General features: G+C 39.2%; 5 protein-coding genes and 1 pseudogene across 8 annotated transcripts in view; 5 read left to right on the top strand and 1 right to left on the bottom strand.

Annotated features, from left to right (window-relative positions):
• Positions 1–4,103, bottom strand: part of LOC133736960 (COP9 signalosome complex subunit 4) — a 4,143-nt gene extending 40 nt beyond the window's left edge. The window contains exons 1-14 of the mRNA XM_062164576.1: positions 3,783–4,103; positions 3,549–3,700; positions 3,031–3,134; positions 2,877–2,937; positions 1,842–1,934; positions 1,643–1,743; positions 1,411–1,519; positions 1,277–1,321; positions 1,095–1,163; positions 909–1,000; positions 778–820; positions 588–647; positions 393–452; positions 1–250 (exon numbers count right to left, since the gene is read on the bottom strand). The exon at positions 1–250 is cut by the window's left edge and continues 40 nt beyond it. Of these exons, the coding sequence (XP_062020560.1) occupies positions 176–250; positions 393–452; positions 588–647; positions 778–820; positions 909–1,000; positions 1,095–1,163; positions 1,277–1,321; positions 1,411–1,519; positions 1,643–1,743; positions 1,842–1,934; positions 2,877–2,937; positions 3,031–3,134; positions 3,549–3,700; positions 3,783–3,912 (1,194 nt within the window). The 5' untranslated portion in view covers positions 3,913–4,103 and the 3' untranslated portion in view covers positions 1–175. The remainder of the gene's footprint in view (positions 251–392; positions 453–587; positions 648–777; positions 821–908; positions 1,001–1,094; positions 1,164–1,276; positions 1,322–1,410; positions 1,520–1,642; positions 1,744–1,841; positions 1,935–2,876; positions 2,938–3,030; positions 3,135–3,548; positions 3,701–3,782) is intronic.
• Positions 4,104–20,307: 16,204 nt separating this feature from the next.
• On the top strand, positions 20,308–26,813 carry LOC133739324 (uncharacterized). Of its 2 annotated transcripts, XM_062167074.1 has the most exons (16): positions 20,308–20,466; positions 21,317–21,528; positions 21,893–22,029; positions 22,114–22,224; positions 22,345–22,446; positions 22,610–22,718; positions 22,812–23,012; positions 23,258–23,426; positions 23,580–23,661; positions 23,750–23,843; positions 24,124–24,220; positions 24,433–24,526; positions 25,019–25,091; positions 25,805–25,978; positions 26,058–26,180; positions 26,297–26,813. In XM_062167074.1, exons 1-16 carry the CDS (start codon positions 20,454–20,456, stop codon positions 26,456–26,458), a joined length of 1,953 nt encoding a protein of 650 aa, XP_062023058.1. In that variant the 5' UTR covers positions 20,308–20,453; the 3' UTR covers positions 26,459–26,813. The 2 variants fall into 2 exon arrangements, with proteins under 2 accessions (XP_062023058.1, XP_062023059.1); XM_062167075.1 differs by lacking the exon at positions 20,308–20,466 and having other exon boundaries at positions 21,388–21,528; positions 21,913–22,029.
• A 7,835-nt stretch (positions 26,814–34,648) lies between these two features.
• On the top strand, positions 34,649–37,929 carry LOC133736730 (zinc finger protein GAI-ASSOCIATED FACTOR 1-like). The gene is made up of 4 exons (XM_062164324.1): positions 34,649–35,070; positions 35,190–35,586; positions 35,773–35,987; positions 36,804–37,929. Exons 1-4 carry the CDS (start codon positions 34,962–34,964, stop codon positions 37,646–37,648), a joined length of 1,566 nt encoding a protein of 521 aa, XP_062020308.1. The 5' UTR covers positions 34,649–34,961; the 3' UTR covers positions 37,649–37,929.
• Positions 37,930–38,949: 1,020 nt separating this feature from the next.
• Positions 38,950–42,145, top strand: LOC133739620 (cytochrome P450 734A1-like). Of its 3 annotated transcripts, none has more exons than XR_009860712.1 (5): positions 38,950–39,688; positions 39,833–40,077; positions 40,369–40,732; positions 40,892–41,381; positions 41,493–42,144. XR_009860712.1 is itself a non-coding variant. In XM_062167401.1 (4 exons), the coding sequence occupies exons 1-4, from the start codon at positions 39,209–39,211 to the stop codon at positions 41,309–41,311; spliced, it is 1,509 nt and encodes a 502-aa protein (XP_062023385.1). In that variant the 5' UTR covers positions 39,182–39,208; the 3' UTR covers positions 41,312–42,145. The 3 variants fall into 3 exon arrangements, 1 of the variants encoding a protein (XP_062023385.1); XR_009860711.1 differs by having other exon boundaries at positions 38,951–39,688; positions 40,892–41,415; XM_062167401.1 differs by having other exon boundaries at positions 39,182–39,688; positions 40,892–42,145.
• A 589-nt stretch (positions 42,146–42,734) lies between these two features.
• LOC133740221 (cytochrome P450 734A1-like) lies at positions 42,735–44,746 on the top strand. Its single transcript, XM_062168161.1, has 4 exons — positions 42,735–43,348; positions 43,481–43,725; positions 43,806–44,172; positions 44,269–44,746. Exons 1-4 carry the CDS (start codon positions 42,869–42,871, stop codon positions 44,683–44,685), a joined length of 1,509 nt encoding a protein of 502 aa, XP_062024145.1. The 5' UTR covers positions 42,735–42,868; the 3' UTR covers positions 44,686–44,746.
• Positions 44,747–44,916: 170 nt separating this feature from the next.
• On the top strand, positions 44,917–51,046 carry LOC133735623 (cytochrome P450 734A1-like; annotated as a pseudogene).
• The last annotated feature ends 3,034 nt before the right edge of the window (positions 51,047–54,080 follow it).

Raw genomic sequence — 54,080 nt, 5'->3', positions numbered from 1 at the left:
TGACTTAATGTAACAGTCCTACATGGGCAATAAGGAAGTGATTTGCCATTACCAATCACAACCAAAATATTCACATATCAATTCCAGGTTAATAAGTATCACAAGGTATTAATTGGTGAATGGGTGAAAAAACGGAGGTCCACTTCCAAATTATGAAGCCAAGTCAACAACAAAATCAGACAGGAATTGCCAAGCCTTTCTTTGCCATGCTATCCAAGACGTCATTGAGCGCTTGACATAAGCCAACAATCTGCAGATACAAGTAGCCAGAGAAAGACTAAAAAATAGGGTTTGGCCAGATTACACATACAAATAGGGTTTAGGGTAGAGTCATTAAGTTTTTGAAATGAAATATGTAAGAATTTGACTTCTGACACTACCACTGAATTTACCTGCTGATCCCATTGTTGCAGCTCTTCAGTATCATCTTCAAAATGTATGACAGCTTCCACCTGTTATGGAACTTTTCAGATAAATGCCAACATGTATATAGATAAAAAGTCACATTTGGAGTGGACTGTATAGTCAAACAAGCCTGATGACTTTCAGCACTTCTTGGTCGCAGCATGAGCAAGGTGAATTCATACCTGATCAATAGATCCCCTCATTCTGTCCTCGTATATCATTCTTGAAGCAATCTTCTCAGCCTGTAAGCCACATATTGACTCCTTAGGAACATGAAGCATAGTAATAATGGTAACAGAGACCTGAATACGGAGTAGTGCTACTTAACAAATGAAGCACAAGATTCAACAAAAAGGGTATACAAGAGTGTACCTTTGGAGGCTCAATTCCCAGCAAGGTTCCCAACTCATCAAAACTGCAACAGAATCCACGATAAGTAACTAAACAGACCCACTACAATACAATAAGTTGGAGATGGAAACCAACAGCGACATATAACCAACCTTATATTGGTGTAAAGTTTGCTGGCACTGAGAAGATTATGTTCAATCATTGCACGATCTAACACCGTAAAATTGTCTGGCAGAAGTGCTTTCTGTTGAAATAAGACAGACAAACTATTATAGCTTCAACGAAAAGGGTATGTGAAGATCCGATATCTGATATAGAAAAGAAAAAAAACTTATAACCTGATGCGGCTTCAACTCTTCAGCAAATGCATCAATTTCTGGTTTCCTCAAAATTCTCTCCAAATACACCTAATAAGCATATATATCCATTAAAGAAAGTAGTATACAGACAGGACAAAAACGTAAAAGACCAAGCCAATTATGATTTCAGAAACCATGTGGGTGTGTATGGGGAGAGAGACCTTTTGAAGTATTGGATAAACTTTCAGTTTTGAGCATCGCTCATCCTGAACCAAAATCACAAGGTATCAGCATAACATGAAAGGAAAAACACATTAACACACACATACACATAAAATCCAAGTAAGATGTTTACTTTGTACAAAGTGGCAAGAACACGGGAACGTTGTGGTCCTGCAGCGGCCAAAATTGTGCATGTAACTGCAGCAGATAAGGCTTGCTCCAAGGCATCCTCATCAATCTCTCTGCAATAAGTAAAAAGAAAAGAATAAGTATCTGCAGAATAAATTTAAAGAAGTAAAACTAATTATCATAATCAATATGCAGAAGAAATTTTTTGCAGGAGTTGAGATCAATTCTTGACATACTCATCTCCTATTTGCCTCTTCTCAATCTGAGAAATGTCATAATAACGTAATGCTGCTTCCAAGAACTTCCTCTTCAAATCTAAAATCCTTGCATAACAAACCTGTAGAGAAACAAGGAGGAAAAGTAGCAAATTCAAAACTCTAAAAGCCAGCTGAATTTAATGCAATTACTTTCACTGAATATCCAACAATGACAAACCTTATACTGCAAATTCAATACTTCATGCTGACTGCTGCTAACCAAGAATGAAGCTTTATTAATAAATGCTTCTGCATTGACAGCATCATCATCCTACAAAATGAGTTTCTTTATTATAAATAATTTCTATTTAAATTCACACAGTAAAATATATATATATATATATATATATATATATATATAGAGGCCGGTTCTGAAGCGGACGTCCGCACTTCGCTAAAGTGCGGACGTCGATGCAGCAGGCGGCTTCCAGGCGGCGGCGGCGGCGCGGGGCTGGCCGGAGGGAGGCCGGAGGCGTCCCAGACCTCTTCTGGGCGGCGTTCGAGGTTGGAGGAGGTCGGGCTTGCCGGTTTCTGGGCAGCCACCTCACCTGCAGTTGCAGGTTCTGTGCGGCACAGCAGAACCGTCGCCGGCGACTCCACCGGACCGCAGATCCCTCCGCACGACCCCCAGCGTCCCTCCGGCAAGCCACGCCGCGCCGTCGCCGCTCGATCGAGGCCGGAGGAGCGTCGTCCGCACTTTTTCTGGGTTGCGGACGTCCTCTTCAGAACATTTTCGTATATATATATATATATATATATATATATATATATATATGTTCACACTTTTACAAGTATGTTCAATATCATAAAATTTGCATTAGTCGCAATGGATATTAAGGCTTCACTTTCCTCAATGAGCAAAACACTATAAACAACTTGGAAAGGCATGTCTACCAGTCACAGAGCATACAAGTCTTATTTACTCCTATATCAGCACTTCAAAGGGGTCGAAAGAATAACCATCAACTAAAGACAGGCTTTCTTCCTTAGTAAATGCTGATACAAGCACATGTTACATCATTCACATCATGGATTACACAATAAATAATACAGACAGTCTCCACATCACTCCCAATGCAAACCACCCTCCTAAGAACCCTCTATATGTAGACACATCCAATGTATACTGTGCTAACTTAGTGAGGGTTGTGGCAGACCAAACAGCAGCACTAAACACCACTCAAAAGCTAAACAGTTGGGGGAAAGCACATACCTCAAGATACAGGCGAGCAACTTGAACACACTTTGCTAACTTGAACTTGTCATCAATCACTCTGAATTGCAAAAACAGGTGTATCAGTAATTCCTACAATCCATTCTTATGATAGGAAAAAGGAGCCCCAATAGAGTGGATCTTACTCACATACCTCATTGAGGAGTCTAGATTAATTCCACTGAGCATCTGAGCTGCTTTTGACCACTGCTGCTCAGACTCATACAGTTCTGCAAGTTTCTCCCTTATTATCAAAACCTGTAACATTCGGAACATGAAGTACTTTCGAAATCAAAATACGCCCAAATCAAATGGTAGTCACGTGTCTTTCCTAAATGAATGAATTGGTCATCCTAGCAACCCCTACATTACATATGACATATGACACCATCATATCTAGCGACAGCTATACAAACCTATAAATTTCTATATTCCATAGACAATACGCTACGAAAATTCTTTTAGCCTCAGCAAAACATATTACTGCAAAGAAATTATCCTATTCTACTGACCCCTTGAACTAAACTTCTCAAAACCCTAGATTATCATACTACATTAACCTAAAAACCATCAAACACACGGAATAACTGCACTAAAAAAGTTCCGAACAAAGGCTAAACCGGCATATTATAGATTAACACAAAACAAAACAATAAAAGGTCCAAAACGAACCTGTTCTTCAAATGAAACGCTGCGAGGCTGAATCTGAGCAAGGGTATAATGGGCAATCTCCTTCTGCGATTCCGGCTCCAACCGCCCCAAGTCCTGCGCAAAACTCTGCAACAGCTGCCGGGAAACCACCAGAGGGACGTCGTCCGACAACACTGAAGAGCCGCGAAAGGTTAAGATTGTAAAAAAAAAAACAATTTTGGGGAAAAATCAAGATAAGAGAATTCGGTAATTTACTGTGATCGATGAACTTCTTGGCCGGAACGACGTCGTCGGATGAGAACACGGTGGAGAGAATGTGCTTGTACTGCTCGATCTTCTGCCTCTGATCAGTGATCGCAGAGGCTTTGGCGAAGGCACCTTCCATGGCTCTTTGGTCTTTTGCTTCTGGAATTCTTTGAGGAAACCCTAAACCCTAATTTTGGAGAAGATTTTGTATAGCTCCACCGCTACCAACTAGTTTGGTTCTGTAATTCTGAGACTTTGAAGATTATAGAGCGCTCTAGGAAGGAGTACGTTTGCAAATTTGTATCCAGGCAAAACGCACCGTTTTGTGTGTCTGATAGAGAAACGAAACGTCGTAAACGGTGTGAGGATAATGTTTCATCTATAAAATAGACACTCTCTATCTCTCTCTCTTTTCTTTTTTTTAATCGGGGTGAGGCAAATCCACAAGAGTATTCCAACAAAATCAGATTAATCTCCAGCCTCAGGCACAAGAACCTGAAGATCCCTCAAATCTGCTGGCCACAAATTAGTGGGAGTTGGATTCGAACATTAGACATGGATTGATGAGAGTTTCATACTAGACCGCTCCACCAATTACCTTACTGAGTGGTTACACTTTTTTCCTTTTTTTTGTCCCATTCATCTATAATATTTATTTTTTATTTATTAATTTTTTTATTTATAAAAAACTCCACCCCATTCCCACCCTTGATGGGGCTCGAACTCCTGACCTCTTATATATGAGACCAAAGCCTTACCACCTCACCAAACACACACACCCATCTATAATATTTATTTATAAAAGAGAGATTTTTATTTTTATTTAAAAAAAAACTAAATTATGAGGGCATAAATTAATAATTTTTAATGAAAATTTAGAAGTTGTTTAAGGAAATCCGAATTGTGTCTAGCCCAAACTCTAGGTTACTTGACCTAGTGGTAATAGGGTTACATTAGAAGGATCTAGATTCCTATTCAATGTACGATTACTTTCCTTGTATGATTTGGATTCTATGCATTGTAATCCTCTATATAAAGAGGCCTCTATTATCAATGAGAATACACAGCGATTTTCTCTCAATTTCTGATTCCCTAAAACACGTTATCAGCACGAAGCCCTAACCCTGAAAACCCTAATTTTGTAACCCTCAAAATCCGGCAACCACCACCCCACATATCGAAGCCCTAATCCCAAGGAGCCAAGAACCGGCGGCGGAACCACCGGAACCGGCTGTCATCGGCCTGAATCGGCCGTCGGAAAATCCGAACCGGCCCCTGCCTTGAGCCTGCCCCTGCGCATCTGCCGAGTAGCTGCCGAGATCTGCCGAACCTTGTGCCTGCAGCTGCCGAGACCTGCCGACAACTCCTGCAAGCCTCCTGCCGAGATCTACCGAGACCTGCCGACAGCTCTTGCAAGCCTCCTGCCGAGCCCTGCGCACCCACGTGCCTGCCCCTGTCGACATCTACCGAAAGCTCCGCATAGCCCCTGCCGACACCTGCCGAGACCTGTGCACCCCTGTGCCTGCATCTACCGACAGCTTCCTAGCACCTGCCTGCCAGCCCTGCACAGCCTCCGCACGCCCCTACACAGCACCTGCAGCAACCCCGCACAGCCCAGCCTAGCTCCGGCCATCTGATTCCAGCCACGTTTCCGGCGACCTCTGGTGACCTTTTTCCGGCCATCTCCGTCAACTTTTCCGGTCAAGATTTCCGGCTATTTTTCAAGGTAAACTTTTCTAAAAGTTCTCGTTTTTGAAGTTTTTTTTCATTCTTTTCTTCTTTTCTCGGGGACTTGCAACCTCCCTTCTTCTACCTCCCTTTCTTCTTCATAGGGGAGACCAAAAGCCGAATTGTGGGGGTTCGTGCTCACTCCAAGCTTGGAGCTTATAGAGTCCTCCAAACTTAGAGTTTGTTGAGATAAAACGATCGACCACAAACATCATTGTTTCGATCTAATCCAACCCTTCTTGGAATCGAATTTCTTGGAAGCGACTACGCTCGGAAATTCCCAAATTTCTTTGAAGCGACTACGCTCAGAAATTTTTATTGTTTTCGTGGTAGCCTATTTCGCTCCGAAACTAACCCTAATTTCTTGTTCTCTTTCAGGATGAGTAACCTGAACAAATTGAACTTTGCTCCATTAGGAACAACTGGCTCTGAATATCACAGGTGGGTTCGTGATGTCCGCCAGCATCTCAAGGCCGATGGAATCCTGGATACGATTCTCGAGCCTAGCTAGGACGTGCTAACTGTTGAGCAAGCTCAAGCTTTGGAAGCAAATAGAGCAGCCTTAGAGGCAAATAAGGCGAAAGACATCATCCTAATGACTCTTCATATGGATGATTCGCTCCAGTACGAGTGTATGAATAAAGAAGACCCTAGAAGGCTGTGGGTCTCACTCGAAGATAGATTTGGCAACATCCGTGACTCCCTGCTTCCTGACCTAGAAGTGAGATGGCATAGCCTCCGCTTCTGTGATTTCAAGTCAGTTCTTGACTACAACTCGGAAGCACTTCGCATTAAATCCTTAATGGAATTCTGTGGTAAAGAGATCACACATGCGATGTTGATTGAGAAGACTCTCTCTACCTTCCCTGTCTCTGCATTGATGGTTGCTAAGAATTATCGAATCGATGTTGCTGCAGGATGGATCACAAGGTTTCATGAGCTCATTGGAGCTATGAATGTCGCTGAAAAGCATGACAACATCCTTGTGAAGAACTATAATTCGAGATCCGTGGAAATAGAGTATATTTCGGAATCCAATTATAGTCGCTCCCCTAAGAGAAGGTGCCAAGAGCGAAACCTTAACCTTAGGGATACTTCTGGACGTTCTGGTCCATATAATCGCTCTACTTGGGAAGGTAACTGCCAATATAGGCGAACACGGAACCGAAGAGGTCAACGTGGAAAGAGAGAGGGAGGCAATGCCTCTGGCCAAGTTGGTGGCGCCACCAACACTAAGAGTCATCTAAATGACGCTTTCAAAGCGCCTCAATCAATGGAGTTTGAGCAAAGAGATGTATGTTCTCGATGTGGAGTGTCTAATCATTGGGCACACATTTGTAGAGCTCGTGAAGAAATCGTCACCGCCTACAAAGCATATTGTGAAGCAAGAGAAGCTCACTATATGGAACAAGAAGATTAAGAAGATGATCTAGAGTGAAGGGTTGAAGACTACAAATCTGGCTCGGATCAATAGATCGCCAATTCTGTTTAAGTCTTTATTTTTCCAAAAGATGTAATAGGCAATTGCCATATACTTTGTAGTAAATGCCAATGGTTTAAGTCTTTCTTCAAAGTAGGCTCACCCAAAATAAGTGTGATGTCTAGGAAGGTTCTGAGATTAGTGGTACTTAAGCGAGCCTTGCTCTACCGACATCTCTCTACTCACCTGGTCACATTTATTTTGAAATTATCGAAAGAAGTTAGACGACTACCATTGTTTTGCATTAGCTAGCATTTTGGATTAGATTTTCTTTGGTCAAAGAGACAATGATGTAACTCCGTTGGCTTATGAATAAAATTTCGAGTTCTTTATGACTCCATTTTGATTATGAGCATATGACTTTTGTGACTACGATGGCTGGGCCATCGGTATTAATTCAAGGACATGGAATAGCCCAAGTTCCACTTGCCAAATGACACCTTAATTACTGTCACAGAAACTCTCTACGCTCCTAGGACCAATCGCACCTATGAACAGCCAACGGATTCCATGCGAAAACACATGTAGATAACGGAAATGAGTTCATTTGCAATACCTCTAACGATTGTGGACAAAGGCGCATCTTAGAGAAGTTTATGTGTCTCTCTAGTGGACTCTATGTCACTATTCGAGCTATTAAATCCAATAAAGTTATGAGAGAAGATCTCTTGGATTTAGACACATATTGGCTTTGTCATGACATGATAGGTCATCCTAGTCATGATATGATGATCCGTCTACTAAAGACTTCACATGGACATCCTTTATCTCGAGCAAAATGAAGCATGAATCAAAAGTTGATTCCTAAACTAAGTGTGACCGACGCTTCTGCCTAGGGCACCGCCTCCGTCCACCACCAGCCTAGGGCTGGCGCAGTCCTTATCCATGACGCCATGGATGGCGTCCATCATGGTGATGGCGCCCTAGGTGATGCTGCAATCACCAACTTGCTTCAAATAGCGGTTCAGACGCTCAGGCCCAACCAAAATTCTCATTGGTTGCTTCTAAAGCCTTTCGCTCGTTTTACAAAGCCCGTTCCTTAGGGAAATTAGGACTGAGACCGTCCTATGCAAAGGATATGAAAATACTCATTATGTTCTTACATAGAATCCATAGGGATTCTGTGGACTGATTCAACTAACTTGCGGACGTTTAAATATCTCATAATGTTGGTTGACACGCAAACACGCTGGTCACGTGTTGTGCCATTGTCCACTTGTCATGCAGCTTATGCTACACTCCTAGCACATGCATATCATATGACAATGGGCTCACTCCCCGAATCATCCTATTCAGTCAATTGGATTTGACTATGCTAGAGAGTTTACATCGAAGACTTTCGATGGTTATTGCATTGGGACTGATGTTGGACATCATATTCCCATGAACACACCCAAATGGTCTCGCAGAAACGACTACGATGGTAGTCTGGACATTGGTAATGCGCACCAATCTCCTTATATCCGCTTGGGGTGATGCAATATCGCATGCATGTATGATAATTCGTCTACGACCTACCGCCACTCAATATATCTCTGCGTTACAGCTAGTGACTAGGTACAAGTATTGTACTTACGCATATTTGAGTGTGCCATTTATGTGCTAATTGCGCCGCCACAACGCTCTATGATGGGTCCTTACAGAAGAATGGGCAAATAAGTTGGATTTGAGATTCCAACTATCGTCCGCCACATAATGCCCTTACTAGGCGATCTCCTTACCGCTAGATTTGCGGATGTCACTTTGATGAGACAGTCTTCCCGTCGTTAGGGGGAGATAAGAACACGGATGTTCAACATAAATGACAGGAATTGTCGTAGCATGTCCCCACTATGTCTCATCTCGATCCCTGTTAAAGTGACAAGATCACACATCTGCTGCAAATACGCCTGCAAGGAAGGACGTCCCTACGAGAGGTCGTAGCGCCACCCACCTTACACGGAGGTAGGCATGGCGCCAACGCCAAAGAGAGTGGTACTTTGGCGTTATAGGTCATGGCCCTAGCTAGGATGCGTGGGAGGCCCGTGAGTTCGAATGATACTTTGGCACATTCCAATCCTTTGATCATCGACACTCAAAATCCGTCTCATGAGTATCTTCCGGATTATGGTTATCGTTGGGGGACGCCTCAACCTCAGAACCTATTCCTGAGAATATAGAGCTCTACGAAAATTACACTAGTGTACATGAGACGTGGGATAGAAAACTCCATCATGATTGATGATGTAATCGCGCATTTCATTGCGTATGAGTTTGTTGAGTCTGATGATATCGAACCACGCTCCGTTGATGAATGAATGCCAACGTAGAGAAAATTGGCCTAAATGGAAAGATGCGATCGAGGTTAAGTTGGATTCTCTAACGAAGAGGAAGGTTTTCGAGCTAGTGATGTCAACACCTCCTAACATAAAACCTATTGACTAATGGGTCTTTGTTAGAAAGCGTGATGAGAAAAAAATATGGCAATCTCGCCTTATGGCGCAAGGCTTCTCACAAAACGCCCTGGAATGGACTACGATGAGACATATTCTCTCGTAATGGATGTCATTGCACTCCACTACCCTGTCAGTTTGGTAGTTTTCAAATAACTGAACATGCAGCTTACAAATGTGGTCACTACGTATCTATATGGGGATCTAGATATGGAATATACATGAAGGTTCATGGTGAACTTCATTTACCCAAGTCAAGTGGCTCTAGACCACGGAGCGCATTTACAATAAGGTTGGAACGCTCACTAAAGTGACTACTTGATTGGGAAGAGATATGCCCACGAGTTTTCATAACAAGTTTCGGGTTTTATCACGGTTCATGTTGGACATGATCTTCATTAGAAGCCCTTAAAGAGTTAAGGGAAACCGCTGAACACTTGAAATCCGAGTTTGAGATGAAGGATTTTGGGAGAACACGATTATGCCTCGGTTTGGAACTTAAGCATCGTGTTGATAGATGCTTAGGCATTTTGACAAGGTCAAACCTTCAAGCACCCCCATGATTGTTCGTAGTCTTGATCCTGAAAAGGATCCTCTTCGTTCGAAGGATGATAATGAAGATGTGCTAGAGACAGGAGTACCTTACTTGAGTACAATAGGTGCATTATTGTACTTAGCTCAATGCACAAGACCGGACATCTCATTTTTCATGAACTTGTTAGCTAGATATAGCTCTGCGCCAACGCGACACCATTAGATTGGTGTAAAAGATATCTTTCGATACTTGAGATGTATGATTGATATGGGCTTATTCTATCCCTACAAAGAGATGATGGATTCGGACCCATCACACACCAGGAACGCCGCCAACACTGGCCTGCGTCCACTATCCCCATCCCAAAACGACATGTGTTTTGGAAGGTTTTGCTGATGTTTGGTATCTCTCTGACCCACACAAAGGTCATTCCCAAAATGGTTAAGTGTTCACCATGGGTAAAGACCGTGATATCTTGGAGGTCTACAGAAATAGACCCTAGTCGCTATATCTTTGAACAATGCAGAGATTATTGCTCTTCACAAAGTGGTTCGTGAATGTATATGGATTGGATCCATAATTACACATGTTCGAAACAATTGTGGTTTGAAGTCTACCACAGATGAGCCTACGAACATTTAAGATAATGCTGCTTGTTTTGAATAAAGAAGCAAAGGCTACATCAAAAGCAACAACACCAAGCATAATCAGCAACAACAGACTCTCATCAAGATCAAAGTGAACTACGTTTGATCTGAGGACAGTGTGGCAGACTTGCTCACTAAGTCATTGCCTAAATTCCACTTTCGAGAAACATGTTGGTAGCATCTTTTACGGAAGTTATCCGAACTCCCATGACCGTTGTCATCAGGGGGAGATGTCTACATGTAAAGTCTCGAAACGTGAAGGGTGTGTTGTGCTCTTTTTCCCCTTCGACCGAGGTTATTTTTGTCCCACTGAGTTTTTGTTACTCGGCAAGGTTTTTAACGAGGCAACGAGAGAAGCACCACGTTTGGGCGACACAAGGGGGAGTGTTTAAGGAAATCTGAATTGTGTCTAGCCCAAACTCTAGGTTACTTGACCTAGTGGTAATAGGGTTACATTAGAAGAATCTAGATTCCTATTCAATGTACGATTACTTTCCTTGTATGATTTGGATTTTATGCATTGTAATCCTCTATACAAAGAGGCCCCTATTATCAATGAGAATACACAGCGATTTTCTCTCAATTTCTGATTCCCTAAAACAGAAGTATCAATATTTGAGGAGGTATAAGGACTACTTTGTGTTCTATAGAGTATAGACTGATTATTTCAATCCAAATGTGGTGACTTGGATACTTGCATGATATATATGCAGAAATTTAGTAAACCATGTGAAATGAAGATTAACTTTTAAAGTAACTTTTGTTTGTATAATGTAAAAATGTATCAAATAGCTCGGATTATGAAATTCAGATTGTTATGTGCTGAATCACAACCGTATCTGAATTGTAAGATCAATCAGTTCAGTATGTCAGACTTATATATGTAAACTGATTAAATTGAATTGTGAATGTTCAAAAATATAAACCAACACTACTAGCAAAACAACAATTACTCACAGATTTTAATATGTGTGAAGTAAGATTTTCTCACACAAATTTAAGTGTGTGATGATTTTACCCACGGTACACGCACATATTGAGTTACCGTGTAGTTATTTGTAGGGGGGTAATACTCATCTCACACAGATTATTTTGTCTGTATGAATATTAGACGTGGGCCCCACTATATTTTCATAAATATAAATTACCTTAATGGAATGCAGTCCTTGTGAACAACTCTATTTCATACGGATTTTTGTGTCAAATATGTAAACTCTATTTCACACTCATTTCTGTGTGAAATACAATTCATATTTATTTCTGTGTCAAAACCTATAACCTTATTGCCACGGATTTTCGTGTGAAATCCCTATACTCTAACTCGCATTGATTTCAGTGTGTAAGAGTTACAACATTTAAAAAATATATTTTTACTAATTAATTTGCACCCTGAACCTAATAATACTTTTATTTCTCTAAAATAAATATACTTCAAATATTTACAATAAAATGAACAAATCCACAACTCAATCGAAAATATTAAACTTTACATTCATAGCAAGATGTTCTTTACATTTCTAGCAAATCACATTTCGTATCAAAGTAAATTCTTTACACTCCAATTAAATCTGATTAAAAAAACCATACGCCTGCAAATTCACCGTTTTATTATGCAAATTCTGATATTGGTGTACTTGGTTGGCTATTGTGTAAGCTAAAGGGCACAAAATTAAATACTGTTTCTCAGGCATATGTGAGACATACAGATCTAAGTTCCTGCAAATTTTAAGTTCTTACAACTTATTGTAATGGAAATCCGTCCCTCCATAGTTCACATAACATAAAAAATTAACGATTTCTCAATAAACTAATTTATAATACATACAGAAATCAGTGTGAATTGATATTCACACAGATAACCGTGTGAAAATGTTTTAATTTTTATACAGACATATGTTACTGTTGTTTATTCATACGAATTTCCGTGTTAACATTTCACACAGATATTCGTATGTTACTCATTTCACACAGAAATCTGTACTAAATACTTATTGTCCCTCCATAATTCACAATTAACGATTTCTAAATAAACTTATTTATAATACGTACAGAAATCAGTGTGAATTGATATTCACACAGATAACTGTGTGAAAATGTTTTAGTTTTTACACAGACATCTGTTTCTGTTGTTTATTCACACGAATTTCTGTTGATATTGTTGTTGTATAAATTATTGTGGGCCCAATTATACCCATTTCACTTGGTTATCTGTTAGTATTTATATTTCACACGGATATCTGTGGCTTTTAAATACATTAAATTCGTGTGTGTTGTTATTTTGCTAGAGTATCAAAACTGACCACATTACATAAGTTCTGTGTTTTTATTATGAGATCAAAAGTAAAAAAAATTACTTCAACCAACTCTTTGTACTCTGGAGCACATATCTGCAAACAAAGAGAAGAACAATAAAGGTAACAAAGCTTCCCCTTAGGCTGTCATCCTTGACATTTTATGCTGGTTGCTCACCACAAAGATTCAAGCTGTGTGCAAGCAATGGTGTATATCAATTCCAGATGATAGATTCATGCATGGTCACGATATCCGGCTACTCCTCTCGCAAATACTTATCAATACAAACTGAAAAATAACCAGATAAGCCCATCTCTTCCATGGCATTGCTGGCTTACTTCTGTAGTATTTTCAAGTCAGCTGGCTGTCGCACAACTGCACAAGCACACGAAAACTGCATCTTATAATATATAACTGGTGACAAGTCCATATTTATAAATGCTTCTATTTGACTTGATGATCATTACTGTTGTCATTGATGTGATGATAGTTCCCAAGAAACTGGAAATGCAAAACCATGCTTAGTTAATTTATGTATTATCCCACTGATCAAAAGTCATATAGATATCAACTACTATCAGAAGGCAAAATGAATAAAAACCAACAAGACTGAGTGATACTGATATTAGCTTCTTCGAGGGGAAAAATAGGCCAACTTAATTAGTCAAGTACTGGAGCCTTTCCTAATTAATTAACATGGACTTACTTATTGCTGGAACTAAAATATGAAGTAAAAAAAGTAATTACTAAGGAAATATGGAAGATCTTTCAGAGGTAGGTTGTATTGTGGAGGATTGCAAAGATTATACGAGTGCAATTCCCTCCTGCAATTTACGATCTATTTACAGGGAAGCAAATGGTGTCGCTCATAGATTGGCGCACCTTGCTAGTGTTAATTATTTAGATGATTACTGGTTAGATGAGACTCCTGTGATTATCCAGGATGTACTCTATGAGGATTCTTGTATTAGTACTCGAGGTATAGGTTTTACGTCCCCCTCGCTGTACAATCATCCTTCTACTATTATTAATAATAACGGGCGTGGGGCTGAGCCTCCCAGTTAGGCTGGGTTCCAAACCCCTTTTCAAAAAAAAAAAAAAAAAGTAACCAACATTAAAGAAGAGAAACCCTAGGATTATGAGCAAACAACTGGGAAGAGAACATGCCAGACTTCTTATCATGCCTAAATCTTTGAACATATAAGCTCGAACCCCTGATGAGATCTTTAAGTAGAACAAAGCTTTGAATATGGACATATGCAATATCGTTTTGACATGACCCATTGCATACGGATTAGTCTCGGAGCGTAGGAAGCCTTTCAGGATACCGTGTGATCTCGATAAAAAAGAAAAAGAAAAAAGGTTAAGATTAAGGGATAATGATAAAAGATGTCATTTTAAAATGTCTTATTATAATCCAGGACACACAAATGTCCCCATGATAATTAAGGTCACCACTTTACAACCTGCCATTAAAAATAACAAAAATTACAAGTCATGCCATTGTCTCATCATCTGTCTCTTCCCCGATCTATTTCAGACTATAATTAACACCCCCTCTCTCTCAACTGACTTCACCGTCATGGCTCCTTCGACACCGCCGACGGCGTCTACAACGTTGCTTGGTCCGAATCTCACTACTCCGGCCCCCCTCATCGCCTCCGTCAATTTCTTTCGATAATGTTCTTTCCTACTTCATCTTCATCCTGAACGTAAAGCCACCGAGCACAGCCTCAATCAGGTTCTTGTAATTTCTTGTATCGGAGACCTTTTGATAATCTTTTTGGGTTAATTGGATATGTAATCTTGAGTTAAGTAAAGTGGGTATAGTCTATTTCAGCATTATCCTCAGTTAAGTGAAGTTTATTTGGTTTACCGAAGAATACTATTGCAATGAAATTCCTGTGCGGCATATGCATTATTGTTGAAGTTACATATGCATTGAATGCTAGGTTGCAGTTCATTATGCATCATTGTTATTAATTTAATTCCTTGAGTTGATGATTGTAAGAAGGATGCTCATTTCTAAAGATTTGAATTTATGTAAAGTATAGAGCATCCTTCATATCTTCGAAAGACCTTGAATTAGTTGAATGATTGCTAATTCAATTGAATTTTGGTTGAAAGAAACCCTAGATTATCATGATTGATTGCTAGGCGTTTAGTTTTGTATGACCGAGATGAGGAAATTGGCAATAGTATTGTGAATTTGGAGTCTGAATACTATAGTGTTTGATATGAATGTTAGACGAGGAACCTGCTTCTCATTGCTATATTCAATATCAGTGGGTATGATTAGAATTTGCTATCTTGTTGTCTTGCTGCTATTGTATATTAATTTGTGTACATAGTTGTGTGGTTTGATAATTTGCGTTACTAGATTTGTGTTAACTTCTTTTAAACTGTATTGATCTTATAGATATTCTGATACCTGGGTAAGATCAATTTATTAGTACTGTTGACATAGTTATAAATGTGAATGGCTAGTGGTACCAAATTAGTTGGCTTGTTTGGTTCAGTTATGGAGACGGTGATATTGCTCTATCTTATGGTGCAATTTTAAGGGAATGCATTCGTCATCAGGTTGTTGCGAGGTAAAGCCTTCAATATGTACATCTGTAGATGAGTCAAGTTTGCGCTTTTGTATTCTGGAGGAGTCAGAGGTTCCGTTCGTCATGAGTTGGTTATTATAGGCCATATTATCTTCAACTGGTTTACTTCTCAGGTACGTCCTGGAATCTGACCACATGAAGAAGTTCTTTGATTATATACAACTTCCAAATTTTGAAATAGAATCGGATGCTGCAGCCACTTTCAAGGTTGAGTATGGTTTGATCATTATTCCAGATTGTAAAAACTAACACAATCCACTATATTTGTGTACTAATTTTACTGTCATTGACATACTCGCACATGAGCTTATGACCAGGCATAAGTCAACAGTTGCACAATTTTTGTCTAATAATTATGACTGGGTAAGATTCGCAATCTACATGAGCTCTTCTGGTTGTGGTGACTTTTACTCTATAACATAGTGCTCCAGGCTATGGATAAAGATGATTTTAGATATTTAGGCCGTCAAGGTGTCTAAATGTGATGATTGAAACCCTCCGATAAGAATGATTTTAGACTTTTTCTTTTTGCATTTTGTAAAAATAGAATGATCATTCTCAATATCTGAATTGTTTCCCACTGTTGGCTGGTTGTAGTTTTTCCAAGAATATAATTCGCAGTTGCTGGAGTCTCATAATTACATCACCAAACGACAGGCTATCAAGGTAAGTCTTATACATAGTTTTTGTGCCCCCGAGAGTCTTGTTTATGTCATCCAATTTTCTGTAATATATTCATTGCTGAGATTTATTTTGCTAAAAGAACAGGAATAGTTGTTCTGTTACACTGATGAGTACATCTTTGAACTTTGTTTCAGCCATTGTTTGCATGTGGCAAATTTGTTGTTACTGGACAGGTTACTGGTCATGTTCAATGTCAATCACATCTCACTTGCTAAGTCATTGGCCAAGTCATTTTTATATCCATTACCATGTCACTGGTCAAGTCATATTGCACTGAACAAGTCATTGGCCAAGTCATATTGCATGTCACTGACATATTTTAGAATTTTTTTTAGTCACTGTTATATCCAAGTCACTGGCTGGTTAACTGTTAACCTCAAATCATTAGTCATGTCATAGTCATGAACATGTTACTGACTATGTCACTGATCATGTAACTGTCAAAGTTACTGATGATTTTCTCATTTTCACAAGAAGAAATCTTATAACTATACACTACTTTAGAATGTCACTTTATTGTTATACTGTTCAAAGTCATTGACTATAATTTTTTCATGGCCAACAAATTGGATTGTGGAATTTTTGTGATGTACTACATGAAGAAACCTTCGAAAGAGGAGGGGATTCAGAAGACAATCAGCAAGAAATATATTTTGCAATATAGAGCTCATATAATCAAGACATTTGCGAAACATAGGCAGAGTTAGATTTATGTAAATTTAGAGTTTTAGCAATCTGTTTAGGGTTAGGATGCAAGTTACTGGCCAATTGTTAACTCCAGCTTACTAAATCAATTAGCTTTTTGTATCTTTTTATGGTGTCACTGTTATATTTAGTGACTTTGCCAGTGACTTGGACAGGGATTGACAATGACTTTGCTGGTAACTAGCCAAGTCACTGACCAGGTAACTGTGTCACTGGATTATGCTGCTTGAATGTAAGATGAATTGTTGAATAAATTTCTTGATAATAGTTCATATGCATAGCATGAACAGTGATGTCATTACATATATACCGCCACAAATTTTATAGAGGAGTATTGAATAGTATAGTTGTATGTAATTGGTGAGCACTGGTCCGTTGATTTGTAGAGGAATCTTGGCAAATGACATGTGATTGACAGTTACATGATCAGTTACTTACTGACTTTGACAGTTACATGGTCAGTTACTTCACTGGCTAGTGACTTGATCAGTGACGTGTATAACAAGGACATAGTCAGTGACATGTAATGTGATTTGGCTAGTAACTTGGTCAGTGACGTGTGTATAACAATGACTATGTGACATGCAATATAACCTGGCCAGTGACTTGGCAAATGACATGTGATTGACAGTTACATACTTACATGATTAGTTACTTACTGACTTTGACAGTTACATGGTCAGTTACTTCACTGGCTAGTGACTTGGCAAATGACATGTGATTGACAGTTACATGATCAGTTACTTACTGACTTTGACAGTCACTAGTCAACTCACTGTTACACACATCACTAACCAAGTCACTGGCCATGTCACAGGCCAATGAAGTCATTAGTCAGCCCAAGTCCTTAATTAGTGATCGAGGTCACTAAGCAAGTCAATGTTAACCTCAAGTCACTGGTTATGTCACTGATCATGTAACTGAAGTCACTGGATTTTAACTTCCATTGTAGTGAATTCAATTGACAATGCCCAGAAAACATGAAAATATAATTAAGAATTTCATTCATTGTATTGATGATTTACAGTAATGTCACTATGAGTCTCACTGTGAGTATTATAAATCAAACCCAATACAGCATTACATAACCCACTCCATCCCAATAGTATTGTTATCACATACAAGTTTCTAACTAGAAAGTTCTCAAGGCTAAGATATAGCTCTAGAAGAAGTTCCAAACTCAAAATTCAGTGTGCCCTGTAACTACAACATACAAGTTTCTGCTTTTATGAAACAAATAAACAAAGAATGGGAGATTAACCAAAGCCGCAGATAGCCGCAGATAGACATATAGAGAGCAATGGAAAGACCAGAGGCTCTCACCCGTTTTGAAATTATCATTTAAACACGGAAACAACTTTGGCTGCACAGACTTGTGTTCTACTCATCAGCTTGGGAGTTATATCTCAATCATTTGTAGTTTTGTACCGCTACCTAGCTTCTTGTTCAATAGTTCAGTCCGTAACGGGAAAGTAACAAAACAATATATTTACCCTTCTTTCTTGCTACCCCTAATTCGACATATAGCTTGACATGTATGAATCTTGTCTCTCCAAGGTATTTTATCTGTAACTTTGCTCTCATACGAAAGAACAAGAGAAAATGAAGAGAAGGCATTAAAGGAAGGGAATACTTGTGTAAAAGAAGAAATGCCACAACATCAGTGAGACCAAACTTAATCTTGAATAAATACACAAACAAGAAACAGCAACAATGTCAAGACATTCCAATTTACAAGACTTGTCTAAGCTTCTGATTACAGTTAAAACCAATGTACAACGATCCCACACATAATAAAAGCAAATATCATCAATTAATCATCATTAATTGAATTCATGTTAAACCTATCATCATCATCATTATCGATAACCAGATTCAAATTCATGTCCAATTTACAATGATATTCAATTGCTGAAGTATAGAATCATCTAAATGTTCATATCATTAATTGATGGCCTGAGTTAAGGTTAGATCATCTACGGAGTGTACTGAGTCCTAACATTAACAACACCAGTGGCATTCACAATCAAAATCATGAAAACAATTATTTCAATACTGAATCAAATTTAAATTGAATTCGTGATGATATATCTTGAGCTGGGATCAAATTACTCACCTCCACTCATCCTCTTCAAAAGGAGACTAGTCAATGTAGTCCTTAACGCAATTGAACATCAAAGCCGCCAAAGAAGCAAAAATACCTGCAAAAACCACCAATCACAAACCCGAATAAAAAACCCTTAATCATGTCCAAGGTCTTGTTTGCGTACCCATCAAATAGGCTGCAACCGATATTGGCAGCGGCTTCTCCGCCACGGCTGCCCAATTTGAGGTGGCGGGATGTGAGTGGTCCGTCGTCACGGTGACGGAGGCAGAAGTCGATGGTGGCGCTAGGCGTAGTGGTGTGAAGTAGAGCCGACGATGACTAGGCGTATTGGAAGAGCGCCGATTCGAAACAACATCGGAGCAAGTGAAACTGGAAAAGCGAGGGTTTTGAAGTTCGAAGCGACGACGAGAGATAAGAATGTTTTGCTTACGTTGATGAGATCGGAGGGAAAGGAAGCGGAGGTAGAGGATGAAGACGACGAGATCGTCAGGAAAGTAGTCGGAGAGAGAGAATTGGGATAAAAAAAACTCGGAGACACAAACTCCGATCAAAATCGAATCAAGCTTTTAGGTTTTGGGATTTCTAATCAGAGAGAGAAAATTTGAGCTATGAGATTTTGAATGAACAGATATAAACGTGTATTACCTTTAAGGGCAGAATCAGAATAAAAAAAATTAAAAACTGACTTTTTTTAACATCAACTCATTATTCATAAGGACTAAATTAATATTATTAACAATTCATTATGAACCTTTTTATCAAGTGGGAAACTAGGTGACCTTTTTATCATTTCACTCTCTAATGTGACATTTTCCATCATTTCCCTTAAGATTAAAAGAAGATTTGAACTTTACTCCCATCATTGTTAAAAAGAAGAAGAAGAAAAAAGAAACACCAATCATCTTTAGCTTAGGTCAGTTTGTTTTAGCTTAGATAGGTTGTTTGGATTTTCTTGTCGGATTTCTTATGTAAGCTTTTGTAAACTCTAGCATTTGGTTGTTGATCTAATGAATTCAACTTCTATTTTTTCAAAAAAAAAATAGGCCCAAAACTTTATTCGGTGCAAGATCAATAATCTTTTTTAGAGAAATATTTGTTTTTATTTTAATTTTTTGAGAAATTAGAGAGATATTTGCTGATAATTCTTGAAAGGGAGGCAGATAATTCTTAAAATGAAAAGAAAAATAGAAATTTTGAGTTTCCACGGCTCCACGCCATGGTATAAGGTGTAGAAAGGGTGCGTGGCAGACCGCCACGTTGATGAGGTAAATAAGTGAATAAATAAAAAATCTGGAATTCTTTTCATGCTTTCTCTATCACTCGGACTCGTTAAATAGGCAACGCATTCTCTCTCAATCAAAGAGTACCGATCATTTCCCTCAGGCGAGTCTCTCTGCTTTGCTTCTCCTGAAAACCAAGCTCCGACGAACACATCGCGATCTTCTCTAATCGCCGGAAATGAACGACTCAGGTTTATTTTCCTTTGCCTCGAGTCGGTGCTATTCCAATTTCACCGTCATCGGTTTTTCTTGATTCTTTGAATGCGCTGTTAGTTAGTAGCATTGTAATGGTGTTTGAAGCTTTCCTATCATTCACAGAAATCTCTCGGAGAATGAAACTGTTTCTTTTTTTCTTGTTAATGTGCTCGTTTTCCCTCGTAAATCGCCTGCGCCTTTTTATCTCTGTTACTGTGTTTGATTTCAGCGTGGATGATCGACGAAGGTTTTTGACTTGAAAAAGTGTTGGAAACTCGGAATTTTGCTTGTTAGGGTTTATGAATCGTTTTTGTTCTTTGGATGTAGGTGATATAGCGCATCTGGAATCCGTGATTTTATAGAGTTCTAGTGTCTTTAAGTTGAATTTGACTTCAATCTTGGTAGAATTTTTCAATGTATAGATACATTGGAGGTGTGAATTGATATTGCATGAGTTCCATTTAGTGAAGTACATTTTATGCATACAAATCACTTACATGCTAGCTAGTTTTATTCATTACATCATTATTGACTCGCTCTCCATTGAATGAATGAACTATGGCGTTTCTTGATTGTGTATCATATCGGCTAGGGTGTTGTAGTTCTACTTTCAGACGCTAGTTTGTTCTGTGAAGGTGTAAGTAGAAATTCTTGAGGTTCTATAGAAGAATCTCAATGCATTCCTTTTCCTCTTCCTTTTAAGGAACCAAATCATGTTGCAGAAACGGATTACTTGGGACTACCTGTAGTTTTTTTTTTTTTTTTTTTTTTTCCACATCGACACATAATCAATCAGCATTTGAATATCGCTGATTTACTTTCTCCTTTTGAATGTTGATAAATCAGGAAACCCACAGGATGCCGATGTTCCACCAGTTGAAGGTGTTGCTGGAGGAGGGACAGCATATGGATGGACTGATGGTGGCTTTCAAGGTTCCAATCCACTCAAGGGATCAGTTGACCCTACAGAGGTTCCGACCGCAGATTTAGTGCATGTATGGTCCATGCCAAGCACAGCGAATGTTGGACCACAAGAAATGCCTAGACCTATGGATCCTGTACGTATTGTTCCATGATTTTACTTAATTGTGTCTTGGTATCTTTGTTTGTCTATACTGTGAATTACATGACAACTGATATACATGCATAAGCTGTTTAGATGGCATATTGTTACACCTAATATGCATGTGGTTCAAATTGTGCGTCTCAATACTTATTTTTAATGGCATGGTTAATTGCCTCACCACCAGAGGCTGTTACTGTTGTTTGGTCCATGTAATTGCTGCTACAATGCGTAGGAGATACACAAATTACAAACACCTGCATATTGGTGGCTTTTTACTTTATAGAGAAGTGTAAATCAAGCGTACTGCTGTTTAATGTCTCTATAGTTTTATGCTTCTAAATTTGGCTTATTTGAAGGTTAATCTTCTGGCTGCTAGAAACGAGAGAGAAAGTATTCAAGTTGCAATACGTGCGAAAGCTTCCTGGGGTGGTCCTGGAATTGCAGGGGTTGTGCAGGTTCAGTGTAATGATTTATGCTCCTCAGCTGGTGATCGGTTAGTTCCTTGGAGTCATTTTGTTTTTTCTGCAGGTTTACAACTACTCTTCCAACATATAATTTTTTGATATGCTGTGTGTAGGTTGGTTGTTGGACGATCATTAAAGTTGCGTCGTGTGGTGCCCATATTGGGTGTCCCAGATGCTCTTGTTCCCCTTGATCTTCCTGTTAGTCAAATAAACCTATTACCAGGGTACTGTCTTCATTAGTGGTTTGATAGTCTTATATTTGGGGTGAAGGATTGGTAATGGACAAATTATTGCAAGTGACTGACATAATCTCTCTCTCTCTCTCTCTCTCTCCCCACCCCCAGAGAGACAACTGCAGTTTGGGTTTCCATTGATGTTCCTAGTGAGCAACCCCCAGGTCAGTATGAGGGGGAGATCATTATTACTGCGACAAAGGCAGATGCAGAGTGAGTCTATTCCCATTTTCACTATTTTGAGTGCTGTGTTTTTGTTTTCGTGGTAAATTCTAACTGTCCTTAGCTTTTGAACCATTCAGTAGTAGACTTCCTATCCCAATGCTGTTATATTTACAAGGAGGTTTTTACAGTTATTGATTCTGACTTGGTCCAGGACTTCAGCACAATGCTTGGGAAAATCCGAGAAGCTTCAACTTTATAGAGAACTTCAAAGATGTCTTGAAACTGTGGAACCAATTGATGGGAAACCAGTGAATGAAGTGGTTGGGTTTCAAATTTAATTTTTTCCAAAGTCTAGTTTTGGAGGTGCTATTAGCTGTTCATTTAAGCATGTGCCTTTTCCCTTTACTTTTTAGGTAGAAAGAGCGAAATCTGCAACTACATCTTTAAGAAGAGTTCTTCTGTCTCCATTGTTTTCTGAGTTCTTTTCAAATAATGGGTCAGTTGATATCATGGAGGAAGATGCTATTTCAAACCTTTCAGTACGGGTGAAGATAAATGTGACTGTTTGGGACTTCATTCTTCCTGAAACTCCCTCACTTCCAGCTGTATTTGGTGTATCCTTTATGTTTATAAAGTAATACTATTTGCAAGCTCTAAGAATTTTATACTTCATTTATATATAAATGTAAATGGAAAAACGAATTCTCTGCTGCAAAAAATACTGATATGTGAAGATATAGGCAGATTGTTCTTGTGATGAAGACCAAGTCTATACTTATTATTACGTCCTATTCTCTGTTTTACTAGAAATCTGACCATATTCCTGAGAATGCATACACATTCTTTAACCAAATTTTAGATATCCGATACTGTAATTGAGGATCGTTTTGGTGTTGAACATGGGACTGAGGAGTGGTACGAGGCATTGGATCAGCATTTTAAGTGGCTTCTTCAATATAGAATCAGTCCATATTTTTGCCGATGGGGTGATAGCATGCGTGTATTGACATATACCTGCCCTTGGCCAGGTACTCATGAAAACCATTTTGTTTTATCCTCGCATTGTACTATTCCTCCTGATCGCATTAGTGGCTGTAGAGAAAGATGTGTATATATATATATATATATATTTTAATATGTTCAGAATCTGATATGTGGTTCCTTCTGTCTTTCTGTGATAGCTGATCATCCAAAATCAGATGAATATTTTTCAGACCCACGATTAGCAGCCTATGCCTTGCCATATAGTCGATCTGTCTCTGGGTATACCGTTAGTCATCCAAGTTCCTTCTCTCAGGTATATGTGTGATGAAAACTGATGAGATTCTACCCATTTGCTGACCTGCCACAGTGGTGACGCAGTGAAGGAGTACTCGCAGAAACAAATTGAGATATTGAGGACAAAGTCTCACTGGAAGAAAGCATATTTTTATTTGTGGGATGAGGTACGAATACTGTTGCCAGAATACTAGGAAAGTGAGCTTTTGTAGATCATGATATGAGAGTGGTCTTTGTATTACACACCCACCCTTAATTCTACCTTAAATCTGCTGTAGTTTCATTCAATTTAGGTAAACCCCCATTGTAGCATTGCAAATAACTTGTGCAAAACCCTTGATATTAGAGGTGGGTGACCATAATTTCTGGGCACTAGGTGACCAGGAGAATATTTCTGTGCAAAATAGTTTTGTAGTATTTTGATGTACATGCAATAATATATGGCAGCCTTTGAATTTGGAGCAATATGAGTCCCTCCTCAACTTGGCCAAAGAGATCCATGCTTATGCTTCAGATGCTCGTGTCTTAACTACTTACTACTGTGGTATGAACTCTTTCCTTGCTGACCAACTGTTTTTCAATTTTAATCATCGTATAGAGTTCCATGGGTTGTAGTGTAAGTGTTTTTTCTTGGTAAAGAGGGCCGAATTTTTCACTTGTGTTGGAATGTTGACAAGACCAAAAACCTATATTTTGTCCCCTTCGAACTGGATAGATTTTGGTATTATTTATATATGGTTTTTGTCTGCTATGCAGGGCCAAGTGATGCCCCTCTTGCACCTACTCCTTTTGAGGCTTTTGTTAAAGTTCCTAAGTTTCTGCGCCCACATACTCAAATTTACTGTACAAGGTAACGCTCTCTATTTGTGCTCTATGGACCCTCTGTTTTTAACAGACCTTCTACTGAAGAAAATAAAAGATCAAAATATGTGTGGTATTTGACCTTTTCTTTCTAACCAACAAAATTCATGCTAGTGCTTGGCTAACTGCTGAGGTGAACTTCCTCTCACCGATGATTCATTGATTCATATCAGGAATTGGTGAAAGTAATATGGATCAACTTCTCTTAAAATGTTGAAAATTAAAATTTAATAATGTGATGGGTTTTGCCACTTTCTCCAATTCATGTAATGGATTGGTGACATTAGCTTCTATGTATGTGGAGGAACCTCACATATCTGGTGTGGAGAGCTAAGCAGTTGTTGTATAGATTTATCAGTGTTCTCTGGTGCAGTGTGTGTATGATGCCAGTTCTCTAAGAATGGAGTCTAGTTTGAGACTTTGAGTGAAGATTGTATATGGCAATGTCTAATACTACACATAAATTTGTCTGACATTGCAGTGAATGGGTGCTTGGGAATCGAGAGGATTTGGTGAAGGATATTATTGCAGAAATGCAACCTGAAAATGGCGAGGTGATACTTTTTGCTTGACTCATCTAATTTCCCAGGGAACATTTCCCAAATTTGTTATATGTGGGATTTTTTTTGTTTTCCAGTTAGAGATTAACAAAATTGTGGTTCATGATGATCCTTACAATCTACATGTCTCCAAGAGCAAGTTGCGACTTAGCTTTAATTTATATATTTCCATTTTATTTATAAAGTTTGTTTATTATAATTAGTTCCGCAGATTCATTCATAAATGAGTCATGCATATTGTTTTCTGTTAAATACTTAACCTGGGAATTAGTGTCACTTAGAACACTGATCATTCGAGGACTTGTCAGTTGTCTGCTTGTATGCATTCGACCATAAATGGAAAATGCTCACGTGTTATTAGGAATTACAAGCATGTGGAGTATTTGCTGTTAGTAAAGGAGACACAACCACACCTCCTCTTATATTTAAACTTTTACTCCATGATAGATTTCGAATGTAATCTAATATTGAAATTTGTAGATCATATAAGGATTATGAAATCTGAACGTTAAAGATATAATCTATTATGATTACTTTTAGACGAAGTGTTAGTTGCATGAGATATATGGTCGTGTCTTGATGATTGTAATTACGAAATGCATGATGAATATACATTTCTAATAGTTCTGTTTGGATCTCTAGTTCCAAGTTCCTGCACTTTTGCATCTCTCTACTTGCTGAAGAATGTTGGCTTGGGCATTTTGTAGGAATGGTGGACTTACGTGTGCATGGGACCATCTGACCCCCATCCCAACTGGCACCTTGGGATGCGAGGTACGCAACATCGAGCTGTAATGTGGCGTGTATGGAAAGAAGGTGGAACAGGTTTCTTATACTGGGGTGCCAATTGCTATGAGAAGGCAACTGTTCCCAGTGCAGAGGTAAATTTGCTTGGCATCGGGATGTTCAATGGTTAATGAAATTGTTTACATGTTACTAAAGTAGAGTGTGCCTGAACAGATTAGATTCAGGCGTGGTCTCCCCCCTGGAGATGGAGTTTTGTTTTACCCTGGTAAGGTGTTCTCATCATCAAATGAACCAGTTGCTTCAGTCAGACTAGAGCGCATTCTCAGTGGATTACAGGTCAGGGAAACTTAAAAGGCGATTTTTATTTGTTCATCTCTTTTTTTTTTTTTCTATTTGTTTTTCTCCAATTGTATTTTGATGTTAATTTGACATTTCTTTGGGTTCTTTGTCAGGACATTGAATATCTCTCACTCTACGCTTCGAGATATGGTAGAGATGAAGGGCTTGCTCTCCTTGAGAAGACAGGTTTGTACTTGGGTCCTGAGCGTTACACGCATGAGCATATGCCAGTTGATGTAATGCGGAGCGAGATCTTCAATGCATGTCGGTCTTGAGAGAAGGCTGTATGCATGAGGCTATAAAGGATATAGTGTACATGAAGGGATCTTTTTGAAAGCTGAAACTTAGAAACCAACACTGTTCATACTTCATAGCGAACATGCAGATCATGCTAGACAGTTTGTTCTCCACTGATTGTGCACTTTCCTCGTGTAATACAGAGACCTTCTGGATCTTCCTTTTTCCAGTGAAGGAGAACCCTAGAATTTTCTTATGGATGGAAAACACTACCCGACCAGTTTTTTGAGTTGCTTGTAGTTGTCTTTTGTTGTAATGAATATGTAAATCACGATAAGGTTTTTCCACATTCAACTGGCTTAGCATTATTTAATTTCTGTGGTGTTTCTGGCGTATCTCGAGCCCCTTATAAGTTTCTTTGATTTCCGGCATTTTAAATGTTGGCGGTTTCTAGCCCTCAATAATTGTTGTTCCGAGTAGACTCCCTATAAGCAAACCAATCTTGAAAAGTAGAAAAGCGCCATGAGGTGTAAAATGCGAAGAAATGTTAGGACTGCCTGCTTTTGCTAATAGAAAGAAGAGGAAAGAGGAAAGATATGAGATTCTAGAGCCCATAACATGATGTGGATGTTGATAGGGAGGGCCGGAGGGGCATACAATTCAAAACGAACGACACGTTCTCAAATCCCTGCCCCCTCTTTTTTTTCTTCCCATGGCCTCTTTTCCCTCAAGAATTAGTAGGCTATTGACTCATGCATTCACAAAGCAGCTAGCTTCAGACCCCACCCCACAGACCCAAAAAAAACCACTAGAGCAAAGCAAAGGAGAAAATGAAAAGGGAAGGAGGGGGCTAAGTAAAAATGGAGATTCAATATGGACCTTTTGCAGCACATATTGGAATCAGAAAAGCAACCAAAAGATAATCAACTTGGTGATGATTGCTTTGGCTGGTTGTATAAACTGTGCATCTCAATTCTTTCTTTTTGACATAATGAATGCCCTTACAACCTTACAGCTGTGTAATTTTTACAATCCTATCTAAACTGAAAGAAAGTCCCGAGTAGGGGCAACCATAGCGTGTAAATGCTACGGCTGTCCAGTAAACACACATCACGTTATCTACGTCATTTTAAAAGAAAGTCCGGAGTAGGACAACCGTGGCGTGTGAATACTATCGCTGTCCAGTAAACATACACCACATTACCTATGTCATAAAATAGTTGTAAATTTGTATGGCAAAAATGAAATTCTTTTGCATATTTGTCCTATTCCGTACAATTGAATTTCTCGTAGCAAAATACGTAAAACTCTCACTTCCATACTTAATAATGTTTTCATTAGTCGGCCGAACGATCCGCGTAGCACGGCGGCCATACTAAAGATCTCTCAAATTACGGCTTCGAACATGTCAATAAAAGTTTGCTTAATTTGAATTTAAATTGTGGGATGGATAGCATTGTATGGAATTCAACCTTTTCTGTTTCCTTTATTATACCCTTTCAGCTAGTAATCATTTCAAGTTTTAACAAAGTCTTCGTTGCAGCATCTTTGTAGACTCTGTTTCCCGTCACATCCAGGTTTCGTTCTCAATTAGTCTAGAAGAAAAGCAAAACTCTTATCCAACCACTCTTTTCCCTTCTAAAAACACTCCGGTGAAATTGCACGCCTCTAGTTTTTGATTGGCCAAACCCAGAGGAATGTGCTTAGCCAATGGTCGTGCTTATCTAAACCAGTACTCGAGCTCACTTTCACTTGCCTTTTATAGCATAATTATTTACTTCCCAAGTCAAAAACCCAAGCATAAGTAAGTAAGTTTTCCTTGACGCAATCATTCCAATTTTGATTTCATTGGTTACTGAATTATCATGAGTTAAGCTGAAAAACTAATATGTTTCCCATCATGATTATGAGTAAAAATATCTTTATTTGGTGACTTCTAATCAAATTTTATTACATATTTTTTACTTGAACTTTTTCTTTTTGAATTATTTATATAATCATGTTCATCTATGTAATGATTTTCATGTGTTTGGATAAGTGTAAAAAAATGAGACCCCTCTCTGCTAGGGTTGGGAGTTTGCCGCCTCTGGTCTGGCTTCTCAAGAATTGTCCCTCATTCTCGATGGGGCTCGTTTCCGTTACCATCACTGGGATCGGATGAATTGTCTTCGTTGTCTGGCAGTGCCATGCAACAGGGGCTGTTTGGTGGTCAAGAGATCGGAATCTGTGGATTGCGATCGAGCTCTGGCCAAGGATTGAAGGAGCCGTCTAAGATCGGCCAGATCAGAACTTTGGTTGAACGCCTGAAACCTTTTATGAAGGGCAAGGCACCCGGCGGTCAGCATATTGCTTGGATACTGTGCGGGTTGTCGATTCGACGTCTAGGCGGATTGCTGGCAGTGGAGAGCAGTGGCGGATCAGAGCGGCCACGACGAGCGCGGCTTAAAGATGGGGCCGATCGGTCCGACTTTGTGCCGGAGGAACTTTCCCGGCGAGGGATGGCAGGTTGTCAGTTTGTAGGCATCGACTGCGCAGCGATCAGAAGTGTAGGTGATGGCTATTGGCGTCAAGCTGATTGTGTCAGATTGGACCTCTGTCGGGGAGATGATGGGGCCGGGATGACTCTTATCTGACGAAGGGCAGCGGTGCAGCGGCCGAGCACGAGGTCGGGGATGGCCTGGGTGCGAAGAAAGATTTTGGGTGCCCAAAGTTGGGCCTGGGCCTCTGCTCTGTTGGATTGCTCTAGTAGGGTTTGGGGTTGGGCCTGTCTACTTGGGTTCCTGCGAATGGTGTTTGAGCCCGATGCTTTTAGGGTTCGTATATGGGACCCGGGAAACTTTTTATGGGCCCTAAATTCCCCTGCATTTTGGATTGGCTTCTTTGGTTATTTAGGTAGAAGATTGCTCTCTATTCAGCGTATTTTTTTGCGTGGAGTAGGCAAGGTCGGTCACACTACCGACGGTTACCTTGATAGAAGGTTACCCTCTATTCGACGTATATCTTTGCTTGGAAGTATGGTCGACCATACTATTGGTACCGTTTTACATAGCCCAGACTTTGTCTGGTGCCTCATCAAATGCTTAATTGCATCCCTTCGTATCCTTGCTAGGTTTTATTTCCGGTGCTTTATTGCATCTAGTATTTCTCTTGTTATTTTATATTTTGATGTAGTTTCTACATCTATAAGTTGTAAGTTTTCTTATGTTTATTATTAATAAAATGGTTGACTATTACTCTAAAAAAAATATATATATATATAATGATTTTCATATTTAGTTGTATTTAACTGTCGTTGAATTTAAATCATAAAGTGAATAATAATAAGATGATTAAACTTTATCTATTTTCTTCAAAATTCTCCACTGATAAATCTAAATTCAATAATAATTGAACACAACTGAGCATTAAAATCACTGAATAATTAAACATAATATAAAATAAAGATAGATTTAAGTCCAAAATGAGCTTCATCTGGGTCAGAGCCCCTGTTACACTGAAACAAAAAGAACCAAACCCAACAAAATAGTAATAAGAATATTAGGTTGATGGCTTGGGTCTTTGGCTGGCGAAAAGGCACCAAAACCAAAACCAAATATAATACAAAGCTAATGTTTGACTGACTCAGTTTGCAACAAACTTTCTTAGTTTCTTTAGTACTGGCCTAGGTCCTGACTGCACTGTTTTCTTCCTAAATTGGCTAAACATAAATAAATGATGATATTTTAGGTGGGGGTCAATTTTATAATTATATAAAAATAAGGACTGAAAAGAAAATCTCCTTGATTCAATAATATTAATTATGACAAAGTTTAGATTAATTGGGAAAATCTAAATAGGAATCCGATCACCGTTCGCCGGAGTCCGGTCGCCAGAGACCGCGCCGGCCACTGGTCACCGGAGCACAGCAAGGTAGAGGGTGACTTCTCTCTCTAAGTGAGAAAGAAGGAGAGGGTAAAAAAGTCTCAAAAAAAAAGAAAAAAGAATTAATTGGGTAAAAGGGAAATAATCCCTTAGAGTGTTTTGGGTAAATGGGGTTAAAAAACAGTTGGTGGAGCAAGTGGGCAATTTTTAGCCTAAAATCGGGTAAATGATCATTTTCCCTTTAATAAAAGCAACTTGCTAAATAAACTTGCTTTTTTTCCTTTGCTTATAATAATTTAATATGCTTCTCATTATTTGGGTCATTATGAGCGAAGGAAATTATAAAATAATGCCGTAAGTACCTGTGGAAGTATTAAACAAATGGTAGTCTGTATCTGGACCGCCCACGTCAGCATCTGAAGCGGTGGGCCCGACGTGTTGCCCACGGCCTGCATGCACCCAGTCCACTGGTGTCTGAAATCCTGTATTTAAAAAACTGAGATCGAAAAGTCCGATATGCCCCTGGCTTTGGTCACCATCCCTACTTTTTAAAAGGATGGTGGCCTTTGCGTAGCTGTCCATTTCGGGATCTAGGGTCTACACGAAAAGACAAAAAGGGTCTTTGCCTTTTTAGGTAACACCGGAAGGTACTGTGCATGGTTCTTAAATTTATGTGCCCGTCTAACCATCGTTTTGTTTATACACCTTATTTATATATTTTTTTTTCTTTTACAATATGGCCAGTACGGCTGTCTTTAAGTTAAAATTGAAAATTTTGACAGATTTAACTTTGAAAGATTAAAAAATTTTAAGAATAAATTAAATCACAATGATAAATAGGACAATTATAAAATAGATTTTTATTAAGAAAATTAAAAAAAAATGATTTCACAACCCCTACTTTTCTTTCCCACTATTTTCTCTTTGCAATAACTACCAGTGAATCTATTATTTTGCAATAACTACCCACTTTTTTTTAAAAAAAAACTCATGCAGTGCATGTGATTGCAGACTAGTTTTGCTTATTCAGCTCTAATATTGTAGGATTTAGTGAGATAATTGTGCGATGCTATCAAACATTTTACTAGTTACGATTCAAAAGCGAGAAGTTCTATATACACATCCCTATTTACTAGATACACACCCATAAATTTTTTTTCCCATCATCTTCCTTAAACTTCTTGTTATGCCCTTCTTTTTTATTAGGAAACTTTTGTTTACACATATCTATTTACTTATATTTTTATCCAATTTTCCTTTTAAACATCATCTTTTAAAACAATTAAAGCACTACATCAATTCATTAAATCGACCACCGTCCACCTCATCCTCACATCACCACTACCATACCACCCACCTTTCATACCGCCAGTTGTTCACATTGTTGAATGTAAATTGGATGGAATAGAGTCCATCTTTAGGTTTCAATCTTCATATATACATATCTGGATTGATTTTGACCCACACATAAACAGAGAATAATACAACCATTGGATTAACATGTTTGATATATTATTAAACAAATGCTGACAACAACAAGTACCTCCTCAATTCCTCACTCTATTAATTGTGTTTGTATGATAATTTGATTATACTTGTGAAGGTCAATTGTATATTTGCTCCTTTAGCCTCACTCCAAAACCTTTGCGTTCTCACCTTCTTTGAAACTTGAAAAACATGCAGTGCGTGATGGCCGTACATGGAAGGTCATATAATAGTATCAGGTTTTCAGTATCAAGTAATTAAATATGTATAAATAAATGATTCCTAATAAGGGTAGAAGAGGAAGTTTAAAAATAATATGGACAAAAAAAATTAGAAGTGTGTATCTAATAAATAGAGATGTGTATATAAAACTTCTCTTCAAAAGCAGATAATTAATATCATACTTAAAATGCTACATCTTTTGCACGTGAAAAATTTGAAAATATGTCTCAAAATTGCATAAATTATGCGATTATTGAAAAAGTAGACCAAACATAATGATCTGACCATCCTATTATCTACCAATAATGCAAGTGATAAGCATTTTAATGACTAAATATAATCTCAAATTTTGATATTTATGGTCAACATTTCACTAAATTAACCAAAAAATAACCACAATCGAGGTGCAGTGCATGACATAAGAGCTCTATAGTGGCAGACTCGAGCACGTGCCCGTAAGGTGTGCAGAGCACCTAATCAGCCACGAGGGGCATCAGTGACATTTGGCATGCATTGGTACTATAGCAGTACACTGTGTGTGATAGTGATGGACAGATAAGTGAGTAGAGCCCAAAGACCAGCAGGAGGCCAGGGTTTGAAATATTATAATAATACTAAAATACAGAGACACAATACTTCACCTTCGCAGCACAATCGTGCCCACCAAGGCAGTAGTTTTGAGGAGAAAGAGGAATCATGCCCTTATCGGGATAGTAAAACCAAACCAGACAAGATTTTCAGCAGAAATCACAACAAAGCCACTGACGTTTCTGGAGTGTGGACAAAAACGTTTAACTCGTCCCCATTAGCTTCTTCGTCCTTATCGGCTCAATGGCATTGTTGTTAATTTCTTTCGTTTTATTGGAAATGAAAACTGATTACTCATTAAGTTTACCCGTTTTAGCATTATCGAAAAGAAACCAAAAACAATCGTTTTAGGGAGGTATTAAGAGCAATGGCGAAGCTAGAATTTTAAAATAGGGTGGGCTAAAATTTTTTTTAATAAAAGTTTACTAATAGTTAGATTTATTTATTTTCCCTAAATTTTACTAGTAACATGTTTTATTCATTTCTTAAATTAAACCACATCATATATTAATTACATATTAAATAATCAAATAGCTAACTGATCCAAAAAAATCAACATTATAACGTTTGATAGAAATTCGATAAGAAAAGTATAAGACAAAAGAACATATCTACTCAAATTTTATCTTGTGCTCTTGAATAGAACCAAAAATCTTGAATTTGTATCATAATTCTTAGCCAATTCTTATTCTGACCTAATTTACCTAAAAAGCTTTATGCGAATATGTTTCTTAAAGAAATATAGAAAATAAAACACAATCAAATACTTCAAGCATAGAAATAACATAGATATGACCCAAAAAAATTAACATATGGGCTAACTTTAGAAATTTGAGGTGGACTACTTTTTAATATTTAAAATTTTAAACTAAAATTAAGCTATAAATTAATGTTTTTTTTTAAATTTAGGGTGGGCTGTAGCTACGCATTTGATTAAGAACAACTCCAATAGCTTCCTCATATCTTGATTTTTTTTTCATTTTAAGGAAAAATTTAGTTGTTTTGCTCCAACAGATTCCCTATAATTATCCCTAAAATAGAGATAGTGATGAGAGAGAAAACAACATTCCCTATATTTACAGCAATCTGTAAAATTTTAGGGAAGAATTATGGAATCTGTAAAATAGATAATCTGTTGGAGTTGGAGCATAATTTTTTTTAGAGATTTTAATTTTTGCTTTCTTATAATAGAGGAATTATAGGGAATCGGTTAGAGATGCTCTAACAAGTTTAGAGTAATGGATAAATATACAAATATGTTAGTGCAAAGGATAGCGCATAAAGTTCGTTCTCAACCAATACATGGACGTCAAGAAACAAAAACGCAATCGTTAGTTGTCAAAAAATGCATTGTTTGATTAGGTTTACGTCAGTTTCTATATGCAGAGTACAGACAAATAATCAAACGTAGACAAACATTCGCACATTCTATTAGAAAACGCACTATCCAATTAGATTTGCATAGACAAAGATTATTAGTTAGTTGTCAGAAAACACACTATCCAATTAGATTTACGTCAGTTTCTATATACAGAGTACAGACAAATAATCGAAGGTAGACAAAGATTCACACATTCATCTAACAAATGAGATCTGTTAACTTTATTCACGAACAATACGTAAACTAAGAGAATGCCGATTAGTCAGGGACATTCGGGGAGAAATGAGCCCTCAAAACTATTTGGATGACAAAATGTACATTCCTATGCAAATTCAAGTTGGTTTAAAACATAGTTCTTAGGGGGTATTACTGTCTTCTTAGTGGATAAATTAGGCAAACAAACGATATCTTAACGACAAATTTAGTAGTAGTAGAAAAAATAGTAGAACCTTTGTCCTGCGCAAAAAGACAAGCACCGCCTAGTCCGAGTTCCTCCGACACATATCATCTTTCCGCTTATCGCGACACGTGGTCGGCCAGATTTACTCTGGCAGCTATGAGTTCAGACTTGGCTCATTTGCAGCTCATCTATCATGTCACCTGACCAGAGTTAATAACTCCGGCTTCACTCCTTAACCACGGTTAACTGCCGCCGCTTTAACCATTTCTCTATACATTTATATGTTTTTCCACTCCGTTCAATTCTCCCTGTCTCTCTACTGTATCGCACACCCTCTCTCTCTCACAAGTTTTCGTTTTCATTTTCCTGATATGGAGCGGCCGCCTCTACTACCTCGATGACTGAGTTGGGTCTTCTTCCAGACTAGCTATCAGTGGGTGTTCTCGGGAAAATCTCATTTCCCGGTAAACAATCACAAAGTCTGGGTTGTTGGCCACTGCGCGGCAGAAGCTAGCTTGTGTCTATATAATAGAATCAGACCTGCATATAACAAGGTAGCTCCTTTGAGACCTGGAGCTCAGAGAGATTGAGAAGAGCGAGCAAAATGGGCGACCTTGACAATTCTTCATCACTAGTTGGTTCTACCGCTTCAGGAGAAGCTACTTTTTCGGAGCCTCCCGCCAAGAAGAAGCGAAATCTTCCCGGAATGCCAGGTATATCTATCAAATTATCAAAATTTCGATGTTTAGCTCGGAACTGTTTATTAGATTTTCCAAATCCAAATCTTAAAATTTGTTACCGATTTCTGATTTGATTGATTAACTTTTGTCAGATCCTGAAGCGGAGGTGATCGCTCTGTCGCCGAAAACTCTGATGGCGACGAACCGTTTCGTGTGCGAGATCTGCAACAAAGGGTTCCAGCGCGACCAGAACCTCCAGCTCCACCGGCGAGGCCACAACCTGCCGTGGAAGCTGAGGCAGCGAACCACGACGGAGGTTCGGAAGCGGGTTTACGTCTGCCCAGAGACGTCGTGCGTGCACCACAACCCGACCCGAGCGCTGGGTGATCTCACCGGGATTAAGAAGCACTTTTGCAGAAAGCACGGCGAGAAGAAGTGGAAGTGCGAGCGGTGCTCGAAGAAGTACGCGGTGCAATCTGATTGGAAGGCGCACATGAAGACCTGCGGCACTAGAGAGTACAAATGTGATTGTGGAACTTTGTTCTCTAGGTATTTTTTTTTTTTTTTTCCTTTCCCTTTTCCATCCATCTTTAATCATCGGTTTATTTTCATTTTAGTGTATGTGTTTGGTTTCCCAAGAAACTCAAAAAAGTGTACGCTTTTCCGTTTTTCTTTTCTGAAATTTCTCGCAAAACGCCGGGAATTAATGTTTGTCGCTTTGCTTGGACTTTGAAGGAGGGATAGCTTCATAACGCATAGGGCTTTCTGTGACGCCTTGGCCGAGGAGAGTGCTAAGGCTCAAACCCTAGGAAGCTCGCAGCAGCTCGGAAATTCAAATCCGAACCCGAATCCGAATGCTGGAAAGGCGGTTGTGGTGGCATCGCCGCCTCCACCGCCTCTCACACCTTCCAATAATGTGGTGTCTCCAGCTCTATCCATTCAAAGCTCAGGTGACATTAAATAATTGAGTCTATAAATGCGCTATATATCAGAATTTACGTAGCTCTTCAAACCTATCCATGGAGTTGATATGTATAATGATTAGTAGTGCAGTTCCAATAACATGTATAAATGTTATTGGGTCATTAATTAATTTTTTTATTAAGAAAAAAAAAAAAAAGTTTCTTATGTAATAATTTTAGTTTCAAAAACGTAAATTCTTCATCTTTCTCTGGTTTTTCAACTCAATTCAACTGCTCAGTGCCCACCATCAGTTTATGTCGTTTATTTTATGTTGTTTTTTCTTTAGAAAAAAAAGACTATACTGGTATTTAGTCTGTGTCTTGTCTGTTCTTTGGTGTCGTTCTCGCGTGGCTGGGCATTGTAGGTTTGGAAAAAGAGAAATGCAACTTTCACTCTCAAAGAGTATGTATGGTCGAATGGACCATGTATGGTTCTAATAGAGGAGAGAGAGAGAATAGTTGTCGACGCGCAATGGATAATAGTCCAATAGATCGATGCACGGTTGATAAGGGAGCTCAAGAATCGAGGGATGGTTTAAAAAAAGAGAAAAAGATGAGAGAAAGGACGCCATTATTGCCTCTATAGCTCTCTCCTTGCTTTCTCCTTTCTGGCTTTCTCATAAAGTTTCAAGCTTTCGAGTTTGAGTTGTTTCCGATGACTTGGCACAAATTGTTAAAGGATATTCATCTCTGCACTTTTCTTGCTTGTTTACTTTTTCCTTTGCTTTTACTAATTTTCTGTTAGATGTAAAGATATACTTGTAATTGGTTTGATTAATTAACATGTACGTTCTGCTCTCACAGAATTCCCAGAAAACCCAGTAGGACTGTCGCCGCCACCTCCAGCAACCACGTGCTTAACGAGTACCACGACGGCGATTAGCACCGCCGCCACCACCACCTCAACTGGAAATTGCAGCAACACTAGTACTAGTGTATTTGCTAGCATATTTGCTCCTAGTACTGCCTCACAAACATCGGCAGCTGCTAATTCCTCATACTCCAATATAGTCTCCAGTTCTGCAATCCCATCAGCCTCCGCCATGGAACCAACGTCTCTCTCACTCTCCACCTCTCTATACCTATCCAACAATGGCTCCACCCTCTTCCCAACTGCTGATCAGCAAGACCATCGCCAGTATGTAGCTTCCCCGCAGGCTCCAGCCATGTCTGCCACGGCATTGCTCCAAAAAGCAGCCCAAATGGGTGCAGCTGCGACTAGTGGGTCTTTTCTTCGTGGCTTTGGCTTGGCCACGTCCTCATCGCCGCCTCAGGCGCAAGATAGCACCACCTCTTTGCAGTGGAGCAACAACAGCCACAGCCAGCAGCACAAGAGAGATGGTAGTGGCGGTGCTGCTGCCACAGTAGCAGCTGGGCTTGGAGCAAGTTCTGCCTTATTGACTGATCTCATGATGGGCCCACCTGTGCCGTTTGGGGGTCATCATCAGCCCATGACCCGCGACCTTCTTGGGCTGGGCATAGGTGCTAATGGCGGGGGCGGCAGTGCTTCATCCGCCGGACTATCTGCTTTGCTCAATTCGTTCGGCGGTGGTGGAGGTTATACTACATATGCAAGGGGAGAAGAGTCATCATGGGAAGGTGCACAGGAGAGGAAACCTAATACTGCTACTGGCCCAGCCTTGCTCTAAACACCCCTCCGTTCCAAGTCAGATAGAGTTGAGAGACTTACCCTTTCAGTCATCTCATATCAGCCATAGAGCGAGCTTCTTAATTAGTTGCTTTTTTGTTGTTGAAAAACCGTCTGCTTCCCTAGGAAAAGTTCGATCAACTTATGGCCGGGAAAGCTGTGTATAGGGCATTATGTACGTAGTTAGTAGCTAGCTTAGCAAGCGCACTTAGCTAGGGTAAAATGTAAGTGAAACTTTTGTAAGGAGTACTTCTGATGAAACTGGTTCGATCAGTTCAGATACGAGAGTGAGTGATCCTTTAATGCTGTTGCCACTGCCAACTTGAGTAAATACACCACGTCCTTCCCAATAAATGACCACATGGCCGGACAAGGCATTCAGCGGTCAATGATATCAGGTACGGTGGTCAAATGGGAAACGGTTTAAATTGGACCTGGGTTTTGACAGTGTCTATATTTGTGTGGGTGGTGTCAGCAGTGACGCCTTTGCCAGCAAATGTGTATTTCTATATTAATTTGATGAGTGAGTTGGCCGTAGAACAGAAGGATGCATTTGTTGCTTCCTCACCCTCTCACTGGGATGGGTCCTTTGGGATTTAATTCTCATGGCGCGGTGGGGCTAACCTGAACGGCCGTGCCTGCTGCCAGTTGCCCTGCCCTCACATCTTGACTGCATCTCGTCGATCCTGTAAGGATCATATGTTAATTGGAAGAACGGCTATCTATGGTTGTGATTAAAGATTTTTTTTTAAATCAAGTCCACGGAAATAGTATTTATTCATCACAAGTCAGAATATCCTTCCGCTGTCATTTAAGTACATAGACAGACAAAAAGGTAGTGGTAGTACCTACAGTGGTACGTAGAAAAAAAAAAAAAAAAGGTTGTGATTAAAGTCTAGAACTGTAAGTATCGATAATATTCTTGATATTAATTTGTACTAGTGCGAGAACTTCAAGCCAGGAAAAGAGTGATATTGCTGCTGGCATCTATAATTGCATTCCTCCACATTCATTATTCATGCCATCGACGATGTCTGAATTCAGATACAAGTCTCTAACCATGCGAAAACCCGATCTTGCACCCAATGACAATCTTTGAAGTAGACCGATTCAATAGAGTAGTCTCAAATTAATATATTAAGAAGTTAGTTTACTTCTCAACAAATGTATCCATACATTAATGTACCGTAAATGATTCCGTTGTTAGAAACATTTTTTATCCATGAGAGATTAACTTCTATTTTGCAAGCCATAATGGTCTTGGATACTCAAATTTGGTCCAACAGATTACCTCTCAATGTTCTGGATCTTCAGTTTAGATCAGTCTGATTTTGATTATCGTTCTGTTTTTTCCTTTTGTTTTCAAAATAAAAAGAAAATTGAAGAAGTGCGACTCCATTTACTCCTAAGTATTTAATATTTTATGGATAGAAACCAAGTGTTGTCAGCCAACCAGTTATCGCATTACAATATAGTTCAAGTTCAACGCTTCTTTGCTCACTAAAGCATTATCTAAAACTCTAGCTGGCTTGCTCTTTCTGTGTGAGATTGTTATTCAATCATGCATCTTCTTCTTGTTCTTTTCCCTCTGGCTATCTTCCTCTTCAAATTTGCCTACTCAACCCTATGGGTCCCATGGAGGACGCAAACCCACTTCAGACAGCAAGGCATAAGGGGCCCCGGCTACCGTCCGATCTTCGGAAACTCCGTCGAGATCCGCCGTCTGTTCGCCGAAGCTCTCTCAAAGCGAGTCCCATTCGACCACGACATCGCTCCACGCGCGATTCCATTCTACCACAGGTGGTCCAGCATGTACGGGAAGACTTTCCTCTACTGGTTCGGGCCCAATCCCAGGCTGGCAATATCCGACCCGGATTTGATCAAAGAAGTCCTTGTCAATTCCAGTGGGTCGTTTCAAAAGATACCCTTTACCCCTTTAACCAAAAACCTCTTCGGAGAAGGACTCGTTGGGCTCGAAGGCGATGATTGGGCCTTTCATAGAAGGATCGTCAACCAGGCCTTCAAAATGGAGCGGGTCAAGGTATTAAATCCAACAAGTTTTTACTTTTTAATAAATAATTATCATCACACAAGGTTTCATTTCCTTATGTCACTCTACCAAATGGTCATAGTCATACTAAGCTTCTCTCGTGTTACATGTCTTGTTGTTCTAATTTTAATGCAGGGTTGGGTGCCTGAAATTGTGGGGAGTGCCATGAAGGTGTTGGAGAAGTGGGAGGGTATAAGAGGAGAGAAAGATGAGTTTGAGATGGATGTGCACAAGGAATTTCATGATCTTTCTGCTGATGTTATATCGAGAACAGCTTTTGGAAGCAGTTTTGAGGAGGGAAAGCGAATTTTCAACTTGCAAGAACAACAAATGCATCTTTTCTCGAAGGCGGTTAGGAGCATCTACATTCCTGGATTCAGGTGACTCTCCTTGTCAAAGATATAATGTGACTGACTGATTTAAACCTCATTTTATGCATGTTTAGTTACTTGAATTTTGATTGAACTATCAGTCTAGCTCATGAATGATACATATATATACAGTCATATTCGTGTAAATTTACTAGCTTATCAGTTTTACATACAAGCAGAGTATTCTCCTAATATGGTTCATGGAATTAACATGATCAAAGTAGGATTTTCTACAAATAATCGAAGTAGGCTTCCCATTTCAATAAAGTCACATTCTCATCGAGGTCCTTTAGTGCACAGGTTTTTACCCACCAAGAATAACAGAGAAAGGTGGAGACTACAAAAGGAAACTAGTGAATCAATACGGATGTTGATCTTGAATAGTCCCAAAACAAGAGAAGATTCGACAAATCTACTCAGTCTGTTAATGTCTTCTTACAAGAACCAGAGTGGTGAAGAAGAAAAATTAGGGTTAGAGGATATAATAGCTGAATGCAAGACCTTCTACCTTGCAGGAAGTGAAACAACTGCTTCTCTTTTGACTTGGGCACTTCTCCTTCTAGCCCGCCATCAGGATTGGCAAAGCAAGGCTAGGGAAGAAGTGATTCGCACTAGTGGAGACAATAAGCTTCCTACTGCAGAGAATTTGAATGATCTTAAGATTGTAAGTTCAGTACTATACTGTATTACTAAGTTTAAAGACATTTCCTGTGGAAGTGTTGAGCTTTTCTATGAGAGTAATCAAATAACACAAATGAATATATAGTTGCTAGCTAGCAATTACATCCTTGGATGTTGTTTAATGCTGTCACTTTTTCAACAGGTGAGCCTGATAGTTAACGAAACACTTAGACTCTACCCTCCAGCTGTGATGCTAATGAGGCAAACATCAAAGAAGGTTAAGCTTGGGGACCTTGACATTCCTGCTCACACACAACTCTACTTGGCCTTGACCGCTGTCCATCACGACACTGAGATATGGGGAGAAGATGCTAATGAGTTCAATCCCTCGAGGTTTTCAGAGCCTCGAAAGCATTTAGCCTCATTCTTTCCATTTGGTCTGGGGCCTAGAATCTGCGCAGGTCAAAACTTGGCTCTGGTTGAAGCAAAACTGGTCTTGGCAACCATCATCCGCCACTATTCTTTTGTGGTGTCTCCAACCTATGTCCATGCACCAATGTTGTTTATTAGTTTACAGCCTCAATATGGTGCTCAAATCCTCTTTAGGAAGATTCCAAGCTGAAAACTTAAAGCATCTTACTTCCAGATTTTAGCTTCAAAACACTGATTCCTACTGTCGTTTACCATCTCAAGTCTGTAATCGCCGTGTTTACCAACAAAGTTTTGGTATGTTATAGATTGAAAATGTTCTAACTTTCATATTGTTTGACGGGAAATCCATCAAACGTTTTGTAATCTTGCAGATTGCTTAAGGTGACAAATTTATAGACTGGGACCAGCTCACCAACTTAACTCTAGTAAGTCAAAGCCATACTTAATGGAATGCGGGTGACATCAGACACTGAGATATGGGGAGAAGATGTTCAAGGCGGAGCCTCAAAAGCATCTCAATTGCCTCATTCTCCGCATTTGGTTTAGGGGTACAATCTGTGCAGATCAAAATTTAGCTCTATATTTGAACTAGCACTAGTCTTAGCTCTTAGCAATCATCGTCCGCCACTATTCTTTATGGTGTGTGTAAGTTTACAGCCACAAAACGGGGCTCGGATCCTCTTTAGCAAGATTCCAAACCGAAAACTTCATGCATCTTCCTTCTACATTCAAGCCTCGCGCCCTCACTTATTGACAATGACGTTCTAGCTCTCGTTTTGCCCCAGAGGAAACAAAGGGAAAGTTTTGTCTGTTTCAAAATTGCAGGCTCTCAACTTATGGATACCCGATGCCTTCTGCTTTGTAGCAACCTCTTGGATTTTTGCGCGCAGGGTGGCTTTAAACCTATAATTATAGGTTGGCTTGAGCTCCTAACATGCTTGCTCACTCTCTTCGTCATTAACATATATTTACTTTACGTTTTCCTAGTCCAAACCATTCATGTAATATCTAAAATATGATTGATTCATTTTTACATGGGCTATTTTTACATTATGTTTTAAGACATGAACGGTTTTTATTATAATCAGAATAGAAGTACAATATATATATATATATATATATATATGATATACAGATTTTATCAAGAGCGGAGTACTCCGCTTTGAAATTAAAGTGTGAACTTCGAGTTTTGGGTCGCTTTTCGGTCGCATATCCACATCTCGACCGTTCAGTTTTTAGGTACTAGTGTATAGATCATCTATGCAAATTTTCAGCCAAATTGATGATCTTTAAGGCATTCATTACGACCTTAAAGCTAGTACGGTTCAGGTTGACAGAGATAATCATCAATTTGGCTGAAAATTTGCAGAGATGATCTATACACTAGTACCTAAAATCTGAACGGTCGAGATGTGGATATGCGATCAAAAACTCAAAGTTCACACTTTAATTTCAAAACGGAACTCCGCTCTGGATAAAATCTGTATATATATATATAGATTATGAAACGGCTGGTTTAGTTCAGGACGATTCCTAGCCCCTTCACCTCTGTCTTATGTGGTTATATATATATATATATAACCACATAAGACAGAGGTGAAGGGGCTAGGAATCGTCCTGAACTAAACCAGCCGTTTCATAAGGTGTCAGCAGCATAGCAATAATTATCAAATTCTATATAGGGTTCATCGCTACAGCCTCTTACCTTGTTCAGAAACTCCCTCTTGCTAGCTTTTCAATTTTCAATATGCATCTTCTTCTTCTTTTTGTTCTTCCTCTTATTTTCATCTTGAAATTTGTCTACTCCACAATATTGGTTCCGTGGAGGACACGAAACCACTTCCTCAAGCAAGGCATTGATGGACCTGCCTACCGTCCGATCATCGGCAACTCGGCCGAGATCCGCCTTATGTTCAAAGAAGCTCAGTCAAAGCGAGTCCCTTTTGACCACAACGTACTCGGACGCACGCTTCCATTTTACCCTAGCTGGTCCAAAGTGTACGGGAAGAACTTCTTGTACTGGTTCGGGTCAAAGCCCAGGCTGGCTATAGCCGACCCGGAAATGATCAAACAAGTCCTTATCAATACCAGTGGATCGTTTCAGAGGGTACCTTTAACTCCTTCCTCTAGGGTTCTCTTTGGAGATGGACTTCCTGCGCTCGAAGGTGAAAGATGGGCTTTCCATAGAAAAATTGTAAACCAAGCCTTCAAAATGGAGCGAGTCGAGGTGAGACAGATCACTGCATGCGCTCTATCTTCTCCCTCTCTCTCTCTCTCTCTCTCTCTCTCTCTCTCTCTCTCTCTCTCTGTTAAATACCAAAATCGATCTAATGGAATGAAAAAATTAAATTTAATGCAGGATTGGGTGCCACAAATTGTGGACATTACCAAGAAGATGATGGAGGAGTGGGAGGATATAAGGGGAGGAAGAGATGAGTTTGAAATGGAGGTACACAAACAAATGCATGAGGTATCAGCAGATGTTATGTCCAGAACAGTTTTCGGAAGCAGTTTTGAAGAGGGAAAGCGTATTTTCAACTTGCAAAAACTGCAAATGCATCTTTTCCTTAAGGCAGTTCAGAGCATCTATATTCCTGGATTCAGGTAACTACTGTATGTTTTTTTAGGTTTCTAATTCCAACAAGCCATGCAGTTCTCATCAACTTCTTTAATCTGGTGCACAGATTTTTGCCTACCAAGGATAACAGAGAGAGATGGAGACTAAATAAGGAAATCTGTGAATCAATACGGATGTTGATTGTGAATAATAGCAAAAACCTAGAGGAATCAAAAGTTCTGCTGAGTCTATTAATGTCTTCTTACAAGAATCTGGATGGTGTAGAGGAAAAACTAGGGCTACAGGAGATTATAGAAGAATGCAAGGCCTTTTACTTTGTTGGCAAGGAAACAATTGCTAATCTTTTGACTTGGTCACTTATCCTTCTGGCGCGGCATCAGGAATGGCAAAGCAAGGCTAGAGAAGAAGTGATTAGTTTCCTTTGTGGACACAATAAGCATCCAGTCGAAGAGAATTTGAACGACCTCAAGATTGTAAGTTTAACTAGCTAGCATATATATCATTTTCTTGGTGAGTTTTAGTAGATAAAACTGAATATATAACACTTTTTGCTGGCACTTTTGACTCAGGTAAGCATGATAATTAACGAAGCACTTAGACTCTATCCTCCTGGTGTGCTACTAAATAGGCAAACATCAAAGAAGGTTAAGCTTGGGAGCCTGGAAATTCCTGCTGATACACAACTTGTCGTGCCCTTGATTGCTGTTCATCACGACACTGATATATGGGGTAAAGATGCCAATGAATTCAATCCATCAAGGTTCTTGGAGCCTCGAAGGCATTTAGCCTCGTTTCTTCCATTTGGTTTAGGGACCAGATACTGCCCCGGTCAGAATTTAGCACTTGTTGAAGCAAAACTGGTCTTAGCAATCATCGTCAGACACTATTCTTTCACGGTGTCACCTACATATGTCCATGCCCCAAAGTTGTATGTAAACTTAGAGCCCCAATTTGGCGCTCAACTCCTATTTACAAGGATTCCCTAGGGGTTATGTTATACATCCCTCTGTACAAGAACTCCTGATCAAAATAAATGACTTCTGAACCATATTGTGCTGTTTTATATATATATATATATATATATATATATATATATATATATATATATATATATATATATATATATATTGGCTCAACAGGAAAATTGGTGAACCTCCTTAACACTCTAAATTTATTAGAGAAAAAGAAAGAGATACAATGAGAGCGGTTTAAGTTAATATTATCTCTCTAGTGAGTAATAATAAACAAATAAAAAACAAACTAGCCAACATAATTCTTTGAAATACATAAATGGTCACTATTACAACACAATACTTTGAAATACATAAATGGTCACTATGACAAGATGAAAATAGGAAGAGAGGAAGGACAATATCAAATCCCACCAAATCAAGCCCTTAGAAATAAATATTCTGCACATGTATGTAAACTTTATTCTCTTCTCCAACATGAGACAGAATTGTGCCTGAAAAATATGGTGCAAGCAGTTCGTTCAACCTAACGTTATTTTTTCTTTTGGCACAATCCTCACCCTGACGTCGCCATTACACCAAATGAATCAATATAGGACAAGATTGCCTTAGAGATTTCAACTTCCATATCGTTTATGATCATCCAAAATTGATAAAGTATTGTGAATCGGTTCGGCGGTCTTCATCTCCAAATCATATTACAACAAAATATCACTAATCAATAGTTCAATACATTCAGTCTCTTTACTAACAAGTCTTGCCCTCCCCTGTAGTCTCTGTTTCTGTCTATGTCAGTATGTCGGCATGCATGATGCTTCTTCTTCTTCCTCTTGCTTTTATTCTTGTCTATCTCTTAAAATTCGCGTACTCAACGTTGTGGCTCCCATGGAGAGTTCAAAAGCATTTTCAGAGGCAAGGTATAAGAGGCCCCGGCTACCGTCCGATCACCGGAAACTCGGCCGACTTTCGCCGTCTGTTTGAAGAAGCTCAGTCCAAGGCAATACCCTTCCACCACGACATCATCCAACGGGTGGCTCCGTTCTACCACAGATGGTCCCGCATGTACGGGAAGGATTTCTTGTACTGGTTCGGGTCGAGGCCCAGGCTTCTACTGTCCGACCCGGATATGGTGAAGGAGGTGCTCATGAATACGAGTGGTTTGTATCAGAAGAACGCGTACAACCCTTCTACTAAGATCCTGTTTGCTCAGGGCCTTGCTGGGTTGGCCGGTGAGAAATGGGCTCTTCACCGGAGGATTGCAACCCGAGCCTTCACCGTGGAGAGAGTCAAGGTGATGATCTAGAACCCTCCTGTCTTTATATATAATTTTTTTTGTTACATGTTAATACTACTATACTGCCCAGGGAAGTTCTACTATACACGCATATAGGAAAATTATAACCTGATTCTGAATCATGGTACACGTGGTGGTTCGAGTTCATGTTATTGGTTCACATGACGCATATTTATTCATGATCGGTTCTCTCAATTTAATTTTTTTTTCACTCCCTGCACTATCCCCACCAAATTCGAGTGATATAACTAGCTCGAATCATCACATGGTAATGCCACGTGGTAGTTCGAGACTACAGAATAATTACTCCATACATATATGACACACACATAGAGAATCTGACGGTATGTAAGACAAAAGCAGTTTTTCTCTCATATTGGTGATTTATTTTTGTTTACAGGGCTGGGTGCCTGAAATTGTGGCTACTGACTAGTGCCACAAACATGCTTGAGAAATGGGGGAGTTTGAAAGGGGACAAAGATGAGTTTGAGATGGACGTTCGTGAAGAATTTCATGAACTCTTGGCGGATATCATATCCAGGGCAGCCTTTGGAAGTAGTTTTGAGGAAGGGAAGCGTATATCTATACTATTATTAAGAGAAGAGGCTTTGTTAGCCAAAATTGAAAATTTTGACAGATTTAACCCTGAAATATTAAAAAACTTTGACAATAAATTAAATCATAAGGGTAAATAGGACAATTATAAAATAGATTTTATTAAGAAAATTGAAAAGAAATTATCCCACAACCTCCACTTTTCTGAGTTTTCTCTCCCACTATTTTCTCTCTGCAATAACAGATCTATTTTCTTTTGTAGATAACTTTTTTTTTTTTTTTTACAATTAAAATTTTTCTTACACATGCAGAGCATGTGATTGCAGACTAGTTCAAATTACAAGAACATCAGATGAATCTTTATATAAAAGGAACTAGAAGTGTCTACATTCCCGGATACAGGTGATGATCTTTTTATTTGTTTTTTCTTACTCTGATTAACATTAGATAAGAGAAGAGAAATGTTATCAATTTTGCCAAACCAACTTTTCCCTTCAATCATATTTCCATTTTTTACACTTACTAACGTTATGAGCCATAAAATAGAATAGAGAAAGAAAAAGTTAGTTAAAAAAAGTTGTTAAGTTTTTTTTTTTTTAAAGGAAAGCTAGTTGAAAGTCCTAGGGGTGGGCGCGGTTCGGTGTTAGGCCAAAACCGCAACCGAACCGCTTCATTCGGTTGTGCTATATTTAAAACCGCAACTGCATTTTTAAAACCTACACCACTTACTTCGGTTACACCGTTTTGCGGTGCGGTGCGGATCGGTTTCGGTTGTGTTCGATTAGGCAATAACATTAACAAACACTCAAACCTGCAGATCAACTATCAAATATTCAAAGTTTCAAACATCAACAATTTGCTCCACCTGTTCAACATTTCAAACCAAAAGCAATTTCCAAATCTAAATCAAAGTTCCAACAGTCTAACAATCTGTTTCCAAACCAAATAGCTAACATGCAACACAAACATAAATCAAAGTTCCAACTTCCAAGTTCCAGCAGTAAATTTAAAGTTATTGGGAGTTTGCGATGCTCCACTTCCCTGATAAGAAAGTAAGAAAAAATCAAATCAGTAAAGAATTAATGTTCCATTTGAAAACATCCATTTACTTCTAAAATCATGCACAAGGATGTTCAAATGTCATCAGGTTAATAGCAGAACACATTAATATCCACTCTTAAAGACTTAAAGTCCTATATAAGAAATGTCATAAAATTACAGAAAGTTCTTTAATGTCATGCCAAACCTTACATAATTAAAGTTCATAAACTAAAATATTGTTACAACCATGTAACAGATCAAAATGACAGCAATGTATCTACACAAAGTCTGCCTTTTGGACAAATTTAAAAGCCAAGTAACCTTCTCAAACAATCACTAGCACTAATAACAAAACCAAACTGATCATGCTCATTTCAAAATCAAACAAATCGTCTCATGCTCATTAGAAGAACTGAAGAAGCAAGCAATTATTCATTTGACAACTAACTACATCTTCCTCATTTTAGTGAGCTCCATTATAATTGTTGAGGATGATGTATGATTATGATGAAAACGGATTCAGCCTCCGCTTGATCAACTTGGTAACATCTACATTAACATGACAACTTTTAAAGGAAACAAGCTTCGAAAATAAAGGAAAGATCACTTCGAAACATTCAGGGAAACAAGCTGAAGTGCTTAACCCAAAATCGAACTGAAGAAGCAAGCAAGAAACTTAAGATCATATCGAAACAAGTTGAACCCAAAATAGAACCCAAGTAATATCAATCCGAAACTGATGCTCCCAAACAAGCTGAACCCAAAATCGAACTCAACATCAATTCAAAATCGAACTCCAAAAGTGATGAGATGAGAGCTGATGCTTTCCATACCGATTCCATCTAGAGATGAGATGAGAGCTGAGAAGAGCCTTGGCGTTGTCGATCAGCTGAGAAAACGCAGCAGACGAAGGAAGAGCAAATCAAAAACCAAGTAAAAAAATCCAAAGCAGAGAAGAAGTTATCAAACAAATCAAAAACCAACACAAAGAAACAGATCGTGAAAGAAAATTAAGATAAAAAGGAAGAGCACCAACTTCCTCTGATGGCTTTGAATCGGTTGATTTCGAAACCAAACTGTTGGGGTTTGTCAAGATTGAGAGGCCACCGGCTTTTGATTTTGTCGAATAGTCGGGATTCACTTTCTTGGAGTTGGGATTCAAGTTGGGACGCGGTGGGCGCGGATCGAACAGTCGGCTTTTGATTTCGGCATCTATGGTTAGCTCAGCTGTGTCGAGAGAAATGAGGGTTGGGAGAGAGATGAGGGTTGAGGCGCTGTCGAAACTCGAAATGAGAGGCTGACTAAGTCAGCTAGGTTTTTGATCATTGAGAGTAATCCAGTGCAGCAGGGAGTACATGTAACCTGATTTCCACCAATTAAAATTCGACACCCATTGAAAAATATATAAATAATACTAAATTAATTAAAATATAAATAATTTAAATAAATATTAAATATGCGGACCGGTTCGGTTATTTTCGGTCGGTTCTAAAGCTAAACCCGTTCCCGAACCGTTAAATTCCGGTCCGGTCCGTTTTTTTTTTTTTTGCAGTCTTCTTTCATCCAGTTCAGTCCCCGAGTCGGTTTTTCGGGCCGGTTCGGCCTGTTTTTGATGTCCGGTTCGGTTTCTGCCCGCCCCTAGAAAATCCATATAGCCGAAATCAAATGCCACTTTGTAACAATTGATAGGTTTTTTTTTTTAGAAGAAATAATTAAATAAAGGATTATGCAATATTAGCTCATCTGTAACGATTAATTCAGGGCATAAGTTCCCACTCCACTCCTGAAAAAGAAGGGACCATTTACAGTGGCGGAGCCACATTGGGGCACACTGGGTCCCGTGGAAAACTCTTGTAAAATGGAAAAAGCATAGTTGCAACATGTATTGACTCTCAACTCAATCACAAATTTCTTGTTATTTTCCAAGATTTTTTTATGTTTTGATATTATTATTTTGTTTTTGTGCCCCAGTAACCCTTAGTTTTTGGCTCCGCCACTGACCATTATATCTGAGAAATGAGAACCAACCCTCCGTCCCTCCATTTATTTTAGTAACCAAAAAGTTGTCAACCAAGTATTCAGGGCCTTGTCATAGTTTACAATGACTTGTGTTTGTGAGCAAGTTGCCTGATCCATATATAATAGGTTTTTGCCTACCAAGGACAACAAAGAGAAGTGGAGATTGGAGAAGGAAACTTGCGAATCAGTACTGATACTGATCAAGAGGGAAAGAAGAGATAGTGCGAGAAATCTTCTTGGTCTCTTAATGTCTTCTTACAAAGGTCAAGATGGTGATCGAGGAGGAGAAATTAGAGGAGGAGGAAGTCATAGATGAATGCAAGACATTCTACTTTGCAGGGAAGGAGACAACTGCCAATATCTCAACCTGGGCTCTTCTCCTTCTGGCAAAGCATCAGGAATGGCAAGTCAAAGCTCGAGAAGAAGTACTACGGATTTGCAGAGAGAGTGGACTTCCAATCGCACAGAATTTGAACAACCTTAAGATTGTAAGTGCATTGTTTCGTTGCATATTTTTAAGGTTAAAAGTCTGACATACCATACTGTTTATGAAGTGAGCATGTCCTATTTAGTAATGGTTGTATTGGGATAGCTATCTTGATTAATCTTGCTTTGATTATTTCGACAGGTGACTATGATAATCAATGAAACGCTGCTGCTTTACCCTCCAGCCCCATTTATAATGAGGGAAACACTAACAAGGGTTAAGCTAGGTGGTAGTCCTGGCCTCGACCTTCCTGCTGGTACACAGCTCTATTCAGCCTTGATTGCTCTGCAACACGACACAGAGATTTGGGGAGTGGATGCTAGTGAATTCAATCCACTGAGATTTAACGAGCCTCGGAAGCATCTAGCTTCACACTTCCCATTTGGGTTGGGACCTAGAATCTGTGTAGCTCAGAATTTTGCAATGACCGAGCTAAAAGTAATCTTAGCCATGATCATTCAGCATTGTTCTTTCACAGTGTCACCAACTTATGTTCATGCCCCAGTTATGTCTGTAAATGTTCAGCCTCAATACGGTGCTCAGATCCTCTTTAGCAGGATTTCCAGTTGAAGATTTCCAAGGGTTTGTTTTTTATTTGAATGATTCAAAGAACTTAATCCTTTGTATATATAGAAGTCTGTCTTGAAGTAAACCATCATCATGCATTAAGAATTTGACTTGCAGTTGTAAAGAGGCTATGTCACCATTCTGTTTTGTGTGTGTGTGTTTGCAATGACCGAGCTAAAAATAATCTTAGCCATGATTGTTCAGCATTATTCTTTCACAGTGTCGCGAACTTATGTTCATGCCCCAGTTATGTCTGTAACCTTTCAGCCTCAGTGCGGTGCTCAGATCCTCTTCAGTTGGTTTTCCAATTGAAGATTTCCAGGGGTTTCGTTTTTATTTGAAATTTTGAATGATTCCAGGAACTTAATCCTTTGTATATATACAAGTCTCTCTGTCCTGATCTTGATCGAACTAAACCGGCCATTATCATGCAGTAAGAATTTGGCTTGCAATTGTAAAGAGGCTATGTCATTCTGTTTTGTGTGTGGGTGTATTTGTACTGAACCAAAGAGGCCATGTCTAATTCAGGTTGTTCACCCTGTTTTGTGGATTTGTCCATAAGTTCCTTGTTTACAAAGTCAAAGGAAAGATGTACCCCCCCCCCCCCCCCCCCATTAATTAGGGTTCCTAGCTCCCTTTTATTTTTTTGGCAAAATGTTCATTTACTCAAATTTGAGCTACACAACCCATTTACCCAAACATCTTATGAAGTTATGAATAGTTTATATATATTTTGCCCTAATACCCAATTAAATATTTTTTATTGCTTTTTATTTATTTTTAGGCCAATTTTGCCCTCTCCTTCTTTGTCACTTAGAGAGAGAAGTCATCGGAGACCTCGCTGGACTCCGGTGACCGGCCGCGGACTCCTGTGACTGAAATCAGGCAACCGGTGACCGTTCGATTTTATTGCCCCCTAATAATATCCAATAATCATATTATTGACCCCAATAAACATTTTAATCATATTATTGCCTTCCAATAAATATTTTATTGCCCCTCAATAATCATATTATTGCCTCCCAATAAACATATTATTGCCCCCTAATAATCATATTATTGCAAAACTTTATTACCCATAGTTGTATAGCAAAACTAACATAGTTGTATAGAATGTTAACAGTTTAGGTTTAATACTCATTTTAATCTATTGAGGACCAATAATTGATCCAAAAAAGAAATGTAAACAAAGTCCTAATCTCCCACACCACTCCCAAGCCTGCAACCCGGGCAAGAGAAGAAGAAACAAAACCAGATCAGAGGAGCCTTCTCTCTCCCAACCATGTCGAGCTCAAGACCCTCACCGACGCCATCCACTATCCAGGCCTCAGCCTCGACCTCCTCTCCACCAAGCCTTCCAGCTCCCACTTCCTCCTCGCCGCAGGTGACCGCCAGGGCCACATCGCCCTCCTCGACCTCTGCCTTAAGTCCCTGGTCCTCTGGTTCGACTCCGACACCAACAACAACTTCCGCCTCGCTGTCCAAGACCTCTGTTCGGTCCAGGCCCAACCCGACCCAACACCGGAATCTCTGTCGGAGTTTATTGCCCGGCTGTTGGCGTCGGAGTCGTTGTCGGAGTCAAAGTTTGTGCTGCATGTCGAAGTCGAAACCGGAATCGGAATTTGGGCTGCATGTCGGAGTCAAAGTCGAAGTCTGTGTTGCACGTCGGTGGATTGAGCCTCGATGCCAGACCGATTTGTGCCTCGACGACTGCACCAGAGTCTCTGTCTGAGTTGAAACCGTGTTGCACGACGACGAATTGAGAGCCTCTATGTCGGATCAATTTGAGTGTCGCCGACGGCGCGATTCCGGTGGCCTCGGATTGGGCCTTGACGACGGCGCTGAGGAGGGAGAGAGAGAGAGAGTGTGTGTGTGTGTCTGAGAGGAGAGAGATCGATGAGTCCCAATTTAATTGATAGGGCAAAACTGTCATTAAATGTTAAATTGGATAAATGGGAGTAAAAAACTCTTAGTGGTGTAAGTGGGAGTATATTGGCCCAAATTTGAGCATTGGGTCAATATCCTTATTTTTAAATTTTTTTTTTATGATAATATTTATTTTCTATCTAACACTGGGTCTCATTAGTTAAATTAACTATTATCTTATTGAGAATTTTTGTCACCATGAAAAAAAAATAAGTGAGAGGGTGACACATGAAATTATATGGCAATAGTGGTATGATTAGATATATGAAGAATAGTGTTGTGCTGTATAAAAGGGTCGTGGTCCATGAGGAACTTGTATATAACTAATATACTAATTTTGTAACGTCATCTGTCATCTGCCACATGATCACGTCATCTATCATCAGCCACATGATCAAATTCATTTTAAAGTTTAAACCATGTTCTTTATCATATATGTTTTTTATTTTGAGAGAAATTTATCTAAAATGTAAAGACTCACAAATACTTTGACCTAGCCGTCTGCTAGGGTTTCTCTACACTCCTCGTCGAGAAAATTTCCTCATCTCCTGCTGCTATGGCTCAGTTGGAGGAGAACAATCAGGTCAATCCACATCTGGAGGACTCAGCTCATGTTTCTTTGGGGTCGTCAAGACTTGCAGCGTTGCAAGTCGACCGCTGGTACATGGTGGGTCAACCTCTTGGCCCTAAAACCAAATTTCCGGGATTCAAAGGTACAATTTCTACGATTTGGTGCATGAAATCGGGGCTATAGATTCAGGACATGGGAGATTGTTTTGTGCTTCAGTTTGATCGTGAGGCTGAACGTAACAAAATCCTGCATGGTGGTTGACTTGATACACATTTACGCAAGCGTACGTATCGTTGTCAAGATAGGGAAGTATAATGCCCAAGATTATCGTACCACGGGGATTAGTGGCCAATGTACAATCTTTGGGTAGTCGGAACTAAAGTCACTAAACAAACAAAAGAAAAAGAAAAAGAAAATAAATAAAAATGCTAATATGATTATCCTTGTTTTCTCCTACACTTCTCTACTCTTTGTTATTTGAATTTTGTAGAGATTGAGCCCCTTTAATGGATCCTTGAAGCTTTGTGTGAGTAGTCCTTCAAATCTCAAAACAAAATAGAAAGAAAAGAGGAAAAATGGAGGAGAGGTGAGTGAGAGCAGCCCAAGGCTGCCCCCAAGTGTGCGGTGCTGCAAGGTGTGTCTAGGGTCTGAGAGTCTCTAGATCAGTGGTCTTGGGTTTTATATATATATATGGTTGCACGTAGGGCTGTCAATTCTGACACGACTCGAAACCCGCACGAAATAAAGCGGATTGAACCTGCACGATTAAAAAGTGGGTCGGCCGTGGGTTAACCCGTCATGACCCATTTAATAAATGGGTCGGCCACGGGTCAACCTGCCAACACGAAATGAACCCGTATAATCCGATTATGCTATACTTGTTCTTGAAATTTTGGACATTGGAGTATTTGATCATACGATTAGACAATTTGAAATATTTTGCTTTATAA

This window comes from Rosa rugosa, chromosome 3 (assembly GCF_958449725.1).
Source record: "Rosa rugosa chromosome 3, drRosRugo1.1, whole genome shotgun sequence".
Classification (NCBI taxonomy): domain Eukaryota; kingdom Viridiplantae; phylum Streptophyta; class Magnoliopsida; order Rosales; family Rosaceae; genus Rosa; species Rosa rugosa.
This window is presented reverse-complemented; position numbering and strand designations above follow the sequence as displayed.

Excerpts from the sequence above, each read along its gene's own strand:
- LOC133736730 (XM_062164324.1), top strand. The coding sequence starts at position 34,962 with ATGGGCGACCTTGACAATTCTTCATCACTAGTTGGTTCTACCGCTTCA. Across the intron at positions 35,071-35,189 it reads AAATCTTCCCGGAATGCCAG|ATCCTGAAGCGGAGGTGATC; the intron begins GTATATCTATCA and ends AACTTTTGTCAG. Across the intron at positions 35,587-35,772 it reads TGTGGAACTTTGTTCTCTAG|GAGGGATAGCTTCATAACGC; the intron begins GTATTTTTTTTT and ends TGGACTTTGAAG.
- LOC133739620 (XM_062167401.1), top strand. The coding sequence starts at position 39,209 with ATGCATCTTCTTCTTGTTCTTTTCCCTCTGGCTATCTTCCTCTTCAAA. Across the intron at positions 39,689-39,832 it reads TCAAAATGGAGCGGGTCAAG|GGTTGGGTGCCTGAAATTGT; the intron begins GTATTAAATCCA and ends ATTTTAATGCAG. Across the intron at positions 40,733-40,891 it reads ATTTGAATGATCTTAAGATT|GTGAGCCTGATAGTTAACGA; the intron begins GTAAGTTCAGTA and ends CTTTTTCAACAG.
- LOC133740221 (XM_062168161.1), top strand. The coding sequence starts at position 42,869 with ATGCATCTTCTTCTTCTTTTTGTTCTTCCTCTTATTTTCATCTTGAAA. Across the intron at positions 43,726-43,805 it reads ATCTATATTCCTGGATTCAG|ATTTTTGCCTACCAAGGATA; the intron begins GTAACTACTGTA and ends TCTGGTGCACAG. Across the intron at positions 44,173-44,268 it reads ATTTGAACGACCTCAAGATT|GTAAGCATGATAATTAACGA; the intron begins GTAAGTTTAACT and ends CTTTTGACTCAG.
- LOC133739324 (XM_062167074.1), top strand. Across the intron at positions 22,030-22,113 it reads TGCTCCTCAGCTGGTGATCG|GTTGGTTGTTGGACGATCAT; the intron begins GTTAGTTCCTTG and ends TGCTGTGTGTAG. Across the intron at positions 23,662-23,749 it reads TATAGTCGATCTGTCTCTGG|TGGTGACGCAGTGAAGGAGT; the intron begins GTATACCGTTAG and ends GACCTGCCACAG.